The 72089-nt window shown below is 38.8% G+C and overlaps 1 protein-coding gene and 1 long non-coding RNA gene across 3 annotated transcripts; both read right to left on the minus strand.

Moving 5' to 3' along the window:
* Positions 1-19275: 19275 nt before the first annotated feature.
* Positions 19276-20266, minus strand: LOC109183643. The gene is made up of 2 exons (XM_019333708.1): positions 20041-20266; positions 19276-19467 (listed from the first exon to the last, which is right to left on the minus strand). Exons 1-2 carry the CDS (start codon positions 20188-20190, stop codon positions 19276-19278), a joined length of 342 nt encoding a protein of 113 aa, XP_019189253.1. The 5' UTR covers positions 20191-20266.
* Positions 20267-39229: 18963 nt separating this feature from the next.
* Positions 39230-45277, minus strand: LOC109183653. Of its 2 annotated transcripts, none has more exons than XR_002054589.1 (3): positions 45249-45277; positions 45041-45151; positions 39230-39240 (listed from the first exon to the last, which is right to left on the minus strand). It is a non-coding gene; the product is annotated as an uncharacterized LOC109183653 (long non-coding RNA). The 2 variants fall into 2 exon arrangements; XR_002054588.1 differs by lacking the exon at positions 39230-39240 and adding an exon at positions 44882-44923.
* Positions 45278-72089: the final 26812 nt, after the last annotated feature.

Raw genomic sequence — 72089 nt, forward strand, 5'->3', positions numbered from 1 at the left:
CAGGAGCGGTCGCGTCACGCAAGTGGACTGGTTTCCCGCCCAAACGCTCTCCTAGAAATAGGCCCTTGAGGCCCTCATTTGAACTTTCCTCAACCTTCTTGAATCGGTCGGTACACTCAGAGCGTCCCGAGCGAAGCAGTTCAACAAACCGGTCAAGCAAGTAATTTTCAAGCCCTCCAAAGTCTCCACACTCGGTAAATTCTCTAGTCTTTAACTTTTATTTTTTGCTTTATGTTTCCGTATAGCAGTTGGTAGGCTAAAACTGACCACGACCCAAACGTCCCGAGTCCCACACTAATTCCGACTGGCCTTTAGGTAGACAAAATGTCAGATTCGGACAGCCAGAATGTATCAGTCGCGGACTACGACGACGAGGTCGAGCAGATCAGCGAGGAAGTGGACATAATGTCCTACTCGCCGGAGGTCGTTCAACAACCACAAAAAACCCCCCGAGCGAGCCCTCGAGCGACAGAGGTCATCAAACTCATCCGGGGCGTCAGGGTCCAGCTCCAGCGGATCGGGGAGCTCGAGAGAAGAGAGCGGGGAGACGTCCACAAGCGGGCGAAATCTCCCGGCCGAAGGCATTCGGGACACGCCCACTAGGGTAATTGGGGATTACCCTCAGGCTGAGCCCCCGGAAGTCGATCGAGAAAACGCTGCGGAACCGGTCGAGGAAGACCCGGCCGAGCCGGCAGCACCGGTCGCGGACGAATTCGAGTTTCTAAACAGCGAGAGCGTCGAAGGTCAGATGAGTAAACTGACGAAGGGAAAAGCGGCCAAAATCGCCGCAACACTCAGCGGTCGGGTCGAGTTCGACACCAGTCGCCGGCTCGGGAACATCCTCGAGCGCCATCGGGGAAAGTGGATCAGGATGCGTTATGACTCCATGATGGCCCCGATCACTTTCCCCTTATCGGGCCTTCTCACAGCTTTCTTGGGCTACTACCAGGTCGTTCCCGGACAAATCTGCCTGAACGCGCATCGGATAATCGCCTGCTTTCCTCAGATATGCGCTCGGCACGACGCGGCCTACACAATTGAGCTGTTTAATTTTGTGTACCAGGTGAAGGTCCTCGCAGCTACATACGGGGGCGGGTTCCTGATGACCCAATCCCGAGCGGACATGTGTACAATTGAGGGCCTGCCCGGCAACAACCGGGGATTGAAGAATAGGATCTTCTCGGTCAAGTATGACCCGTGGATCCTCCCGGTTGAGAGGACTTGGAGTCAGCGTTTCCGAAAACAAGTTATCCCGGTCGAGACAAAAGCGCTCCGGGACGCGGTCACCAAGATCTCGGGCGAGATCTATGAATACAAACTCTTCCGGACGGCCGAGAGCTACGAGGCAGCCCAACTACCCGAGCAGATCTACGACCTGACCGAAAAGTACAAGCCCGAGCCGATGGGCGTAACGATTGCAAGGGCGCCCGGTTGGGGCAAGCGGAAGGGAAAAGGTCTAACACTTACCAATCCTCCCCGACCTTAATACCCCGAACGCCCTTTATTCCCGATCTAACCACGTTCTCTTATTTGTTTGCAGAAATAGCAGGTTTTGACGAAGATGATGCACCTCCGGCCCCGGTAGCCAAGATCGTACTTGGGAAGAAGAAGCCCAAGACCAAACCGGTCGGGGAGAAAGAGATCCCGATTGCCCGGCTGATGAGCGCCTCGACCATCACTACGCCCGAAGGCTACGTAGTCGACTCGTCCGATGTCCTAGTTGCCCGGGTGGCTGTCCACAAGGGCAAGGAGAAGGTACCGGAGAAAGGAGTGGCCGAGAGTGACGCCCTAAAACGGCGTAGGAAGCAGCGCAGCCCGAGCCCCTCGGTCGGGGGTACTAAGGGTGGGTCGTCTATCCTCGCCCGGATTAGTAACGCCGGGCCAGTCAAGGAGGATCTAAGCAAGCTCACACCTACCCAGGTGGCCGAGAAGATTGGCTACGACTTGGCAGAGGTAAGACACTTCCGTCTTCTCGTCTTTATATGTAAGTAGTCCCACTCGGGCTGACGTTGATCGTATTTTGCATTTGCACATCTCCCGAGCGACTCAGCTTCTTCAACGTCGGGCTCTACAGGCCAACGAGGCCGAAGCCCTCAAGAAGGTCGTCGACCGGCAGTTACACGAAGTCAAGGACCTTCAAGTGGAGTTAACAAAGGCCAAGGAGGACCTGAAGAAGAGCCGGGAAGATCGGGATCTTTCCGAGAAAGTCGCTCAACAAGCAGTCGGGGAGGTCGCAGAGCTGAAGGCCCGACTGAACAATCCGGGCGAGCTGGCCCAATTCCTCTTCCCGGGACAACAAGTCGGGTAGGCAGTTCCTCCGGGCAGTCCGGGATACGAAGATCGGGGAAGAACTGGTCTGGACGTTCGGGCGGTGGGCGTTCAAAACCGGCCAGAGGAAGATGCGCGAAAAGACGCAGAAGATCATGGAGCAAGCACTCGAGGGAGAAGATCTTCAGCTGGTCCTGACCACGCTTCCTCAGGATATTCCCGACCCCAGCCCACCACTGTTTGACCCGAAGGAGGAGACGGCCGAGCCGAGCGGGGCTGCTGCCGCCACGCCGAGCGACGCAGAGCCTGCGAAGAAGTAGACTTGATTTCTTCTTCGTTTTTTGTCTAAGTGGACTAGATCGGGAGCCCGGTCCTGAGTTGTACCGGGCACATTTTGAAATTAATGAAATTTGTTTTTCGTTCAACTCCTGTGGCTCGTAATTGCGCATACTTTTCTTTTATTCGCATGCATATTGATCGTCTAATGCCCGACCTCGCGGCCTTATGGCCTGATCGTGCACCTTTCGACCAGAACATCGACGTTCTAATGGCCTACCCAATCGGGGTTTACCCGACCTTCTGGCCTTGTCGATTTTTTGAAAATTATTAGGCCTCTTCGCTCGGGAAGAAAACTATTAGGCCTCCACCCCGAGCGACGGACTTATAGCACTTCCTTCATCCTAGCCCCCACACTGTTGTGCCCTTGAGGCACGAGTGGGTGCAATAGTGGAAAGAAGTTAGACGGATCGGGGAAATTTGCTGTAGCTCTGGCTTTTCCGATCGGTGGCGTGACCTTGATGTCCGCCGAAGAGGAGCGCATTTAACCGGTCGATGTATTCGCCCGGTTGAGTTAAGTTTAGCTATTAGAGCCAAAATATTGACGGCTATTAGAGCCTGATTGCACACCCCTATCGATTAGAACCGAGGGAGAGGTGTTCGTGGAGCGTAGAGCCCCTCTTCCATGTTGATGTTGAGCCTCGATCGGGTAGGTTACGAGTGAGGTTAAGATTACCCTACTTTGAATTAAGGTAATGAAAAAACCGATCGGGCCACCGTGTACAAACGGTTAAGCAATCACCGATCGTATATACATTGAATTTTTCCGCTCGCAGGCGGTTAAGCAAATATTTACAACAATAATTTACAATCAAACGACGAACGAAGCCGACTCGCAGGTCGAGCCCCCACTTCGCCTAAATTTACAAAAAATAGGCTAATGCCTAAACATAACGAGGTGCTCGGAATTCCAAGTCCCCTCGATCACTCGACCGGTTGTCGTCTCCAGTCGGTATGTTCCCGGCCGCACTACAGCGCTGATGACGTACAGCCCTTCCCAATTCTAAGCTAACTTCCCGCCTTCCAAAGGTTGACTGGCTTCCCGTCGGCGCAGGACGTAATCTCCCACCTAAAAGTACCGAGGGTTGACCCGAACATCCTTTGAACTCTTGACTCTCTTCTGGTACTCGGCCATACGCCGAGCGGCTAGCTCTCGTTTTTCCTCGACCCCATCGAGATCCATGACCATCGAGTGTTCATTCTCCTCAGCATTGTAAGTTCGTTCTCGGTCGGTCGGGATCCATGCCTCGATCGGGAGTCGGGCTTCAGCTCCGTAGACAAGGGCGAATGGTGTCTCCAAAGTCGCTTCCCTCGGGGTCGTCCGATAAGTCCACAAAACATAGGGAAGCTCATCGGCCAAACTACGACCAGCCGAGTGTAGCTTCTTCTTCAGACCTTCCAGGATTGTTCGATTGGCGTTCTCCACTTGTCCGTTTCCCTAGGGGTAAGCCACCGACGACCGGACGTGGATCGTCCCGATCGTGGCCAAGAAATTCTGAAAATACTGGCCTACAAATTGGCGGCTGTTGTCACTGATGAGATGCACGGGTACACCAAAGCGGGAAATCACATTGCGCCATAAGAACCGAGCACATTGTTGAGATGTGGTCGTAGCTAACGGCTCGGCCTCGATCCACTTGGAAAAGTAATCGATGGCGACAATAACAAACTTCCTTCGGCCGGAAAGCTGAGGGAATGGTCCCAAAATGTCCACCCCCCACCTTGCGAAGGGAATTGCAGTCGTGACCGGCTGGTAGAAAGTGGCCGGTCGTCCGGGCATCCGGGCAAATAGTTGGCACGTCTCACATTCCCGAGCGAGTTTCTCACAATCCAGCTGGAGGGACGACCAATAATATCCGATCAGCATGATTCGACGAGCTAACGATCGGCCTCCTTGATGTGACGAGCAAATGCCTGAGTGCAATTCCTTCATTACAAGATCGGCCTCAAATGCGGTCAAGCAACGCATAAGATGACCTCCATACGATCGCCTATAGAGACGACCATCCAAAACTTGAAACCTCGGGGCTCTAAGCTTGGCTTCCGAGCACTCTGGGGATCGTCTGGGAGCCGGCCGTGCTCAAGAAATTCCTTCAGATCGGTGATCCAGTCGTCTTCTGCCGGTTGGATAGGATTGACCGGCAATCGGTGGATACTGTGTTTCGGGATCAACAAATTCCGAGCGATCTTTGACATGTGTTCCGGGGCGTCTTGGGCCAATTTGGACAAGATGTCCGCGTCGGCATTGTCCAATTGGGGTATGTGCCGGACGGTGTACCCCCGGAATGAAGCAAGCTTATCCACTGCAAGGTCTCGGTATAGCTGCAGTCGTTCTCCATTTACTTCATAATCAACGAGTACCTGCCCGACCACGAGCGCAGAATCCGTTTGAGCCCAAATATATTCAGCCCCCAAGTCTCGAGCACACTGCAAGCCGTTGACAAAGGCTTCGTACTCGGCTTCATTGTTGGTCGGATGGAACTGATACATAAGGGCGAAGTAGACCTTAAATCCCTCCGGGCTCGTGACTACCACTCCTCCTCATGCCACTTTCTTACTGCTCGACCCATCAGTAGCCAACGACCACCACTCGGCCTCAGGGTCCGCGACCTGGGGGGGTCGGGTATCCCGAGCGGTGCACTCGACCAAGAAATCTGTAAGGGCTTGACCTTTGATGGCTGGTCTTGGTTGGTATTCAATCCCGTACTGGGTCAGCATTAACGCCCACTTGACTAGGCGACCGGATGATGAAGCAGTTCGGAGGACAGGCCCGTTCGGTTGATCGGTCAACACGCGAATTGCTCAACCCTGGAAGTAGGGAGCCAACTTCTTCGCGGCAATATACAAGGCATAGATGACCGTCTCAAGCTGGGAGTACCGGAGCTCGGGACCATGTAGTGCGTGGCTTACATAATACACCGGTCGCTGGACCCCTTCCGGATCGGTCCGGCACAATACTGCGCTTACTGCTCGATCGGACACGGCGAGGTACACGTCTAGCTCTTCTCAGAGCTCAGGCTTCGACAGCACAATTGGTGACATAAGATACTCCTTTAGCTCGTCGAAAGTCGCTCGGCACTCGTCGTCCCAGACGAACCCATTGACTTTCCACAATACCTTGAAGAAAGGCAAAGCTCGCTCGGCCAACTTGGAGAGGAACCGGCTGAGTGCGGCCAACCGACCGGTCAATTACTGGACTTCCCGAACGGTAGAAGGTGGTTGCATGTCCAGAATTGCCTTGACTTTGGCCGGGTTGGGCTCGATCCCCCTCTTAGTCATCATGTAGCCAAGGAATTTCCCGGTCTGAACCGCAAATGTGCACTTGGTTGGGTTCAGCCTCAACTGGTACCTCCTCATGATTTGAAAGCATTCCCAGAGGTCCCGGGTGTGGTCGGATTGGTCCCGACTCTTGACCAGCATATCGTCAATATATGCTTCCATCGTTCGGCCTAACAGATCGGCGAAGAGCATATTGACCATCCTCTGATAGGTCGCTCCCGCGGTGCGGAGGCCGAACGGCATCACTCGGTAGCAATACAGCCCGTCTGGAGTTACAAATGCTGTTTTGCTTTCGTCTTCATGGTGCATCATTATTTGATGATATCCCTTGAATGCATCGATGAAGCTCATCAACTCGGCCCCGGCCGTCTCATCGACCATCTATGGATACTCGGTAGTGGATATGGTTCGAGCGGACAGGCCTTGTTGAGGTCGGTGAAGTCGATGCACATCCTCCAAGCTGGGGGCTTAGGAACAAGAACAATATTGGCCACCCACTCGGAATAGATCACCGGTCGGATGTGCTCGATCGCCGCCATCTTCTTGACCTCCTCTCTGACGAACTCGCGGCGATCGGATGAAAGGTGCCAGATTTTTTGCACGACCGGTTTTGCTGCGGGATCAACGGCTAGCTTGTGACAAATGACCGTTCGGTCGATCCCGGGCATGTCTTCGGGCCCCCATGCGAAAATGTCAGCGTACCCCCGGAGGATAGCTAAAATTTCTGCCCGGAGCTCGGGGGTGAGGGCCCGGCCAATCTTGATCTTCCTGTCCGGTCGGTCTTCGGACAGGGGAACTTCTTCTATTTCCTCGGAAGGCTCGGGTTGCTCCTTCCGGTCGTGGGAAGCCTCTTTGGCGATCGTGTTCACCCGGAAAGACGTACCAGAATCACGCCTATTAACCGCTCGGGTGTAACACTTCCGGGCGGATTGGACATCGCCACGGACCACACCGACCCCATTGGGGGTGGGAAATTTCATGCACAGGTGGGGTACTGAAATAATCCCACCAATCTTCATGATCGCGGGTCGGCCCAAGATGATGTTGTGGACGCAATGCAGGTTCGCCATAACGAACTCCATCTCGGTCTTGATCGACTTTGGCGGGGTGCCGATCTCAACTGGGAGCGTAATTTTTCCTTCGGGGTAGATGAGAGCCCCGGTAAATCCCGACAAGGGTACACCGACCGAAGTCAGTTCGCGCTTGTCAAGGTTGAGCTTTTCGAACACGTCCAAATAAAGGATGTTGACACTGCTCCCAGTGTCTACCATAACCCTCTGGGCGTCCGTCCCTTTCACGTCAATAGTGACCACGAGAGCCTCCATGCCGTGGTCACCGCTGCTGGGTTGATCTTCAAGGGAGAAGGTTATGGGCTCCATTTTCTGTCTCTTCCCGGTGTCTCGGGAATCTACGATGGCGACCGGGCAGTTATCCCTCGATCGGGAAGCGTCATCCAATCCACCAAACATTACGTGGATGGTCGGCTTGCCTGCCGGTCGGCTGCTAGATGGGGGGTCAGGGTCCCATCGGTCATCTCGATGGTCATCTCTACGGTCCTGACCCGACCGATCGGAACGTCCATCACGATCAGAGCGATCGGAGCGGTGATGGGATCGTCGATGATCTCTCCGATCGGTATTCTTCTTTGTTTCTTCTCTCTTCCCCACACACTTGTCCAACTTGCCACGGTTGAGAAGATCTTCCACTAGTTGGCGCAAGTGGGTACACTCCTCATTGTCATGCCCGGCACATCGATGGTAAGCGCAGTGCTTACTCTTGTCAGGGTCATCTTGATAGGGATGGGGGAGTTTGATGAGATTGCAGGACTGTGCATACTGCATGGCCTCCGCTGCAGATCGGTTTAGGGCCGTAAACTCACCAGGCCTGGTGCGGGATCGGGGATGGCCGTCACCCTATCGATGGTCCGCCCGGCCGGCCGGTTTACGGGATAAAGACCCGACCTCCTGCGAGCGTTTCACAGCGTTCGCCTCGTTAGTGTTGGCATAATCTGTGACCCTTCGAAGGGCCTCTTCATACGTGGCCGGGGGGTGGAGGATGAAATCCTGATAGAGATAACCCGCCCAGAGAGAAATGTGGAGCATGTGGGTGGCGGTCGCATCGTCCATTGGCTCTACTTCCCCGACCGCAGCCTTCCACTTGACAAGGAAATCGGTTAAGCTCTCCCCTTCGAGCTGCTTGGCCTTTTCTAGATACATATAGGGCTTCCTCACCACCTTGGAGGTGATGAACTTCCTCACAAACTTGATCGCCAGGGTATTGAAATCAGCAATAGACCCTGGCTGCAACGTTCGGAACCACTCTGCCGCTCGACCTGTGAGGGTGGAGTAAAAAGCCCTGCACATCACGGCGTCTGTCACGCCCTTCATCATCATATTGCCGTAGTAATCATTGACATGGACCTCAGGGTCCATACGGTCATCGTAACTCTTCTCCCCCGAGACCTTCAAATCGAGCGGGTATGGCTGGGCCATTATTTCCGCCGTAAAGGGTGTTCTCAACAAAGACGACTGGTCAATCGGGGGTCTCACTGAATGCTCGTTCCGGAATTGAGCAAACTCCGCCTAGAGGTTGTAGAGCAATCCTCGGGTCTCGTTGAGCTCGGCCGTCTAGGCTTGGGTTGACTCCCGAGCTCGTCGTCGACGGTGAGATCTCGACCCGCTATGCCCGGATGAAGCCTCCTGGCTGCCCTCCTGCATCTGTACATCTGCCGTTTGCCGGCTCGGGCCATGTGGTCCCAGACGTTGTCGCATCGCCGGTCGGAGACGGTCGAAAGCCACCGCCCGATTGATTTCTTCGGGGTCCTCCGCTTGGGCCGGAACCTCCGATTGTGCTTCTGGGGCCTGCCGTGGTACCTCCATCGCATCAGCACCCCCCGACCCCAACCGCGAACGAGCCGAGCGTCGAGCCTGGGAAGTGGGCTGATGCTGCGGCTCTACATGAGCAGTCGGGTATACTGGAGGGGCGGCGGCTGGAGCCGTGTACGCAGGCGTGTAGGGTGGATAGCCGACCGGTGGTGTGTAAAACATCAGCTGAGCGGGCCAGTACCCGTATGGAGGAGGCAGGACCGGGTAAGGGTACTGCCTGGGGAACTGGGATTGCGGACCGGGTGTTGGATATCCCGGCTGGATGTAATTAACCGGCTGTTGGGGGGCCGGATACTGAGATGCTGGATGGGGTGGTGAGAGGTTGAGATTAAGGTCGACTGTTTGACCTCGATACTGGGTCGGCTGGGGATCGGATGAGCTCGCCGCATCCTCTTGATCGTCACGGAACAGGTCGTATGCGTACGGATACATTGTGATAGGAAGGACGGGTGCTCTTCAAGACGTTAGCTTTCGTGCACGGGTCCCCACAGACGGCGCCAAAATGATAGTACTAATTGCCACGTAGTGCGGTAATTAAATTAAGAAGATCAATTAAAGCAAATAAAAACTTTTATTGATCAAGGTGAAGGCCCTAAGTATAATCTAAATGGCTGTTCTGAGTACCGACTGACTGCGGTCGGGATTCTCTAATAATAACCTATCGATCGTCCAAAAGTCCCCCCATTGTTGCTATCGCGGGTATTTATAGCCGTGGAACCGGAGACACAAGTCTGGCCGTCCGGCATGTCGCCTACGTAGCAACCACGTGTCGCCCTCCCGGGTGCCCTGCCTGTCAGCACGTAGCGTTGCCACGTGTCTCTTCTCAGCTTTCTCGCCTAAGGGCTACCGCTCGATGGTTGACGACGCCGGTCGGGTACCGACCGGGTTCTTCTAGGAAAAATCCGACCTGCAACCTGCACAAACAAGAAGAAAAGGACGAAGGCATGTCGGTCGGGGTATTCCCTACCAGGTCAGTTCACCATTCATACTCATTTCGAATTCCTGCTGCATGACTTGAACCAGTTGATTTGTAACACCTATTTGAGTGGAACCAAAGTTAATATCGTCAACAAAAACCTGAGCAATTGTAATATGTTTACCTGACCTTTTGATAAATAAGGTTTTGTCGACTCCCCCTCGGTTGTAGTCGTGCTGGAGAAGATACTGGGACAGTCTTTCATACCAGGCCCTTGGAGCTTGTTTTAGACCGTATAGAGCCTTGTCCAGTTTGTAGACATGGTCATGATGATGAGGGTCTTCGAAGCCTTTAGGTTGAGGAACATATATATCTTCGCAGAGATATCCATTTAGAAAATCCGTTTTGACATCCATCTGAAACAACTTTATCCCTAGAGCACAAGTTATACACAGCAGGAGGCGAATGGATTCTAGGCGTGCAACATGTGCAAACGTTTACACCGTCAGGTTTAGGGACTCTTCATAGTCAATGCCTTCGATTTGAGAGTAGCCTTGTGCTACCAGTCGTGCTTTGTTGCGAAAGATCCACTTTGTCCCTACAACATTTACACCGTCAGGTTTAGGGACTAAATTTCATACCTTGTTTCGTTCAAATTGTCCAAGTTCTTCCTGCATGACTTTAATCCAGTGTTCATCAGATAGGGCTTCTTTTACTGTTTTGGGTTCGATCTTTGACGTGTAGCACGTATACCCTGCAAGCTCAAGATAATTTCGCTTAATCCCTCTAGTTCGTACTCCGGAGGATAGATCTCCTATGATGTTTTGTGTAGGATGATCTTTGTGAGTTCGGATAGCCACTTCGAGTGCTCCAGCATATTGTTCTGGACCAGGTTCTAGACTAGTAGATGGTGGGGTTGGAGTAGGTTCTGATGATACAGTTTCAGGAGGTTCTAGATTTGTATCAGATTCTGGAGTAACTTCGGAGTCAGGATCTCCTATAACATCAGTTATTTCATCAGGTTGATCATCAACAATCACATTTGCCGATTCCATGATGGAGTGACTTTGTTGTAGACACGGTGGGCACGACTAGTCGTTGAGTAACCAAGAAAGTACCCTTCATCACTTTTAGGTTCAAATTTTCCAGTTGGACTTCGTTCCTTCAAGATAAAACACCGTGAGCCAAAAATATGAAAGTAATTGATATTAGGCTTCTTACCTTTCCATACTTCATACGGAGTGTGATGCGTTCCAGTTCGCAGATAGACTCTGTTTATCGTGTGACAGGTAGTACTTACTGCTTCAGCCCAAAATCTCTGAGGCAAGTCTTTGGCGTTGAGTAGTACCCGAGCCATTTCTTGAATCGTCCGATTCTTCCTTTCAACCACACCATTTTGTTGTGGCGTTTTGGGTGCTGAATATTCATGAGAGATACCAACCGATGCACACCAATCATCAAATGCTTGATTGTCGAATTCACGTCCATGATCACTTCTAATGCGTATGATTGGCTCGTTTTTCTCTTTTTGGAGTTTTAGAGCTAGGGCTTTGAATGCTTCGAAAGTTTCTGACTTTTCCCTGAGAAAACTGACCCACAAAAAACGAGAGAAATCGTCAACACAAACTAGGATGTACCTTTTACCTCCAATGCTTTCTGCTATGGTATGTTCGATAAGGTCCATGTGAATGAGTTCCAAACAGTGTGTGGTATTGATCATATTTTGAGAGATATGAGCTACTCTAGTTTATTTTCCAGCTTGACATGCACTGTATACTCCGGCTGTTTCTATCTTGATGTTAGGTAGACCTCGTACACCCTCAATCCTGATTAGTTTTTCTAGGGAGCGATAATTTAAGTGACCCAATTTTTGATGTCATAGTTTTGATTCTTTTATGCTTGACCTGTAACAAAAGGAATCGTTAGTAAGTATATAGCAATTATCAGAAGAGCGATTACCTTCCATGACACAGTTCTTTCGATAGTCTGTGACATTGCAACTGTCCTTGGTGAAGCAGACTTGCCATTCTTGGTCACATAATTGGCTTATGCTTATGAGATTTGCATGAAGACCTTCCACCAGGAGAACTTGTTTTAGTTTGGGTAGACCTGTGACATTCAGAGTGCCAATTCCAGTGATCTTTCCCTTAACTCCGTCGCCAAAAGTAACTTCTCCTGTACTTCCTTTTATATTGTTTAAGAACTTAGCGTCTCCCGTCATATGACGTGAACATCCACTATCAAAGTACCATCTCTCTTTTCGGTTAGTACTTGTAGAGTGGAATGAGACATGTTAGACAAAATCACTTTTCTTTACCCAAATTATCTTAACAAATGGGGTGATAGATTTTTTGGTGTATTTCTCAACACATTGGTCTTTGTAGAAGTAGAAGCACTCCGGTTTTGTATGTCCACGTACCCTGCAGTAATGACATATAGGATTATAAAATCTAATCTTGGTTGTCTTTTTACTTGGAGTAAATTTGACTTAACGTTGAGCTGAACTAGCTTCTGAACTATCTTGATCTGCTCCAGTTGCTGAGTCAGAGCCTGAGGCTTTGACGAAAACTGTTACAGCTTTGTCTTTTCCTCCCGAATATCCTAACCCATACTTCGTGGATGTCTTTCGACCAAAATCCAAAATTTGGTCCAAAGTGGATGAGTTGTCCATCATTTTTATCTTGCGTTTGAGATGCTCCAGCTCCTTTTTTAGTTCTTCCAGTTCATGTTTGAGAGTTTCTTCTTGCTTGTGTCTGTCTTCAATGACACTGTCCCTATCATATATTTTAGATAGATACACATTTTTGGCATTTTCTAGAATGCTTACCTGACTAGACAAAGATCTATTCACTTTTACAAGAATTTCCCATTTTGCATACAGTTTTCTATATTCTACTTCAAATGAAGGAGCAGTTAATTCTTGATCTTCTGACGACACAAACTCTTCAATTTCAGATTCTTCACCAGTTATTGACTCAGGTACTGTAGTTGTGAGAGCCTTGAAAGCCACAAAGTTCCCGGAGATCTCATCTGGATCAGATCCTGGATCAGTTTCTGGTTCATCATCATCACTCCAGATAAGGGCGACTTTCATCGACTTCTTCCGTCTTAGGTAGGTTGGACATTCGGTTTGCACATGACCATACCCTTCACATTCATAACATTTGATCCCTTTGCCTCCGGTTTTTTCTTTGAATTGAGAGTTTCTTGATGTGCTTGATCGTTGGTTGGACGAGTTTGGTTTTGGATTGTTTCGAATAGTACTCGACCCCGATCCTTTTTTACTTTGAAATTTGCCAAATTTTCCAGTTTGTCGTTGTTTTACCTGTTGCAACAATTTAGAAAAACCTTTAGTTAAGAAAACTACTGGATCGTCACTCACCTCATCTGGATCAGAAACAGCTCCAGCGTCTTCGATAGTAAAAACTACGGTTTTACCCTTTGTTTCAGGGCCGCCTAAAATTTCCATCTCATAGGTTTGTAGGCTTCCCATCAATTGTTGTACCATTTTCTTTTCCCATCCATCATGCTCCTGAATAGCTGTAACTTTCATGCGAAATCTTGGAGGGAGTGAGCGAAGAATCTTTTTGACAAGTCTTTCTTGAGTGATTGGCTCGCATAAGATGCTTGCCCTATTGGCAAGTTCTTGTACCCGAGCATGGAAATCAATTATCGTTTCATCATCTTTCATCTTTAGATCTTCAAAATCTGATTGAACCATTTGTAACTTGGATTGTTTAACCGATGCGGTTCCTTCATAGGTGGTTTCCAAGGCATCCCAAGCTTCTTTAGCCAAATCACACCCTGTAACAATGGTAAACTGACTCTCATGCATTAAAGAAAAAATAGTATCTAACGCTTTATGATTGTAGCTGGCTGTAGTCATCTCAGTCTCTATCCATTCTGCCTCTGGTTTGAGGACTGGAGGATCTCCTGTATTGTCTCCATCTTTGGTAGGATGAGACCAACCAGTAAGAACAGCCCTCCAGACCCTCTCTCCTTGAGCTCGTAGATGCATTTTGGTGCAGGCCTTCCAGTACGCATAGTTGTCACCTGTCAGTTCAGGAGGTGCTCTATGTCGTTCCATGCTGTAAGAGTCAATGCACAGTGAGCAACAAATAAACCAAATAAACAGAAACACAGACAGATGCTGAGATCTTGAGTTCAAAAAACACGTGTTCGCCAGATCGGTTAGACTAGTAATTTAAGTCCCCGAGCTCTGATACCAATTGAAAAAGGACGTGAGTCTTGAATGCAAGATTTAGCTTAGGTATAAAGATTATTTCAACTATAAAGCTAGACTAGATACAATCCTACTCTAGATATAAAAAGAACATAAAATAGAGAGCAGTAAAAGAAAGCATGCACCAGGAAATGTTCACGCACTTCGGATCCTCACTCCTACGTCTGCGGGGCCACTCACATCAACCCAAATCCACTATGATAAAAAGGAGTACAAGAGGAGAGTTAATTACACACTAAAGTATAACCTATAACTATTCCAGAGCCTACTCCAGTGGATCCGATGTGCATGCGATCTTCATTGCTTCATGAACTGATTAAGGACCTTTCTTCACACTCAGCAATACAGAATATATTTGGAATAAATAACCAAGGAATTTCAGGGCACAAGTATGTAAAAGAGTGTGTGCAAAATGCTAACCAAAGTAGCATTTTATATAAGTAGTAAAGGATCCTTCGATCCACAAATCAAGCACTCTTTCCATCCTTGATTTCAGCTGCTTCAATTGATTTAGATCTCCTCCATGATAGGGTCTTGACTGAATAAAAGATTTGAAGAAGTTTCATACCTCCTGGATTACTTTCTTGCGCTGATCCAGTCAACTACTCCAGACGTTATGACTAATCCAACAACTAATCCAGAACTACTTTGACAACTAATCTAAGTCAATATTAAGAGGTTTAAATGTGCAACATTTTTACACTTACACATACATATGCAGAGAGCGAGAACAAGTAAGGAGATATATATACCTTCATTTATTTCATCGGCTGCAGAACTTGAGAGGTACTTTTCGTAAGATTTAGTGATCTTATATATATATAGGGAAGAGATCAGGTGCGGGAGGGGGATATATATAGGGAAGGGATCAGGTGCAGGAAGGGGGTTTCCCGTGCAGTATAATATATATATATATATATATATATATATATATATATATATATATATATATATATATATATATATATATATATATATATATATATATATATATATATATATATATATATGTATGTGTATATATATATATATATATGTATATATATATATATATATATATATATAGGGAAGAGATCAGGTGCGGGAGGGGGATATATATAGGGAAGGGATCAGGTGCGGGAAAGGGGTTTCCCATGCGGTATAATATATATATCCCCTTCCCGCACCTGATCCCTTCCCTATATATATCCCCCTCCCGCACCTGATCTCTTCCCTATATATATATATATATATATATATATATATATTTTATTTATTTATTTATTTTAAAGTATAATAATTATTCCATATATGTTAGGTTTCACATCACTTCTATAATAAAGAATAGTTTTCAATAGTTCGGGTTGTCGGGCTAGCCCTTTTAATTTCGGGCTAGCCTTAGCGGGTATCGGGCTAATCGGTTGTCGGGCTAGCCCTTTTAATTGTATAATTCATATTAATATTTTTGAGGTAAAAATTATAGAAATGATAAATTATTAAATATAACTATGGTGACATTTTAATTAAAACCTAAATGAATTCAAACTTACCATGGAAGGATGTAAGCAATAATATTATGTATGCAAGTACATGGTAATAATAATGTAGAAAGGTAACAGAAGTTATAACTGCAGGGATATTTTTGTCCAAAAAATTATGTAGTACAACTTTTATAGCATAAGGTACAAAAAAATTTAACAGAAAAAACGGACATAAACCAGGGGTATAACCTGGATTGAAGCTTATTATGTTTTTAGATATATATATATATATATATATATATAATTTAAATTAAAACTTAAGTTTTTAGTTTTTTAAAATTTAAAATAATATTAATCTAATATTTTGACTAAAAATTGATGAGGACGGGATTCTTCGTCCCCGCCAAATTCTCCGCGGGAACGTAGATAGGGACTAGTTTCAATTTTTCATTGAGGACGGAGACAGGGAGTATACTTCTCGCCCCCGCCCCGCTCCGACCCGTCCGCCCCGTTGTCATTCCTACTCTAATATGGGTACTCACTTTCAGTTTCTAATTTTAGTTCAGATGGTTCAACCCGCCCGATTAGCCCGACAATCCGAAGTTTAGGGTTAGGGCCAAACCGAACTCGAGAATAAAATATTAATAAACCGATTAGCCCGAACCGATTAGACCGACAACCCGACAGGGCTAGCCCGAAATCGAGTGGGCTGGCCTGATTGACATCCCTACCCGCGGATGGGGCAACGGGTGGACCCCCACCCGTGGTTCCGCCCGCGGGAACACACCCCCACACACCACGTACCCCGCGGGTGGGGCGGCGGGTGGACGCCTACCCGCCGTTCCGCTCACGGGTACAACTCCTGTACCAAAAATATCCCTTCGGAGATTTTCAACTCCAAGCTCAAATTCAAGTCCAAAACATGTCAAACCTCACCAAATACAACAAAATGACTTGAATCAAAGGAATAGCCCAGCAATGACATACATGAACCCTAATAACAAGCTCTAGATATGCATTTTCACAAGACAATACATCAACACTCACATTTCATAGCAAAATCATATGTAGAATCCAATAAATCATCATATAGGTAAGCAAAATAGATTTTGTAGAGCATGGATTACCTCTTGTAGACAAAAACCTTCACGTAACACTTCTCAAAGCCCCTAACAAGGTTCACCTTCCACACCCACTTCAAGAACACGCCAAAAGATCATAAAGATTTCATCTTTAGGAAAAGATACCTTAGAAAACACTAAAAACACAAAAGGAACATAGATCTTACCCTTCTAGATGCTCAAGAGTAGGAAAGGTGGAATCTTGGAGACAAACTTTGAAGATCTTGGAAAGCCTAATCTTAGCTTAGAAAGAAAGCTAGCTAGGTTTTTAGAGAGAAAGAAGAGCTTTTGATTTCAAAGTGTTAGGAGAGAAATCAGAGATGTCTTCTAGGTTAGCTTGGAATACAATCATAAGGAAAATGTCATCTTTGTCCTTACTAAGATAAAAAAAGTGTATGGGAACAAGGGAACTATTCACAAAGCTTTAGGTACAACATTTTGACTTGGGTTGACTAGTCAATTACTAGTCCCCGACTATTGAATTTTCAGGAATTTAAGAAATTAAATTACCAATTGAATTAGGAATAATTACTTAATTAATCCCTAAATAGAATTTGAATTACGGGTGTCACAACAAATCTCAATCCAAGCTACACATGATCCAAAATAATACAAATATGCTTGCAATTCCATCATTTCAACCTCTTAAACCCAGTACAGAACTGATTCAAACCCCTCTACGATAATATGGTCTTCAATGGCAGCGCATGAAAGATCCTACACTTTCAGGTAATTTTTTCTTTATTTTACAATATATAAAAGTAATTTTAACTATTTTCTGAGAAACCCAAATTCATTTCTTCATGTAATTTGTAGATAAATACACAGACGACATATGTGTAAAAATGCATAAGGTTTTAAAGTTGAAAACGAATTCGAAGGGATAGCAACGAAGAAATGAAGATAAGTATTCTATTACCCAAAATTTGAAATAAAATATTTAGGTAAAATATTAAATCAGTTGACCTGGTAATTTTTTTTTGTCGTGCATGTATATTTCTTTGCAATTTAAGTAACCCTGTTAATTTGTTGAAATACGATACTAAATTTGTTTAAGTATTTCTATTTGATGCCTTATATTTCTATTTGTACTTGTTCTAAATGATCTTAAATTACAGTTGCCATGTTCAAACAGTGAATGGCAACAACAAATCAGTTGCCATGGACTATCTGTTGATCTGTAATTTCTGATCTTTAGTGAGCAAATCAAGTGATACATTTTTTTAGGAACAGTTGAAAGATTATTATACATTTCTGTTCCTAATTTCTCAGAAGGCAGATGAAGAGAATAATAATATGATGCCTTATATTTACATTTTTATTCTATCTAAATGATCTTAGATTACAGTTGCCATGTACTGTCAGTTGATCTGAAATTTATTGCCACAAGTTATTTTTGCTGATTTTTTTTTTCAGTTCAATGCATCAGCCATATAAGTTATATGGCATTGATTTATAAGAGATACTGCTCTAGGTTTCATGAGGTATATATGCAGTTCTCTTCTTTAAATTGACTTAGTGAATTATTTTTGGTTGATTGAATTAGTCAACTATTTTATCTTAGTCTGTTTATTGAATTTTGTAAGTTATTTATTTGAAAAAAAAAAAAAGGTTTAAGTGACTTATAGTTTAGTCATTTAACCTATGTAATATTTAGTTGTATTGAACATGAAAATTATTACCTTAACATTTGTGTTCCTAAATTCTCACAAGGCATATGAAGAGAATAATACTCTGATGCCTTATATTTCTATTTGTATTTGTTCTAAAGGATCTTAAATTACAGTTGCCATGTTCAGACAGTGAATGGTAACAGCAAATCAGTTTCCATAGACTGTCTGTTGATCTGTAATTTCTGTTCTTTAGGGAGCAATTCAGGTAAAATTTTGAACTGAATTCTTTATAATGATGATGATGATACAGATCATGGATAGATGAAGAATTATACACATGCTCCCTTCCTGAGTCTAATGATTCAGCTTCCATTATTCAATAGGTAAGTTCCAGTTTATATCTCAATTATTTATTTTTTGAGTGCTACCATTATGTGATGAATATTTATGTGTATTATTAGTTAGAGTGCCAATGATTAGAACATTGAGTACATAATGAATTACTAAACTCTCTTGAATGTCTGAAGTATCTAAACAATCATTTCATTTCACTAAACTAATACATTAGGTATTAACTGATGTAGGTAACTTGAAAATGTTCTTCTTGGAAAATGCTTATGTGATTCTGCCAGTTCATAGGTGTGTAGGAAAACTCCTCCAGTCTGGTATGATTTGATTTTGATGAGTCAAATTTTACTTGCAAAAGGGACAGGAAAGTAATCCAAAAATAAAAGTATTAAAATGCATACTTTGTGTCTAAAAAAAATGCATACTTTGTAAATCTATTACAAAGTATTTCCTTATCAATTTAGGCATTTTACATTGGGATTATATTTTGATTTAACAAAACACACCTTAGCCCACATTTCTGTCTTCAATGCAATCCAGCTGTCTCCCATTTTAGGTTTGAATGTAGACCTAAACCCCAACTTCTAAAGATCCTGAAAGTATTATAGAAAACAAAATACCGTAGAGAATAATAGTAACACAGATCTAATAAGCTAACAATCAAGTCAATCATGTAGGATAACACAATACCAATTATATAAAACAAAATAAAACACAGTCTTTTAAAACATAATGTTAAAAAAAAAAAAAAAAAAAAAAAAAAAAAAAAAAAAAACTGTCACAGTGCTTCAAACTGTCACTTTTAGTCATTTCACAAATGTCATGTCATTTTTCCTTCTTGTTACTTGCCCCTTTTGCCTTCTTGATTCCCTTTGAAGAAGAGAAAACTCATCCAAGAGTGATCTTTGAACAATCTGTGAATCATTCTTATCACTCAAATCATCTTGTGTAGGCTGTGTAGTAGCTGGGCTGTTAACTTCTTCACCTTTAGATGCTCCCTGCACATTTTTTTTTTAAAGTTAAAAGTATATACATGACTGCATGTGAAATGTGAAATCAGTAGATAAAAAAATATCATAGATCATGAAAATTTAAATCAGTATCGGGTAAGATCAGAAAAACATTCCTTCTATGATTATGGAATGGTTTTCCCTGTGTTTGTCTTCCTGTCATTTTGTTTTCCAAAATGAAGTATGTCACTCTGCCAATATTTTGATCTCAGAAATTAAAGAAAAAATAAAAATCAGAAGAAGCAGTTCAATGTGCAATCAGAAGGGGGTACTGGTCTTTCTATCCCATGTTTGTGTTTCTATGGTTATGTTTTGCAGAATGAAGTATATATATCCCAACATGATTCTGTTTACAATGCAGTAAAAAAACAAAAGAATTACATGATTATCATGAAGCAAATTAACACTCTAGACTCTTGCTGGTATGCCCCCCTCCCCTAATTCAGGCACTTCATACACCCTTGCACAACATACTCTTATACCTCTCATTTTGTGTACAGCCATCTCTGAGGAAGACTTGAACCTTAAACAGTAAACAGTATACAAAGAAAATTGGTTTACCTCTTCATCGCAGACCAAACATTCTTTACTCTTTATCTGTGTAGAGCCTCTATTTTCTGGTATTTCATAACATCTCAAACACCTCAATCGTATTACTCTCTCAATATCTAGAGGGCCAATATCTTTAACACCAATATACTTGCTTGGCATGGTTTCTTTGCAGAGATTTTGGGTTCTTTGTTCCTAATTATCAGGTTATTCGAACTGAATATATGGTGAACTTGGGAGTGGATATGTGTATCAACAGAGGTTTATATAGAGTCTGAAATTTGATTTTCAAATTTGAATATTGTCTTGGAACTATGAAGGCTGCTGGAGACGTTTCAAGACCTAAGAGTACAATCAACAGCTGAATTTTTCGAAGCATTTACTCAGATAGAGATGTAAAATCTGTATGTGTATATATATATATATATATATATATATATATATATATATAGATTTAGGGTTAGCTTGTCATTAGAACTCATTCATTATTAGAAGTCTATTTATATTCCTTGGTAAGCCAAAATAGTAGCCGGACATTGGAAACTGAAGGGTCATGTGAACACAATGAATTCGACAGATATTTTTATTAACTTAAAACGACGCCGGTTAGTGTGGGCGGAAAAATATTTTAGACCTAAAGTTGTTGCTTTATTATAATGATATATTATATTCATATTTATAAACCATCAGATGTACAATTGAAACCAAATGAAATACTGAACAATCAAATTTTACAAGCACTTCTAATTGTAGTTTAGATTCGGTTCGGGTGTGCTCGGATTTTATTTTGGATATTCGAAAATTTTGGGTGATGTTTTTTACACCTGATATCTGAACCAAATTTAATTCGGATATGTTCCATTTGGATGAAATTATTTCGGGTTAGTTTGGATATACTCAAAAGTTTATATTTATCAATTTTGAGTTTTTTTAAAATGATGTTTTTTTTTTGTATTCATATTTTTTCATATACTATCAAATTAAAAATAAGACAATAGTATATACCGGGGTTCAGTCTTGTGACCTTCCCTCAAAGGGAGCTACAGAGGTGCCATATGAGCACAAGGTGCTTGGCTAGAACATATACTACCTTGTTATAGAGTCAATAGTGATGGGGATATTGGGCATGTGCTAAGGACTTGATGGGCTGACATTGTTGGGTCATGGATGGAAAGGAAAAGCAACTAGGGGTGGGGAGTCATGGCAGTCGCCGGCCGGAGAGGACCGTCGGCTAGGGCGCTGGCCCTAACCGGCGATGGCGGGCCTAGTGCCCTCTCGCGCGGGGGCGGCAGTGTGTGGCTGTCGGCGGCCCTCGCACGAGGGCGAGGCGTGATTTCGCACGGGGTGTTGTATGCGTGCGTGCGTGCCGGGGGCATGGAAATCCGGTGTGGCGCGTACGGCGAGGAACGTGGGAGTGGTGAGCGTGGTGAAGATTATGTGGGACACGCGGACGAAGTGGATAAGGGGGGTACGCTATAAATAGGGCTTCCAGAGTCTTAGCAAGGGGCAATATAAACATGACAGACACTGCGGTCTAGCGGTCTTGATCTCATTATCTCAACCCTCCCACCTAGGTTTGATTCCTATCAGAAGCATAGCTAGCTTTAGCCCACCCCGTGGGTCTTGTTCTTTATATTTGGGCCATCATTTCGGGCTTTGTACATGTTGTTTTGGGCCTAGCACCCGAGTAATAGAGTCGTTGTTTTCCTACCCCATTCTATATTTTTATACCCGGATAGTATTCAAAAAAGAAAAGACAAAATGCTAATAATTAACTAATAGACTTTTAAAAATTAATATATTATATATTATTAATTATGAAATACATTTAGAACTAAATATATAATTTATATTATTATATTTGTAATAAAATTTAGATTAGTTCGAGTTTTGGGTCAAGTATACATAAAATTTTAACACTCGATATTCGAACCGAATTTATATTCGAATATTCCAAAAATTAAAGTATCTAAACCGATAACTATTCAGTTTACTCAAAATTTAAAATTCAATTCGAATTTCGGATATAATACGAATTACGCACACCCCTACAGTTTAGAATCGAAACTCAAAAAATTTATGATTCCACCTCATCCGCCTCATTTAATTTCAGTCATAACTACTTTGAAGGGAACTAAGTTGTAAGCCAAATTCAGGAGATCTTCAATCAGCGTGATGCATGCCTTATCTCTAATATTCCTTTACCCGTTTCTAGCAGGGAAGACAAGCTCATTTTGATACGGGAAGAGCGCGGTCAGTTTACTGTTAAGAGCTGCTACAGAGCCCTCATTGGAGAGCAGCCACCTGATTGCAAGAAAGATTGTGCAGCTCTTTGGAAATGTAGAGTCCCACCGAAACTGAAATCTTTTATGTGGCAAGTGTGCTCCTCTTCTCTACCTACAACCGATCTTCTTCGAGCCAAGAGAGTTAACTGTAATCCCATTTACCCGCTGTGCTTAAATTCCAATGAAAGTATCTTGCACATTTTCGCTCACTGCCCCATGGCCTCTCAATGTTGGAGTCTGTCCTCTATCAATATTACATCCCCAGTAGCAAATTCCATAGATGACAGGCTTAGTGACAACTTCAAACAACTTGATAATTTTCAGCGCAGCCTCTTGCTCATGATCAGTTGGTATCTCTGGTATGCCAGAAATGAAAGAGTGTGGAACATTGTTTCTCTTTCGCCTAACACTGTTGTGGAGAAAGCCAAAACACACCTCTAAGAATGGATAACGGTTCAAGAAAATCTGAAAATGTTTAATTTTCTTCGCCTCAACAATCGTCCTTCATCACCAGATGGAAAAAACCAAGTCGGGGAGGGTTAACGCTTAATGTGGATGGTGCAGTTAATACTTCAAGTGGTCGAATGGGTTTTGGATGGATCTTGCGCGATGATCATGGAACTTTCAAGGCAGGTGCTAGCCTACCATGTTGGGGTCTGTACTCTGTTAAGGAAGCTGAAGTCATGGTAGTACGTGAAGCGCTCAGCTGGTTGAAGGAGAACCATATCACTCATTGTCACCTGGAAACTGACGCATTACAAATCATTCAGGGCCTCAAATTTGCTAGTCTTGATTCTCAATTTGATCTTATTTTCCTTGATGTTAAAGATTTACTTTCATCGCTTAACAATGTTTCAATCTCTTTGTTAAACGATCAGCGAACCGGATTACCCACCTGTTAGCTCGGGAATCCCTTTCCATGTCTGATCGTAGGGTCTGGACTGATGTCCCTCCCTCTTTCATTGTTAGTTCTTTGTCTGCGGACCTCTATTAATGTTATCGTTTTATTTCCTCAAAAAAAAAAGTTGTAAGCCAAATAAGGAAACACTAAACTCCTTCCATTTATGACAAATTATATCGTGCACCAGGGCGCACAATGCATTGTGCATCCTGACCAGAACGACGTCGTTTACCGTTTCTGCTGTTAATTTCTAAAAATAAAAAATTCCTATTTCGGATGTACAGAATTATATAGTAGAATGCACATAAAATCCTAACATAATAAACAGAATCTAACATAATATATTTTTTTGAATGCTACTGGCTCTATTACATTGTAGTATCTGTTCATATACTTTCTCAACCTACTGAAACACAAAGAACCAATACACAAACTCTTAACATAATACACAAATACACATAAACTCTTAACATAATACACAGAAACTCTTAACAGAATACACATAAAACACAAGTGTTAAAAAAAAAAAAAAGAGTTTAACATAATACATAGAAACTCTTAACAGAATAGACATAAACTCTTAACAGAATACACATAAAAACGACGAAACGGGATTGGACATACGGAATGGTGTTCGTCGCGTCAACTCCCCATTAAACTTATAAAACGACGACGTTTTGGGTCAGAGCGTACAATGCATTGTGTGCCCGGGTGCATGATATGATATAACGATTGTCCATTTATCATACTAATTGCTAATAATACTTCTTTGCTTTAATTGATTTCTAGGCCCATCCAATCGTGGGCAATACAACAGGAATATTCAGCTCTGTTGATGCTTGAGGTTGCTTATTTGCTTAGGAAGGTCTTAGGCTATATTATGCAAAGTTCATTGTCTAAGAGTTACTAGATAAAGGAAAAGTTAATATCCTACTTTTTTTTGAAAGGAAAACGATCAGAATATATTAAAGCAACAACTCTAGAATGGAGTCAGGGAGGACTAAATGTCAAAACAAAGTGTCTTCCTACAGCATGGAATTACAAGATGTAGCTAAAGTATGAGCAACAATATTCGCAATTCTAGGAACATAAATAATAGGGCAAAAATCAAAAGCATTCAGCAAATCAGTGCAATCCTTAGTAGCTATACCAATATAGAAAAGATTTCGGTAGAGGCCAGCAGATTGGTACGAAGAACAGCACAATCCCTATGAATGGCAACTGTCATCTCCCACCTCTGTTTTAGCCAAGAAAGGGCCTCTATACACGCGATGGTCTCCGCCATAAGAGCCGATCCACAAGCAGGGAGCAGGCCAGACGTCGCAGCTACGAAGTCCCCATCCAGAGAAACTAACACAGCACCCATCGATGCTTTACCCGTGCCGCTATCCCATGATGCATCTACAAAACAACGCCATTTCCCAGGCTGCATATATGGCTGGTATTGTGGCAGGATGTAATGCAATCTTCTAGCTAGATACTGCCGAGATAGCATCCCTGCGAATAGACAAAGGACGTGGCACACAACTCCTCCAAACAGCTGAATTTCTAGCATTCCAAAGGTGGTAAAGAATTCCAGCCACCTTAATACTGCCCTCCCCGTCAAATGCGTGAAGAAGGCGGTCCAACCACTCAACAAAACGGATACATGTAGCATTTGAAATCACTAGTTCAGACTCACGCCAAACCTGATTCGCCAAGTCACAACAGACTAGCGCATGTAGCACATCTTCCTCATGCAAAGCACACACGGGACATGCCGATTCAATTTCAATTCTTTTTTGTAATAAATTGGTAGTGGTGGGTAGGGTATTTGTTACAGCTCTCTACAAAAAAAGTTTTTCATCTCGGGGGTGCCTTGAGCTTCCATAACTTAATCCACCCATTAAAACCAACAACAATCGGGGGTTAAAACTCCTCACAGCACGTCTATAACCACTTTTAACAGAATAAAAACCCTGGGGATCATCCATCCAGTACCATGAATCAATATAGACTGGACAAATAGGCAGTTTCAAAATCAGATCCAACAAATCATTTAGAATAGCAGTATCCCACTTCTGAGTGGGCTGGTCAATTAACCCTGAGACTTTAGCACCAGCAAGATAAGGGGGCATAATAGTTTGGATCATGGGATTCAAATCATCCGGGAGCCAAGGATAGCCACAAATAGTAGTGGAATCCCCATTCCCAATTCTACGTCTTATACCATCACAAAGTAAATCTTTTGCAGCAAAAATACCCCTCCAACAAGAACTCGTGTTATTACTCGAAATTGCATCAACAAAAGAAGTTTTAGGGTAGTACCTGAGTTTATAAACACGAGCCACTAACGAGGAGGGGTTAGTGAGAAAACGCCAACCCTGCTTAGCCAACATAGCCATATTAAAAGCTCTCAGATCCTTGAAACCCAATCCTCCTAAGCTCTTAGGAGTAAGAGTCTATCCATGCCATCCAATGAATACCACATCCATTACTGCCTCCGGTACCCTACCAAAACCTGTTCATCATTCGCTCAATGGCCACACAAAGAGAGTCAGGCAGCAAAAATACACTCATAGAAAAAGTAGGCATTGTCTGAACCACACTTGGATCTCTTTACCAACCCGTGACAGAAATTTCTTATTCCACGACCCAATTCTCTGTTTAATTTTATCTTCAGTGTACGCAAAAACAATCCTTTTTATTACAGCCCACAAAAGATGAGAGACCCAAGTACTTATCAAAGTCATTAGCCCGATTCACCCCCAGAACACTCACCACAGTAGTACGGTCTAGGGGGTTGGTATTACGACTGAAACAAACATTGGACTTGTGGAAATTTACCGACTGCCCCGAGAAAATTAAACCGCATAATCCTGTAAACATTGTTTGACCACAGTTGCTTCCTGTAAATTTGCTTTAAAGAAAATGAGGTTATCATCAGTAAAGAACAAATGAGAGATAGTTGGAGCCACCCTACAGCCATGAATGGACCTTGTACCATGAGCATGTTGCAACAACAAAGATAGACCTTCAGCACATATGATAAACAAATAAGGGGACAGTGGGTCTCCCTGTTTAAGATTGCGAGTAGGGGTGACTGTACACCCACAGGTTCCATTAATCAGGACATTATAGTTCACTATGGTGACTCAACATTATAAGCTCAATCCACTATGGTGCAAATCGCAAAACCTCTATCATTTTTCACAGAAAAGGCCACTCCATATGATCGTAGGTCTTAGCCATATCCAACTTTAGGGTCTCCCATCTCACTTTTCCTAGCTATTTACGATTTAAATAATGCCCCACCTCTGTAGCTAGTTAGATGTTATCTGTAATCAATCTATCTGGGATAAATGCACTTTGAGATTCAGAGATAACCTTCCCCATAAGACGCTTCATACAGTTTGCCACCATCTTTGCCATGATTTTATAAACGACATTACATAGTGCAATAGGCCTAAGGTCAGACACCAACTCAGGGGACTTCTTCTTTGGGATTAACACAATATTTGCATAATTTAGGCTATTAGGAAAGGAAACTGAAGATAAACAATTCAAAACAAAATCAGAGACATCCTTACCCACCAAGTCCCAGAAATGTTGATAGAAACCAGGGATCATACCATCTGGACCAGGTGCCTTCCACACCAGACTGAGCAGAGTTTCCCATCCACACCTTTTCACCCTCAACAGTCTCAAAGGTGTTGAACATCTCTCGGTTGCAACATAAATGCATGGTTGCACCGGTATCGATGAACCACTCATGTGGTTAGAGCCCACGAAGTTCACCTCGGTCACCATAGCCGAAAGGCTAATCTCGACCTCCTTCTAATTGCTCTCTCCAACAACGTTGGATTCAGAACTCTTGTTCTTCTTCCTTGGAGCCTTGCATTCAGATTCCTTGTGGCCAGGCTTGCCACAATTGTAGCATGTACCAGGAAACTTGTTCTTGTAAACGCCTCCTTTCGGACCTAGCTTTCGTTTGCCCTTCTTGTTCTTCTTGGAGCTTTTACCGTGCTCCACAACATTGGCCTTAGCACCATCAACGACAGGAACTCTCCTATCATTCATCCTATTCCCCTCCTCAATTCTGAGTCGCGGGGTCAGGTCCGCAGGTTCATCTCCTTCCGCTTATGCTTAAGGTAGGTCTTAAAGTCCTTACAACCTGTAGGCAACAAGTGGATCACAGATCCTACTTGGAAGGCTTCACTCAGCACTATGCCCTTGTTACGGATCTCGTCGAAGATTAATTGTAAATCTTCTACCTGAATTAGCACGGTCTTGGAATCAACCATTTTGAAGTCGAGGAATCGGCCAACCACAAATTTCTTTGCACCGGCATCCTCACTTCAATATTTATGATGCAAGGTTTCCCACAATGCTTTCGATGTGCTTATCTATCGATACACATCGTATATCGTATCACACAATCCTTTTAGGATGTAGTTTCGGCAAAGGAAGTCCGTATCCTTCCAATAACCAACCGCCATCACGGATTGAGCATCTTGTTCCTTCAACTCAGGAACTCTCTCGGTCAAGAACCTTGCCAAGACGAGAGTTGCTAGGTAGAACAACATCTTTTGTTGCCACCTCTTGAAGTTCGATCTGACACCGGTGAACTTTTCCGGCTTTTCAGCCGATCCGCTCAGTACCGAAGGTACCCAAGTCATGAGAATTTATCCCTCGGTGCTCCCACCGTCTTGTGAACCTATGTTCACTGGTGGTGCCTAGGAATTCGCAACATTGTTTCCGTTCCCTCCATTGTTGTCCACAACAATATTTTCCTCCCCTTGATTTGGCAGTATGGGTTCTCCATTTCTTCAAGGAAATTAGATACAAAAAACCAACGGGAAAGCGAAGGGATAAGGTTTTAACAGTGTTGGATATATCATTGGTAAAACCCAATAATAATCCTACAAAAAATAAGGATTATCATTTTACAGAAAAATTGGGAAGGAAAGGGTGAAGAGAAATGGCTCGGGTTTGGTGTAAGCTGTTAGCACGAGTTGAGCGAATCACTCTTTCCTTAAAACCTTATTTGTTACCTCCCACAAGTGATATAAGCGTTGTAGCCTAGGTTTCCCAGGATAAAACGTGCTATGGTTCAACCTTTGAGCACCCAAACTTTGAACCCGGCGAACAAGAGCAAGGCTTTGGACACAGTTAGGCTAAGAAAGGAGTAGAAGCAGAGATTTTGGAGCTGAAAAACTATGATTTCTTGTGTTGTAAAAATGTTGTTGCTCTACCCCTTCTTATATAGGGCTGTTAGAGTGAATAGCATTCAATGGATGGCATTTAAACTGATTAAAAATCAGCTCGTAACATCTGAAACATCAGGCCACTACCAAGAGATTAAATTCGAAATTTAAAATTGGAATTAATAGAAATTAAATTCCGTAACAGATGAATTTAATCTCACAACAGTCACTTTGGCTCTTGTTGTCAGCACACGAGAGCTTCAGGTTCGGCCTCTCAAAGCCGAACCAACAGTAGCACGAGAGCACGAACTCTCGTGCTCTAGTTTCGGCCGCGCAGGCCGAACTCTCGTCAGGCAGCACGAGAGCACGAACTCTCGTGCTCAAGGCCGAACTAGTGGCTGAATGGGTTGGAAAAATGATACCGAAGTTTGGCATAAATTATGCCCGCAAGGCTTGCCAATTTTCGGACGACATTCGTGCCCGCAGGCGCCGGCGTACATGAGTTCAAGTCTGAATCAAGCCTTTTCAGTCGCATTTTGGGAGTTGATTTGGACTCCCCCTGCGCGCGAGAGAGAGCCTCTATGCTATACAATTCAATAAGCCTTAAAAGAGCTCTTGTATAAATAGTGGTGCAAATCCACTTCCCAAACCAATGTGCGACAAAAGCATCACTTTTTCCCTTCATTTTCCAACTCAAATGGGTCTACTTTGAGAATCAATATCTCATTCACCCATTATCCATTTTGAGCGTACAATATATCAATCTCTTCGTCTCACTACGAAGAACCCGAATCCACTTTGACCCGATCCAAATCGGAAGTGAACCCCATAGATAATTGTACCACAAAATAGCCACTTAACATGTCATTTTAAGCTATTTTTTTCCAACAAGAACTGCAAACCCCGCTCTCTCCCTTCTTGCCAAGCTTCCTCCACAACCCCTCTGCACCCCTCATCTAGAATCCAAGCCACCTCAAATTTAAAGCTCCTTCTCCCCCTACCTCGGTGACAACTTGTACCCCTAACATCAAGGAATAACGCTGAATGGTAAGAAGATTGGGTGAGGATGCTTACCACAGTAGCAGCCGTCATATAACTACACCATTCATCCAAAGCCACCACCACATCCAATCGCTCCTCAACCCAAGCATCTGTGTCCCTCCCACGCTCCTACGTGAAAGGATAACCTACCGTGGGTAGGCCATGCAAACTACAATCCTCTAGAGTCTCCACAAAACCACGCAAGAGATCCTTGGGGTGAGGGTTTCTCCAACGTTTTTCGTTTCGAAAAGCTAGATCATTGAAATCACCTACAGTAACCCAAGGTAAGTTAGACTGTCCTCTCAAGGACCTTAGCAGGTTCCATGATTCCCTTCGTCTGTTGTGTTCAGGACAACCATAAAAATAGGTCATTCTCCACGGAGAAAAACCTACACAATTCACATCCACATCAATATGATTTCTAGAATAACTCAACAGACGGTAGTATTCGTTCTCCAAAACAAAGCCAATCCACCATTCAAACCTACACTATCTACATAGAAAAGTCCATCAAAACCCATACGAACTCTAAGGCGTTCAGTATGCAATCTTCCCACCTTAGTTTCCATCAGAAAAACAAACTTCGGCTTCTTATTGGACACCATGTTCATAATTTCGAGAACTGTCCGTGGATTGCCCAAGCCACAAAAGTTCCAGCTTAAGGTACACGTTGCCGAAAAAACTGACGCATTGCTCTGTCAAAATTTCGCTCATCAGATTTCACAAACGTGCCAATAAACTTGCCTATAGTTTGTAAAACAGTTTCAGATCGGTAGCCCTCCGTCCTTATTTCACCTTTTATAGACTCCTTTTTCAAGGAGGTGCGAGATGACTGAGCATTAACTCGCTTTTCAGGCTACATGCAAGCAATCCTCCATCCTTATTTCACCTCTTTATTAACTCATTTTTAAAGGAGGTGCGCGATGACTGAGCACAGACTACCTTTCATGCTACAAGCCATCCTCCATCCTTATTTCACCTTTCTACCAACTCCTTTTTCCAAGTAGGTGTTAGATGACTATGCACTGAATCCCTTTTCAGGCTACAAGCCGTCCTGCATCTATATTTCACCTTTTAACCGACTCCCTTTTCAATGAGGTGCGAGATGACTGAGCACCGACTCCCTAATTTTAGCAAACTTTATATGTGTGTAAATGTTAACTTGTAAATTAGTAATGTTTTTCTGGTGTTGTTTATTGCTAAGTAAAACTTAAATTAATCACCCTCCAGGAGTAATTGCAGTGAATGAAATATGATTTTTGTATAGTCAACACTCTCTCAATCAAACTCATTACATCCTTGAGTATTGGTGATAGTAACTCATTTCTGTTTATCTGGATTTGTTCTTCTTGGACTACGTATGAATCTTATTGCGACGAACCTAATAAATTTTAGATGATAAGCTCAACAATATAGTATAAATAAATTTGATCATAATAAATTGTACATCCATCTTATGAAGCAAAATAGTGAGTAATTAAATAAAGAGAAAATAGCATTTTTCATCGTTATATTTATACAAAATAGTTATTTTAATTTTTCAATTGTTAACATAATCTTTATTGACCTTTTAATTTTGTACGTGGTAGCAGCAATTTTGATCCCTCTTTCTATTATGTTGCAGTTTTGACGATTTTAGCTTTTTTCATTTACATGTTAATGAAGGTTTTAATAGGCTAGAATTGCAAATTATAGTTTTGTCTTTATATTAACTAATAAACTGTACAAGTAAAATACAAAGGTGGTGAATTTTAACCTGATCGGAGACTAAAATTGTTAATTTATAAACAAAAAAAAAAAGGGAAAAATTGCATATTTGGTCACTGAGTTATTCCCAAGTTCTGACTCAGTCCCGTACTTATTACTATATCTATTTTTAGCCCCTCTTTTATTAGCGAAGTGGCGAGTTTAGTCGCTGATGTTGGTATTCAGTATGCAGCTAATAGAAAACTTTTTAAAAAAATATAGAGGCAAAATAAGAATTTCAAATTACAATCCATTCTTATGTTGAAACCCATTTGCGCAGCAGTATTTGTGTTCTTCCAAGCTGCGAAATCGAAGGTCTTCATCTTCCAAGCATTAGCATCTAATTTCGTCCACTTCCATATTTTGAAATTCATAGGTAAGTTGTTTCCCTATTTTATATGTTCAAGTAAATAAGGAATATTCTTAATATTGATGAACTAATTTAGCCATTATTTATAGGATGTGTCATCTCCAACACTTACAAGTGGGAGCTCAATTTGTGCCCAACAACGTTCATGAAGACATTGTAGGATGCCTTCTCCAAACCAGCTGCATAGTAGGATTTTTTCGATGATTACATTGAAGATATAGGGTTTTTGTCAATTTGGGGGGAAAGTATTTTGGCTAAGTGTGTAAAAGGGGAAATGGGAGAAACATGTTATATTGCATACAAGTTTTATTTAAGAATTTACTTCTTTCCCTTGGAATTAACTCTGTCAATGCACCACTAACATCAGGGACCAAACTCGCCACTTCACTCATAACCAAGGGACTAAATATTGTTAGGAACATTTTGTATTTAGATTTTGATGATACCAAATGATAGGAATTTTAGTCCCCAATTCTTTTACATTTTAGACTTAGGATTATTTATGCTCAACATTTGAATAGTTCGAATAGTACCTTGAGTATTCACAGTTCGGTTAAACAAATCATCCGAATGATAGCTCGAAAGGTCATGTTTCGGTTAGTCTCAACAAAGGCCGAAAGGTGGAAGGGCCTACCTTTCGGTGTAAATGGAAACGAATGGTAAGGACAATCATTCGTAACCGAAAGGTTGCAAAAGGTCGAAAGATAGAAGGACCTACCTTTCGAGGAATAAAAGGGACAAATGGTAAGGATAATCATTCATATCAGAGAGGTTAAGGTTCGAAACATTAACCTAGTTAACCATTCGAAAAGAACTGCTCGAGACATTCTTTGAACCAACAGTTCGAAACCTTAAAAACTTAGCGAATGTGTCCGAGGAAAAAGAAGTCCTAGGAACACATTCCAAGGTAAATTTTTCCTTAAAAGCCTTGACATTTTGTGCAGAGCAAAAAGATATGTCCAATGCAAATTAAGTCACTAACGGCTGGAAACCTGACACGCTCACCTACCCTCCGGATTACCCGTCAATCTCACTGGTTAATAACCGTTTGAAATTGGTTTCCCTCAAACAGACCTTTTTCAACACGTCTATAAATACCCTCTTCCAAAACAGAAGAAGGTGATGGTCTATTAAAATTTCTAAGTGATTCAAAGTGACTTAAGGGTCTTCACATCTAGTGACCAGTGAGAAAGAGAGACAAAATCTTAAGTTCAAATATCCAGATTTCAAGAGACTTGTGCTGCTGATTCAAGAAGATCAAGATCCCAAGCCAAGATCTCTAGTTGGGGAGAGAAAAACTATTTTCTTCAAACTTGTAATCTCTACTCAGTAGTAGTAAAAAGAGGCGGAGTGAACTCAGTCACGAGTTGAAAAACCTGGTAGAGTTCAAGACCGGCTTTGTGTTCAAGGCTTTAACGTTCGTGTAGTACTAAGGAATAGTGCAAACCTCCTTAGGAATTCAAAGGAGAAGAGCAGAGTAGGTTGTATTGGCTGAACCACTATAAAATTGCCCTGTCTCTCTCTCTCTACTCTATACTTACTGCTATCATTGCATAACTATTCACATTCAAATCTAAGCATTTTAACAAGATCAACTTACGTACAAACGATATAAAAAGGGTTAACAAAAATTTCCGCTATGCATACTCTTCGAAACATTAAAGTCACCTCTCGGGGTACTTTAACGAATCGTAAAAAATTTTCAAAATCTATACAAGTTTATTCACCCCTTTAGATTTGTACCCTAATCCTACTGGGACCTACAAAAATGAATACAGTAATAACACAACGATTGAATCGTCACTACGACTATAACTAAGGACCAAATTAAATTAAACTCACAATTTTTTCAAAAATAATAATAATAATAATAATAATAATAATAATAATAATAATAATAATAATAATAATAATAAAAGTACTAATAATATTCACATTAATAATTAAATAATCGAAACCACTATTTTATATAAATGTAATGATATATATAAATTAAAACATTATGTTGTATTAAAATATAGAAGTTTTGTGTATTCCAAAAAAAAAAAAAAAAAAAAGGTTTTATAGTCACTACTCCACTGGAAGGTTAAGTGAGCATATGGGGGCCGAATTCGTAGGTAGTTGGTTTGATAATCTCAAAGTTTTTAAGTTTAATTTTTTATAAAAGTTGTTTAATCTTTTTGATTTGAGTTGGTTAGCTATGAGCACTCTAGCTGATTTATTTCCTTATAACCATTTGCCAATTAAAGTCACAAAATAAGTTTTATTTAAAATATATATTCGCGTTGTGACTACGGACTTTTACATAAATAAAAGGTTAAGGCCCTGTTTGGTAAAATAATTAGCCAATCAGTCAATTTTAATTTATTTGACTACTATTAACTGTTTGACTTGGTTAAACAATCAATATAAGTATTTGATTAATTAACTTTTTTATAACAATTTATTGTTCCAAAATGCTAAAATTCAAAAAGTTGTTCAAAGTAAATTTTTCGATCAACTTTTTTGAAAAAGTCATTTTGTATGTAATCAGCTAACAACTAATTAAGAGCTAATTTACCAAATATTTTTTTACAATCAACTAATACTATCAACTAGTCAAATCTACTCACACAAAATCCGCTAACGGTCATTTCTCAAATTAAACACCCTCAACTGAGCATTTCGGAAAGTGCCGGCTGGCAACATGAATTGAACAATGGAAGTGGAACAAAGCATTCGCGGACTAAAGATAGTCCATATAATCCAAACTTTATTCCTTCACCAAGCAAAAGCCACATGTCTTGTTACTATTCTAACTTTTTCTAGTATTATATATCTTTCTTTTTCTGCATTTTTTTCGATTGTACATTTATATTAATCCAACATATTGTATTTTGGGTATTTTTGTTCTTTTATGTGAGTACTTAGTCCATGTTAACTTAAAAGTGTTGTAAATATTTAGAGTTGATATATAAACAAAAGTTGTAATTATATCAATTAATTTAATAAAGGAAAAATTACCTTTACAAACTTTTAAAACTGAAAATATTCAATTCATATTTGTAAACTTTTAAGTATTTGATTTAGACTTTTAAAAATCTTTAAAAGTGCATTGATATTTTAAAAATCATGAATTTTTATAAACTCTTTCATAACTAGCTAGTTATATGATACAATAAACTTTAGTTCTAAAAAAAATATAGTGAAAAAACTTAACTTTTGAACTACCCTTTTGCTACCATTTTCTCACTCTAGTTTCCTTGCATGTTACTAATTTGTGGGACAAAAATCACTATTTCACTTGAGGATCAAAAGCAGAGAAGTCAACAATCGAGGGATTCCGCCGACTATAGTTTCTTAATTGACTGAAAGATCGAAAGTATTGTTTTCGGCAGAGAGAAAAAAAAAAAAAGAAATAAGATAAAAGAATATATGCAAGGAGATCAATCATTATTCCATGAACCATGGTCTACACATTTGTATGAATAACAAATAAAAGGTACTTTTTTTTTAGTACTACTGAGTGTGTTAGAATGCAGTATCTGTTCGTAATTACTTTCACAACCTAATGAAGCACAAAGTGTCAATACTACCACCACTGAGGCTCGAACCTACAACCTCCTATATAGAAGAGAACTTGGTATCACTAGACCACAAGGTCCTTGGCTACATTATTTAAAAGTACATGATTTTTTATATATTATCAAATAAGGGAAAATTGTAATTTATGCCTTCACAAATATGTCAATTATCAATGTCATCCATGAATTATTACTAATGTAAATGTTGCCCCTCAATTTCCAAAACGTGACATATATTGTCCCTCTCCTAATAGGAAGAAGGAGAAACATTGTTGTCGGCAGAATGAGAACAAACGAAGAAATAAAAATGGAGGAAAAAAACGTGGTCTTTGAACAGGGAAAATGGCGAATAACCACACTTACACCACTAATAATTCAGGAGAGTGACAATATATGTCACGTTTTAAAAATTGAGGGGTAACATTTACACCACTAATAATTTAGGAGAGTGACAATATATGTCACGTTTTAAAAATTGATGGATAACATTTACATCACTAATAATTCAGGACGATATTATTGATAATTGACATATTTATAAGGGACATAATTATAATTTTTCCTATCAAATAATATAATTTAATACAAAAATAATATACTTTTTGTATATAAATAAATAAATAAATATATATATATATATATATATATATATATATATATATATATATATATTGCATTCGTAGTCCACACAACTATGTAGACCATGGTCCACACAATAATTTACCCAGAGGAGATTGTTTGGGACAGGTGGAAGAATTAGGAAACTGAAGATGACAGATTTGCATTGTGAGGTTGCTGGGCTGTGGGTGGGGGTGGAAGTATTTAGAACAAAGTTAGAATGTTGAAGCTAATTAATATAAGGTGTAGGCATAAAGAGAGACCAGCTCATACCTTTGGTTTTTCTTAGTCACATGGACTCACTACAACCTGTCCTCAATCTTGGTGTTGTGTCACACCAAACTCTTTCTTTTCCTTGTTCACATCCTTCACAATTAATCACATCCACATGTTCTGTAATTGTTATACCTGTATCAGGGTTCACCTTATATTGTGTAAAATTGATCTAAAAATTATGCATTTGTAATTAATATATTATGTTTTTAGTTAATAAATTATGTGTTTGTAAACAAGTTAAAAGTACATAATATGTTAATTACAAGCACATAATATGTTAAACTTTATATTATGTGTCTATAGTAACAATTATGTGCATATAGTTAACATATGATGTGTCTCTAATTTATTTATAGACATATAATATGTTAACTAAATGCATATAATATGTTAACTGCAAACACATAATCATATTGTCATTTTGGACCAGAGTCCACAATAATATAAAGTAGACCCTGTTGAGCATGTAATATATAAACATAAATGTGCAATCCAATTATCAACTTAGCATTTTAGTTAAGATGAGAACACGCTTCAATTGGATATCAAAGCCAACCTCATGTCAAAAGTCATGAGTTCGAACAAATAGCAAATGCGTAATTTTATTTCTTCTTATTTAATTTGTGTAATAGTCATGTCATATTCTAATGATAGGATGTTGGATTCAAACCCTTTAAATCAACACTCAACAAAATACTTTTTTTTATCATTACAACCAGAGACTCGAAATTCGAAAAGAAACAAATCAATTATGTTAATCAGTTACTCATTTTAGCCTGGGAATACCCAACCTATCATCCACTAAAATCCTCTCGTCAGGGTGTTCGGTTGGAAGGAGAGAGTTAGGGGGGAATTAATTGTACAGTACAAGAAAAATGCACATAGGCAACAATTAAAAACTGTTATTTTTTAGGTAAAATTTCTATTGTTGTAAGTCCCGTGCATAGATAACGGTACGATTTTTAACTGTTGTCTATTGAGCGTTGTTGAAACCAGTGTTGTCAAAAGTCATGCACATAGACAACGGTTAAAAACTGTTATCTATTGAGTGTTATTGAAACCAGTATTGTCGAAAGTCATGCACATAAACAACAGTTAAAAACCATTGTCTATTGAGTGTTGTTGAAATCAGTGTTGTCGAAAGTTGTGCACATAGACAACGGTTTTTAACCATTGTTTTTTCTAGAAAAGACAACGGTTAAAAACCGTTGTTTATTGAGTATTGATGAAACCGGTGTTGTTGAAAGTCACAGGCATAGACAATGATTTTTAACAGTAGTCTTTTCTATTTTAAGACAACGGTTTTTAACTGTTGTCTATTGTGTGTTGTTAAAACAAGCGTTGTTGAAAGGAACGCAAATAGACAATGATTTTTAACCGTTGTCTTTGATATATAAGACAACGGTTAGAAACCGTTGTCTATTAAGTGTTGTCGAAACCTGTATTGTCAAAAATTTCAAGCATAGACAACAGTTTTTAACTGTTGTCTTATATATCAAAGACAACTGTTAAAAATCATTATTCTCACACTCATAGACAACTATTTTAAACCGTTTTGTTTTAACCTGTTTAGATTTTAAGCATAATCATAGAGTTAATGCAAAAAAAATTCTCTCTCTAATTCTTTCCTCTCTTCGTCGAACTTAGTTTGGTAAGTTTTCGTTGAGGGTTCTTTCTATGGACGTCGCGGCAGTAACGCCCCCGGCGTCCTCCTCTCCGGTGGTGGAAGGGGATGCTGGAAAATCTCAACCTGCATGCAAGCGGGTTAAAATCCTCAAGAGATCGTTTGCGGAAACCGCGGCAGACTCGACGTTGATGGGAGACGACCCCATGGCAGAGAATTGTGATGATGATTGGCTGGAGGATGGTTCGGTGTTGGACTTGGAACCGGCAGGAAATGTTGTCTATGAAGGAATCCCTGTTGTTACCATACCAAAAGAACTCCGGGCTGAACTTGAGAAACCATGGCGTAAGGCGTTGATCCTCAAGTTTCTGGGAAAGCCCCCGGCATTCACGTTGCTACAACAACGGCTTCTCCGACTATGGAATACGTCGGGTAAGGTGGAACTATTGGATGTCGGCATGGGATTCTATATGGCGAGATTCGATCTAGCAGCAGATTATAGGCATGTGTTGCTGGACGGACCTTGGAAACTTTTTGACTGCTATATCATTCCTCAGAGGTGGCGGAGGAACTTCAATCCCCAAACCGCTAAACTGGAGAGAATGACTGTGTGGGTTCGGCTACCTGGCCTACCGGTGGAGCTTTTCCGTGAGGACGTGATAAAAAAGATCCTCGAACCTGTGGGAAACACTCTTAAGGTGGATAAAACCACGGCGGGGATAGAAAAAGTAAGGTTTGCTAGAGCAGCGGTGGAAGTCGATCTTCGTAAACCCCTAGGCTCTATGGTGGTGGTAGACGAAGTGCTGCAGAAGGTCTCCTTTGAAGGTCTACATGCCATTTGCTTCGGATGTGGAGAAGTCGGGCATGTCTCGACGAACTGCCCCAAGACAAAGGATCCTGATGCCACTGCTACCGATCCTCATCCTGATTCTGGAATGCAGGTTGAAGAAGGAGAAAAGATTGATAGCCCCAAAATCATCCAAGTCCCTGAAAAATATGGCTCTTGGATGATTGTCACAAACAAGCACACCAAAGCCAAGGAAAAGGGGCGGATTGAGAAGACTAAGACTGGCAAGAAATCTCAGCCTCCCAAGTCTGCCCATTCGGTTGGTAATAAACCAGCACCTAAACCTCCTCCCCGGACTGGAAAAGAAGGAGTTACAAGGAAGGAAAAAGGCAAATCTGTAGCGGCCGCTGCTACGGTTAGTGCCCCGTCCCCCTCCTTCTCTAATCATAATGGTTTCTCAGTTTTGCAGGATGTAGGAGAGTTGCATGAAATACCGGTTTTTGTTGATAAGGATTTCTCAAAAGACAAGAATCCTGGAAAGTCCATCCAAGCCGGAAGAGCCAACACGGCGCCTAAACGCAAAGGAAGACAGAAACAGAAGACACATTCTGGTAATGTGGAGATGAATGGTGTGGCCCCTGGCCAGGAAACAGATGGACGTGTGTTCATATTTGGCTCCATACAAGGTGGAGGGCCGGCGACTCAGCCGGCAGATGGCTCAGCTGCGAGCCAAAACCCGAGTTTTACGCGTAAGGAAGGCGGTGACCAAACTTCCTTGTCGCGCAATCCTTCCCAATGAATGTCATCTCTTGGAACTGTCAGGGGGTTGGGAACCGGGAAACTATTCGCCACGCAAAAATCCTTTTAGCTAATAAGGACGTGGGTGCTATTTGCTTCCTGGAAACGAAAACCAATAAGGCCGACAAGATTCTGAAGGCGTTGAGTAAGTTGGGTTTTCATAATTACTTTATTGTTAACACTCTTGGCTTTGCAGGTGGCCTTTTGTTAGTGTGGAATAAAAGTCTTTTAGACCTTGAAGTTATTCACAGCAATTCCCAAACGATCCACTGTCGGACCAATCTTGGGGGTGTGACCGATTTACATGTGTCTTTTGCCTATGTTAGACCCAACCCACGGGCTAAAGAGATTTTTTGGACTGACTGCAAGGATTTTAGTAATTCTTTCTCAGGTCTGTGGATCCTCTTGGGAGATTTCAACGATGTGGGCTCTTCCGATGATCAGTGGGGTGGAGAAAATGTGAACATGGCAAACATAAACAGGTTTTGTGAAGCCTTTGGGAACTGCCGCCTCCTTGAGGTCAATTCAAATGGACCCAGATTCACATGGCTTAGGCAAGTGGGAGGGCGGACGGTTACCAGGCGAAAACTGGACCGGGTTTTCTGGAATCTAGAAGCTCAAGACCTTTTTCCTGAAGCCAAGGCTAGAGTGATGGCCAGAACACACTCAGACCATAATCCGGTGGGTTTTGTTAGCTCGGCGGGGGAGGCTCCAGCCAGAAACAGTAGGCCCTTTAGGTTTGAAGCGGCTTGGTTGACTCACGACGATTACAAAAACATTTGGAAACAGGCCTGGATCAATCGGCAACAAGATGTGATTGGGGCCATAGACGAGGTGACTAAACTTACCAAAAAGTGGAATGTGGAAACTTTTGGGAACATTTTCAAACGCAAACGTTCTCTTCAGGCCAGGATTCTTGGCATCTAAACCTCCCCTTGGTACAGTTCATCACGAGGGCTCCAAGCCCTAGAGCGTAAGCTTCTTGCTGACCTTAACAGAACTCTGGAACAGGAAGAACTCCTTTGGTTTCAGAAATCCAGAAAGGCGTGGGTTCAGGACGGGGATAGGAACACCAAGTTCTATCACACGTCAACGGTGATCAGGCGTAATAGGGGCAGGACCAGGGCTCTTAAACTCAATGGCGAGTGGAACTCCGATCCCAAAACCCTTGCTGACCACATTACTCATTTCTTTTCCAATCTCTTTGATAGGTCCGCTGGAATGGGTGCTATTGCCACCGAGACTCATAATGGTAAAAGGATCTCTCAGGCCGAGGCTGATGATCTGATCAAGAGTGCCACCTTAGATGAAGTAAGGAAGGCCGTCTTTGGCATGAAAAGATTGGGGAGTCCTGGCCCGGATGGGATACAAGCTGCTTTTTACCAAGATTTCTGGGATGAGGTAGGTGGTCCTATCACTAATATGGTTAATGACGCTCTGGTTACAGGTACGGTTCCGGTTGCTATGCTTGAAGCCTTTGTTACCCTTATCCCTAAAAAGGATAATCCTGAATCTGGTGCAGACTTTCGTCCAATTACTCTCCTTAATGTTATTTTCAAAATCATATCCAAAGTCATTGTCAACAGGATGAGACCTCTTATGGACAATCTCATTGGGCCTCACCAGAACAGCTTTCTTCCGGGAAGATCCACCTTAGATAATGTTGTGCTCACTCAAGAGCTGATCCATTCCATGCATAAGAAAAAGGGCAAAAAGGGCTCCCTTGTGATGAAAATTGATCTTCACAAAGCTTATGATAGCATAGACTGGGACTTCCTTAAACAGGTTCTTGTTGATTTTGGTTTCCCTCTAAGGCTGATCAATCTGATCATTTTCTCTCTCCGGGAGAGCAGTATAGGGGTCCTTTGGAATGGAGGTAAGCTTCCTTTCTTTAAACCTGGTAGGGGTCTTAGACAGGGAGACCCTCTCGCACCCTATCTCTTTATTCTTGCTATGGAAAAGCTCTCTTATATTATCCATACTGAAATGCTTTCAAAGGCTTGGAAGCTGGTGCATATCTCTAAAGGGGGCACTAGTGTGTCCCATCTTTTCTTTGCAGATGATCTCCTTTTATTCGGGGAAGCCTCGGAGCCCCAAATAAATATCATGATGGATTGCTTAAATAGGTTCTCAAACTGGTCAGGTTTAAGCATCAACTTTTCTAAGTCTCTGATCTTCTGCTCCCCCAATACGCCTAACAGAATCAAGAATCTGATGGGGTCTATAACCAACATACCGGTCACAGAAAACCTTGGGAAATATCTGGGCATTCCTATCCTCCACAAGAGAGTAACAAAACACAACTTCACGTACATCCTTGACAAGATGAGAGCAAGACTTTCTAACTGGAAAATGGATTCTCTAAGCCTTGCAGGTAGAAGAGTACTGGTTCAATCAGCCCTCGCAACCATTCCGGTCTACACCATGCAAACTCTTGCCTTGCCTAAAGGTACGTGTAACGATATTGACAGGCTTTGCAGGGACTTTTTGTGGGGATCATCAGAGTCTAAAAGAAAGATCCATCTAGTCAACTGGAATCAAGTCTGTAAACCCCGAGAGATAGGGGGGCTGGGGCTCAGAATGGCCAGAGACTTTAACTTAGCTCTCCTGGCAAAGCTGGCTTGGCAAACCATACACAACCCGGAGAAACTTTGGGTTCAAGCCATCAGAAATAAATACCTTCGTAACAATAACTTCTTTACTGCTCCCATTCCCAATCAAGCTTCGTGGGGTTGGAGAAGCATCATCAAGGGCCGATCTATCGTAGAGATTGGGGCCAAGTGGAAAGTAGGTAATGGTGAATCCTTGGACTTCTGGTCGGATTGGTGGGTAACCAACAAACCCCTCGGGCTCATGATGGAGATAGACATACCGGATGATTGTGCCAACTCAAAGGTAAAGGACTTCATTCTTCCCAACCGTACTTGGAACTTCAACGCACTAAGCAGCTGCCTGCCTGAACATACGGTGAATGCCATCCGCACTATCCCGATCCCGATTCATGTAGATACTCCGGACACCCTTTGCTGGCCAGACAACAACTCAGGTATTTTCTCTGTCTCCTCTGCCTTCTCCCTTATTGCAGGTTCTGAAGGTGACGACTCAAACTGGAGGTGGCTATGGAAGATTACATGTGCTGAAAAGGTTAAAACTTTCCTCTGGCTCCTATGCAACAACAAACTGCTTACAAATGACGAAAGGATGAGACGCTCACTGACCGACGACAACACTTGCCCATGGTGCATTGGCGAGGTGGAATCTACGTCCCATATCTTTCGGGACTGTCCGTTTGCAGCAGACGTCTGGAGGCAGGCCTCGCCGAAGAGAGAGACCAGAGGGCACAACTTCTTGCCGACAACTGACTGGGTGCACTTAAACTGCAACAACAACTACCTGATGCCTTCAGGACATTCATGGGTGTCACTGTTTGTTTACGTGCTATGGGGGATCTGGATAGCCCGTAACAATTTTATCTTCAACGCCAAAACTTCTAGTCCCTACCAGGTGGCAACTATGGCACGGGATTATGCATACGAAGCCCATAATCTGCTGTCCAAACGCAAAGGAGTGGCGCGAGGGTGCTGGGATTGGATCACGTGGAAGCCGCCTGATCCGGGATGGAGTAAACTCAATACCGACGGTGCAATGAAATCCGCAAGTGGGCTGGCCAGTGCAGGAGGGGTTATTAGAGACGACCTCGGAGCTTGGGTCAAGGGTTTTGTGACGAAAGTTGGGTTGACGGACAGTTTCTCAGCTGAGCTGTGGGGCCTAAGGGAGGGTTTACGGCTTTGTCTGAGTGAAGGGATAGGTAATCTATGGGTTGAAATGGACTCAGCTTCGGCGGTCGCCATCATGAACAAAGACTTTAATGATACTAGTCCAATGGGTGCTCTCACTAAAGACTGCTTGGACCTTGCTCGGTGCTTCACCAACTTTCGGATATCCCACATTAGACGGGAAGGGAATAAATGTGCCGACTGGCTTGCGAACTTGGGTCAAACTGCCGACTGGGGGACGACTCTCCTGGATCATGCCCCGGATGGTCTGCGGTACCTTCTCCAAGCTGATTTGAGAAACATGCCTAACCTCCGGGTTAGATAGTCGCTCTCGTTGAGGGCTCTTAACGCACCAAAAAAAAAATAGAGTTAATGCAATTTTTTGTCGTAGGCTTATTAGAGCATGGACGCTTTTCATCCTCCATAATAAAAATTGCCAATTAGTAGCCACTGTTATTGGTCGTTGGACACTTTTGGTCCTCCGTCTAAATTTCTGTTTGTTGACCCTCTAAATGAGGGGCATTTTTGTCAATTTAGCTTATTCTTTTGATCCTATGCATAAACGAAGCTATTTTGCACGTCGCTCACTAACGAAGAGGTTTAGAAACGAGAATGGAATCGAAGCAAAAGCGAGGTTGAGAAGAGAGAGTGGTCGCTCACTGCAAGTTGGATCTCTAAAAGCGATTTTGGTTCGCGAAGTGGACACCAGAGAGGGGAGGCAACAGAGATTCTCCAATGTCGTAGCCCTAGACTCGGCAACCATCAGGCGAACTTGGCCGAGCGTGGCCAAAGTCAAAGTAGAAATTGATGCCTCTAAACCTTTGATTGATCGAGTTTGGGTGGAAATTGTTGGAGGTGAAGGGGATTTGAATGGATTTTGGCAAAGGATTGAGGTGGAGAAAGTGTCGGCATATTGCCCCAGTTGTGGTCGATTTGGTCATGCTATGGCTATGGCAGAGTGTCGAAGGATGAGTCCAGAAGAAGAAGGCGATGGGAGGAGACCAGAGGTGGAGGAGACAATGGAGTTGGATGCGGTCGAGGACGACGCGGTGGTTGATAGCGGTGGAGGGCAAGTTGTCGATGAGGGCAATCCTTCGTCAATGGCGACTCTGCCGGCGATTGGGCCACTGCATGGACAATCAGAGGGCTTGGATGGTGTTGGGAAGGCATCGAGGTCATTCGCAAACTATCGAATTGTTGATCGGAGGGCTTCTGCGCTGGCCGATAGTTCGATCTCACCTTCGTTAATGGAGGATTTGTCGGCGTTCTGGCGCTTGCATGGTCGATCAGATGGTTTGGATGGGGTTGGGGATGTGCGGAGACCTCTCGTCGCTTGTCTGATTGATGATCGGGGACCTCCGGGTTCCTCGGAATTTAACACACAGCCGGCCACCGCCCGATCAATTCCTACGACGGTGTATCCGGAACCACGTGGAAGAAGAAGTCCAAGCAGGGGTTGCATGAGAAGAGGAATGTGGTAGAGCAATTATCGGTGAAGCCCATCAAAGGGCTCGGGTTGAGCTTAATCCCCTGTGCTTTGGTAGATAAATCGGTGACATGGGTATCGATGGGTGGAGTGTTGGTTTCGCCATCGTTATCGGCGACGGAGGGAAGCTGCGCACGATCGTTCTCAGGTGGACCGAGGAGTTTAATGGGAGCCATTAGGGGTGCGATTAGGATGAGAGTGAGAAAAGAAGAATTGTGGGTGGCGCATCCCCTTACCCTACACAATGTTCACAATGTTCAAAATACACAAGAACTAACCACCAAGCCTAAATACTTCAATGAACAATTGCAATCACCAAGTCTAAATATTCACAAAGTTCTAATCAAAAGCATACCTACTCTATATAACATGATACACAATCTGCAATTCAGAACTCACTAGATCAATATCCATTTTGTCGTAATCAGCTTGGTTGAACTACATGTCAAAAGTATATGAATAGTAAATATATAAGTACTCAGCATAACCACAATATGGTCAATTGAATTTTATAAAATTAAATGAAATAATAAAAAATGGTGATAAAAATCTTACCAGTGCTTGAACAGATTTTTTATTATCAATGTTTGGCATATGCTCAATTAAAGTTCTCATGTAAGCCATGACATAGAAATCACATTGGTTACTATCCGGTTGACGAGAAGCCTATACATGTTAAATAATATTTGTGCATTAACAATTTATCTAGATATATAGATATACAAACACTTATATATATACTTAGTTAAAAATCTTAAATTACTTTGACAATTTCCCAAAAAATTTTACCTCATAATTCTATAGGAAAAAGAATAAGGTGAGAATAAAATAGAAATTCAAATTATGATCTATTATTTGGTAGACAGGAATATAATTACTGGGAATTGAGATGGAAGAAATGAATAAAAACTAAAATTCCTTTGTCTAAAATTTTCTTGTGTACTAAAATCCTCAACCATTGATGAACTTTGATGACCGGAATTAATCTTCACTTTAATTTTTACCGGAGGAGGCTATTCTCATTTAATCCTGTCCCTATGTGTGTGTCTATATATATATATATATATATATATATATAAAGGCACGTCCTCATTTTAGTTTGATATATAATTCAATTACAAAGTATTACTATAATTCAATCATTCGTCTTAATCCCAAATTAGTTAATGGATCCAGTGCAGATGGGCGAGGTATGAATCAAGAGGGAAATACGACATGACACAAGTGTAGAGGATATGTGAGATTACAAAACATGCTTTGCTATTTCTGGATCACTTATGCACCATTGTCAAACTGTAAAAACAACACACCTTAAGAAGGAAAACAACGCCCTTAAGAAGGAAAACAAAGTACCTTAATAAGAAAAATAATGCACCTTAATAAGGAAAACAACGCATCTAAAGCTTTAGACCTACGCACCTTAAAAAGGAAAACAATGCACTTTAAGAAGGAAAACCACGCACATAAAGCTTTAGGCTAACGCACCTTAAGTTTCAACAACTGGCGCACCTTAAGCACACAAACCATGCACCTTAAGAAGGAAAACCATGCACATAATTAAAGCTTTAGACTGACACACTTAAGTTTCAACAACTGACACACATTAAGCACACAACACAAAAACCACGCACCTTAAGCACAAAAACCGCGCATCTTAAATTTGACCTAGATGCAAAAAGACCAAATTGCCACCGTGTTTTTTTTAATTCTTGTTAATCCTAGACGTTGATCTTGGCAAGATCAATGGTTCTCATCTTACAGCACGTTCGCACCTTAACACACCATCTGCATTTGAACCGTGTATATATATATATATATAGGAAATGCACAACAAAAAAAAAACATTATTAGATACGCATCACTAGAAACACATTATTAGGTATGCATAAAAGCACCACACAGAGTTCAGAAAAGCACAATTATTTTGGGGGGGGGGGGGGGGGGGGGTTGTTATGGTGCATTATTTTGAGTGTGTTCTGCGTTTTATGGTGTATTTGTGCATTTAATTTTTGTGTATTTTTTTAACACTATTGGTGTCTTTTTCAAGCGGTCGCACTGACCACACGGAAAGGTGCGGCTGCATTTGAGCAAAAGTATATATATATATATATATATATATATATATATATATATATATATATATATATATATATATATATATATATATATATATAATTAGGTTCAAATGCGGTTGTGCGGTTAAATCTGAGCCATTGATCTTGCTTAAATCAACGATCAGGATTACCAAAAAATAAATAAATAAATAAATAAAACGCGGCTGCAATTTGGTAATTTTTGCATCTAGGTCAAATTTAAGGTGCGTGATTTTTCTTCATAAGGTGCGTGGTTTTTGTGCTTAAAGTGCGTGAGTTTTGTGCTTAATGTACGTGGGTAATGGGCTTAATGTGAGTATTTGTTGAAACTTAAGCTACGTGGTTTTCCTTCTTAAGGTGCGTGGTTTTTGTGCTTAAGGTGCATGGGTTTTGTGTTTAAGGTGCGTTAGTTTTGTGCTTAGCGTAAATAGTTGTTGCACTTGTAGGTGAAAGTAGGTGCACTCAGATCAATGAATATTAACAAGGCAAAATTACATGCACTTTCAGGCGAAAGTAAATGCACTTGTAGGTGAAAGTAGGTGCACCCGATCAATAAATGCAGGCAAAAACTACATGCACTTGCAGACGAAAGTAGGTGCACTTGTAGGTGAAAGTAGGTGCACCCCATCAATGAATGCTGACACGTGGCGCGTGCTGATTGGTTCGCATTTCTCTCCTGAACACCTATTCGCACCTGAACGCGACCCTATATATGTATATATATATATATATATATATATATATATATATATATATATATATATATATATATATATATATATATATATATATATATATATATATATATATATATATATATATATATTGTAAATATTTTTGTTGGAAGATTAATACCATGATTACAACACAGAATCGCACACCAATTAACCCATCTATGATAAACTAACGGCCTCTATATACTTACGATCATGCATGATGCCACACTAAAAAAATAGTAAAACTCTTTAATACTTTAATTTTAAAAAAAAAAATAACAAAAAAAAAACAAAAAAACAAAAAACAAAAAAAAACAAACAAACAAACTTTGAAGAACAAAACCATATTTAAAGTAATGTGAAATGGGGAAATATGTTTAAAATAAATAGAACACGGTATTATTGTGGCCTCAAGTTTTGATTTGGCGCAAATTATTCCGTGGAACTAGGTCCGCCTTGTAAGGTGGATTCTGGTCCAAATATTAACAATTTACCTTTTAAAAAATTACAATTTGTATACTACAAACACACAATGTTAACATATATGTAATTGATTATCTTATTTTATATTCACAAGTTCCTTTCAAATACAACAGTCATACAATATTAATAGATTAGGATTTGATGAGCTTGTATTGTATTCACAAATTTTCTCATACAGTTGTTATATGTTTTGATTTAAAAACACAATTTATATTCTAGAAATTCATAATTCGAATATTAAAAATACACAATTTATACGTCGTGTAGGATCAAGTTCCACCTTCTCCATATATGATATATGTATAACAACTCTTGATTTGTATGGAATGTTGTGAAATGGTCGTTTTAAACTTTAAAGTGACAAAAATCCTTTTCCTTCCTTTTTAAAACTTTTTCTATCTTTGGTTCTTTTGGTTTCCGAATTCGTTTATTCCTATCTGATTGCCTGCCAGCCTTTTTTGTTTTTTGTTTTTCTTTTTCAACTGATTAAACATTTTTCAAAAGCAGATTTTAAAGCACAGATCTAGTAAATATTCTTCCCACTTTCCCAGCTCGGCGAGGCGTTGGAGCTCCAATGGAGATACTGCGCGTTAATAAAGGAATAAATTTCAATATTTCAAAAAAAAAAAAAAATTATCCTAGAAATAGAGTATCGATTGAGTTCATTTTTTTAGTACTACTTTATTACAACAAGATAGTATATGTTTTATACTTCCAGTCAATACCCCACCACTCGGATTCGATTCTGTGACTTTCCCTCAAGGGGAACACAAGGTGTTTGGCTTATATTAGTTCATTTAACTCACATATTATTTGATGGTTAAAAGGGAACTCTTCTTACTGAGATTAAGTCTTAAATAATTTTGGGATAAGGTTAAATAGGTCCTTCAACTATAGGTCAAAGTGAAATTAGCCCCTAAATTAAGAAAAGTTCCAATTAGACACTTCATCTCTTCACTTTTATGCAATTTAGCCAATAACTTTTTAAAGTTGTGCAATTAACTTCTTTTGCAGGTAAATTCAAGGTAATAGCAAGTAAAATTGAATTTTTCAAAAAGTAATTTAAAAATAAACTTTTAACATTTTTAAAAAAAAATAAAGATTGACGACTTCTCCTTTGAGGAGAAACCGGCAATCCGGTATCTTCGTCCAGTTGGACGGAGAAGCCATGGCAAGCCTCGTCCAGTTGGACGAAGAATTAAGCCATGGGCTGGCTTTTCCATCCAACTGAACGGAGGAGCCAAGCAGGTTTCTCCGTCCGGTTCGACATGGAAGTCGTCGTAGTTTTTTTTTTTTTTTTTTTGAATTAAAAATATATTTTTTTTTAAATTTTAATTATTTTTAAAATTTAAAAAAATTTACCCGTTACCTAGAGGTAACCTGTTAACTAAATTAATTATATAAAAATAAGAAGTTAAAGTGACTAATTGAAAGTTTTTTTTAGAAGACTAATTGCATTTTGGCATATCGTTAAAAGGGCCTATTTGACCCTTGTCTTAATACTTTTTAAATATAAAGTATTTTTTTTTGAAAGGAAATATAAAGTATTTTAGTCATTATGTATAGAGGATTTTTTGTTGTTTTAAGTGAAAACTATAATGGTATTATTTTTAAGTTTTAATACCATGATTGGCAATTATATATCTTTGTTATTTTAAAGTTGTAATCTTCAGGAGAAAAACACATGTTTCGATCCAACTCTATTTAGGGAGCTTTCCCAATGCCTATTTCTATAACTCTTGTTCTTCTTTTTTTTTTTTTTTTTTTTTTAATAATATTTCACTTTTTTAGTTAGTAAAGAATAATGGTATTTTTTCCTTGATTTTACATTATAATGTTCACTTCTTAACATGGTATAAAATTATAAGCTCAATTAAAAGAACTCGTGACTCCCTACTAAAAATTAAAAAAAAAAAAAAATAAAGGAACTCGTGACTATTCAAATACGAGAATCATACTCCACTCACTTGACTGCCCCTAGTAAGAATTTACTTAATAATCAAATATTGACATTTAAAAAGATGAAAATTAAGATGTGAAGTTAAGAGTAATGTAGCATTACTGTTAATAACAACAACAACAACAACAACAATAATAATAATAATAAGGGAAAATGACACTTTTTCCCCCTGTGTTATATGTTTATAGCACTTTTTCCCCCTGAGTTATTCATGCATTCACATTTGCCCCCTCAATTATTATAAAAGTGGTGGTTTTTCCCCGTGATAATATTAAATAGACATTTCTACCCTTAAAACAAATATTTTATTTTTTTCTCTTCTTCACCAAATTATTACTTATACGTAGGGATGACCACGGTTCGGTTCGAACTGAACCAAACACTATAGCAATCAAATTAAAAAATTTCGATTATGATTCATAACATAACCCAATATTTGGGTTTCCGTTTATTAAAATCGTGAACTGGAAAAAAATGGATCCTGAACCGTGAACCGGAGGTTCAAATCGGAACAACTACTAGCAATAGCTTAAATTAGAATTATAATATTTGCAAATAGTGTATGTTTTTTCCCGCATTTATATTGACTCTCACATATAAGTATATATAATCGCGATTTGAGTTTTATTTTGAACCGTCGGTTCACGATTTTGGATCCAATTTGAACGGTTGGTTCAAACTTTCTTTTAAAATTTTATTTTTTTATTTTTAAAATATTTTGAATTTAACACTTAATGTATTTTATTTTTTCAAATCGTGGTTATAATTTGTTGGAGAAGAAAAATAAATGAAATATTTATTTTAAGGGTAAATATGTCCATTTAATATATCAGGGGGGAAAACTGCCACTTAAATAATTTAGGGGGAAAAAGTGCTATAAGTATATAACAAAGGGGAAAAAAGTGTCATTTTCCCTAATAATAATGATGTTAATTGTGTTACAAAAATTATTTACTATCTAACATGTTATTAGTAATTGAGTTAATTCCACCAATGGTCCTCTGACTATTATGATTTTTCAAAATTAATCCTCAATTTTTAATTTGGACATCTTAGGTCCATTGACTTTCAATTTCTTTTCAATAGTGGTCCTTTCATCAATATAAGGTTAATTAGAAGGGGTAAATTTGTCACTCCACTTGCATATGTATTATTGACCATATTTTTTTTGAAATAATATTGGCCGTATTTCTTTGCCTTTGTCTATACGCATAATTCCTAAAATTCAGTCTCCTAAATACTCTCCCAACTGATCGAAGAACAAAAATCGAAGAACAAAATTCCGAAAGTCCCAATCAAAGAACAAAAATCCCAAATCCCCAAATCGAACCCTAATCTTTGAATTAAAAGAAGTGAGAAGTGAGATTGCGGTGAAAGAACGAAGCGCGCTCATGGACTCGAGAAGTTTAGGTGGCAATACTCGCCCACCAGGTAACTCCATTTCAGTATTGCCACCTAAACCTCTCGAATGGATTATCATTATGTAGTTGCTTTCTATCAACAAGCCACTGCAGAGGACTGCATATTATACTTAACGTTTTCCCAGTTCCTGCATCATACATAAGCACTTCAATTATTGAATATAATCCCAAATGAAGAACCAAATCCCAAATGAAGAACCAAAAATTAAAACAACATTCTGTGAAAATATGATGAAAACGAAAGGGGATTTGATTGCCAGTAGGGCTCTCGAGCATTGCGATACCACCATTTTCAAGAGATCGATAGAGGGCGTTCATGAAATCGAGCTGAATGGAGTAGGGTTTGTATGGAAATGAAGATTAGGATTCGGTTTTGGGGATTTGGGATTTTTGTTCTTCGACTATGACTTTCGGAATTTTGTTTTTGGACTGGGATTTTTGTTCTTCGATCGACTGGGAGAGTATTTAGGAGACTGAATTTTAGGGATTATGCGTATAGACAGAGGCAAAGAAATACGGCCAATATTATTTTTTTTTTTAAAAACGGTCAATAATACATATGCAAGTGGAGTGGCGAATTTATCCCTTCTAATTAACATTATATTGATGAAAGGACCACTATTTGAAAGAAATTGAAAGTCAATGAACCTAAAATGTCTAAATTAAAAGTTGAGGATTAATTTTGAAAAATCACAATAGTCGGATGACCATGGGTACGTGGGATTAACTCTTAGGGAGCGTTTGGTTCAGGTTATATAACATAACCAAGGGAATCTAACATTCCAAATCTCACATTTCCATGTTTGGTTCATATTATCTCAGGGAATCTAACTTTCCCAAGGAATGTCACATTCCCTCCACATAGGATTTTGAAGGAAATGTGATTCCCTTCAATTTCTAAGGTTATGTAAGATAACCTTGGTTATGTTAGTTTATCACTCACACACACATAATTATTTTTGTAATTATATATTTTTTATTTTTATTATGTTAGGTTAGCATATAAAATAATTTTGTTTCTCAAGTTCAAGATTTTAGTTAATATTTTAAAATCATGTAATTATATATGATACCGTTATCTTATTTATTTATTTTAACTTTTAAATTTATGAAAATATATGAAAATATGTTAAGGATATTATAGTGTGTGAATAAAAGGTAACCCTAAACCAAACATGATTATATTACATACCCCAATTTTAACCAAACACAGAAATCTAACATTCCCAGTAATCTAACATTCCCAGCAATCTAACATTTCCTAAAGTAATCTGACATTCCGTGAACCAAACGACCCCTTAGTAATTTGTGGTGAGTGGATCCATATATGAGTAATTACTAATTAATAAAAATTAAGACTCATAAATAATGGCATGTGAATGGATTATTATAGTCAGAAAAATAGTATTTATTTTTTGAAGGTACTCTTCCCAATCTTGGTAAATATTACTTTAGTGAGAGTTGAAGATAAACAGTAACTCTTTTTTTTTTAATACTATTAATTCTATTACAAGGTAGTATATATTTTATACTTTCTCTATCTATTGCATCTTAAAGAGTCAAGATCCCACCACCGGAGTTCAATCCTGTGACATTCCCTTAAGGGGAGCCACAGAGGTGCCATCTGAGCACAAGGTGCTTGACAGATAAATAGTAACTTTTAAATTTTATTATTGGTCAAATATAATTAGATGATATTCTAAAGTTATTATTGTTAATTTGTTATTATTATTATTATTATCACTAAAATAAATTATTTGAGCTAAATAAACTTAACTAAAAATAGAGAGTAAACAAATTACGGGTATGTTTGGAAACCCTGAAAATGACTTTCGGAAGTCATTTTCTGAATTTTTTTGTGTTTGGCTACTCAAAAGCAGTGTTGTAAAAATCGGCCTAGGCGCCGACTAGAAGCTAGACGCTCCTAGGCCGAGACGATTTTAGCCCTAGGCGACTTTTAGTCAATTGATCGACTAACCAACCGACTAGGCACCGACTCGACAGAGTTAAGTGCCTAACTCGACTGAGTTGAGCGCCTAACTCGACCGAGTCGGGCAACTAACTCGGCCGAGTGTTTTTTTTTTTTTTTTTGCCTACTCGGCTACTCCTCTTCTATATTTCTCCAGCCATGTACTCAACTAACCATCTAACATATGCAGTTGACTAGTTTGGGGGATTATAGCAGTCTAACAACTCCTAGCCTGAATGAGAAAAGTGGAGACGATATACTCGGATTACTAAACCGCATATGCGCTAGGCACCCCTCGGGCGCCCGACTAGTTTATAGCGCATTTTGCAACATTGCTCAAAAGAGATGAAAAAAAGTCAAAGAAAAATATTTATTCTGGTCAATAGAAGAAATTCCAATTTGGCAGAAAATGTCTTATTAAATCTTTAGTCAAAAGACATTTTTTAGATTCTTTATCTTCTCATATCTCTCTTCCCTCTTAACCCTCTTAATTTAATTAAGCTAGTTTTCAAATTATAATTATCATCAACACCACCACTACCACTACCACTACCACTACCACCACCACCTCCATAACTACCACTAATAATAATAATAATAATAATAATAATAATAATAATAATAATAATAATAATAATAATAATAATAATAATAATAATAATAATAATTATTATTATTATTATTATTATTATTATATAACTAATAATATGTTCATTTTCAGTAAATTGAACCCAAAAATACATTTTCTTAACTTTCAGCCAAACAGAAAAAATATAGTTTTCTGACATTCAGCCATACATCAAAAAAGGTAAAATATTTTCTAGAAAATGTGTTATTTTCTGGAATACTAATTCGAAATAAAGTGTTTTACTTATAAGAGGAAGTATAATATATACTTTTGAGGAAAAATATAATGCTTTTAAATCAAAATGTAAAAGTATTACATTTTTCTCAAAAGTATTGCAGATCCCCTTATAAGTAACAAACACTTTATTCATGATTAGTATTACATTTTCTGGTATAAATATTACTCTAATCATTCACTTAAACACACCTTTAATTTAATTGAAATTTGTACGATTATAATAATCTAATTCGATGGCTTTCCCCAAACTTTTATCTCCACCATTTTTACAATTGAAGTGATGAATAACTATACTGATTTCAACCACAAGAAATTATATTTTACTGTTTGGCCGGTTGTGAAAAGAATAGATTTTAAGAATTATATTTGACGGTATTATTGTAACACCGGTAAGATAATGAACAATGATTAATTTAGAATAATGAGAGATTGTATTACTTGAAAATTTCAGTACAAAATTATAGTGCCTCACATGCTTGTTACAACAGCGTGGTATTTATACCAGGCAATGCTCTCATTAACTATAGATTCAACAACCCCTTTAGTACAACAGCTCTGCATTAAGTGCAATGGTTTCACTTGTTCTCTACTCAAATTAACTCCTGTCATGTTATCATTGACTACCTTAATCACATTGGCTGCTTCGTGTTATATCAAGAGTGCTTCTAGTTGAATTAGAGATCGTGCAGTTATATACTTATATCCAATTATTGTGTCAATATAATATTATAGTGCGCGTTTGGTTACCATTGCAAATAAGTATGATATGATTCTCAGCAACCAACTATCATGAAGTGTGATTACATATCCGTTATCATTTCAAAAAAAAAGAAAAAATGATATGATTCTCAGCAAGGATGGGTGAAAGCCCTCCTACTAAAAGAATGGTATATTTTTAGTCGACAATATTTAGCTTTTTAACCGCCCATTATTAGGCAACGTATCCTTTCATTTTCCTAAAGTGCCCCTACGCAAACTCCCCCAGTATTCCCTCTCTCCCTCTCCCTCTATGATAACTACCTTAAATATCAAGAATCACCATTCATTCCTCATTCGCCCAATACCAACAATCCCAAAGCTCTCTACCTATTTTTCTCCGAACACACAAAAACCTCGATCGTAATGTTGAAGAAGCCGGCTTACCTCTTCTCCTTCATGAGACTGAGCAGGAAGTCCTCATCGCGCAGTGGCGCCGGCGGCGCTGCCGACGGTGACAGAGACGTTGGCGATGGCGGCGCGACGCGGAACTCATCATCAGGGTCTTCGCGGCGGTGGAGGTTGAGGAACATGTCGGCCGGTCTGCGGTGGAAGAGGAAATCGCCGTTCAGCTTCCACCTCTGGTTGGTCGACGGAATTCTCTTCAAAATACTTTCTTTCTTCGAGACTGTTTTTCTCGTCTCCACCCTCGCTTTCTTCTACCTTTGCTGCGGCTGCCATATCTAATTTCTTGTTTTTTTTTTTTTTTTCTTTCCTTTTAAATTACATCCAAAGAATCTTTCCTCTTATAATTTGTTTCTAACTTGTATGTAGAGGTATTAGCCAACAATCAGCTATTTGAGCTTTTCATGAATCCATAATGTTTGATGTATACAATTTTTTTTTTTTTTTATATAATAATAATGCCATCTCATTATTTTATTTACAAGTAATTATTCAATATCAAAAATTGTGAAATCATCTCATCAATGTGTGTAAACTTGTGTGATCAAATATTTTGATCACAAGAAGAGTGGTCGGAAATTTCTCCACTTTGACGGATAGCCACCTGAGTTATATATGTACAAGAAGCTAGCAATTTTGCATATCCCAAAAGTGAGTATGGTCAGAATTAGCTAGAAACAAATTTACAAATTTCAAAAGCTATTGGAATCCAGATTTTTAATCAAATTAAAATCTCTATTTCCGACCACTTTTGAGTGGCCAAAAATTAAAACAACATTTTTCTTTTACCAAGTCAAATGTACTAAAGAAAATTTGAAGATAGTTATTATTGGTACCAAATCACAATTAAGATGATTGTAGTATACAATCTAACAAGTCAACTTAATCTAATGTATGTTGTTAAGGACTTAATTAAGACAATGAATGCATAAACTAATGAACAGGCTGGACCAGTTCATGAGCAGCCATGATGTTTAATTTGGGTTGATAACGGTTAAGTACTAACGGTCACAACTCACAAGTCACAACACGTATAAAAAAGTAATGGTGGGTGATGATAGTATAGTGAGATCATGGCCGTTAAAAAAGGGTGTTAGTGGGGGCGATTAGCTAGCGTTGCATCACCAAACCTATGACAGCTGTTTTGAAGCTTTTCTCGTTGTCTCCTACACTCCAAACTATGTATATATCAATCGGTCCAATGCCCAAAGAAAAAAACAAACAAACAACAATTTAGATATTTTTAATTCACGGTTTAGATATTTTGAATTATAACCATGTTTATTTTTTCGGGTGTACCTAAGGTTTCACTATCAAACATAATGACTAATTCCTTTACTGAATTATAGACACATCTTTTGAGTAGGACAATTGGAGTGACTTTTGGTTAAAGATGAATGAGTGGCACCCACTCAACCACCAATAATTATGCTGTGCAACTGTGTGCACCATACATGATGCACACGGTATGGTGCACACGGTTGCAAAACGACGTCGTTTTGACTAAAAACGCGCGACCCATTTAAAAAAAAAAATCAGTTTCAATTCCCCTCAATATTATTATTGTGGATATATAGTTATGAATTTGTGAATATATAGTTATGAATTTATGGATATTCAGTTCATTCATTGTGGATATTTAGTTAATTCAATCTTAATTTTGTGTTATTCATTCACTGTGGATATATAGTTATAAATTTGTGGATATATAGTTATGAATTTGTAGATATATCATTCAAATTATGCACACACAAAATGCTATTGCCGGGAATCGAACCTGAATTTTTTTTTTTTTTTTTTAAAGCGAGACGCGCATTTTGTCAAAATGACGTCATTTTTGCAACCGTGTGCACCATACATGCTGCACACAGTTGCACAGCATAATTTGCGCTCAACCACAGCCTCTAGTTAAATTATAACATGTTTATTGTTTGTTATTGGGTCAAACTCATAATAGATGACACCCAATTAATTCGCTAGGATCATGGTGAATCAACATATTAGCTAGAATTATTATTTATGTCTCATTCGGTCTAAATTAATATATTTTGATACATCTAGTCATTTTTATACACAATAAATTAAAATCATTGGATAGCTTTAAGTTATTTGGTCCTTTCAACTTGTTGCCCGTGGCGGACCCAGAAATTTTGTTCAGTGGGGACGAAACATTATAGTTTAAAAAACAATAAAACACTTAAAGAAATTAAATATAATCATAAATAATTAAATATTGAATATAGGCAAAAAATAAAACACATTATAACTTTATAAAAATACTCATAACAAAATATGAAACATAACTAATTTGATAAAATAATTCAAATAGAAAGCACTTTATTACACATCTCATTATTAATATAAAAAAGTTATATATATATATATATATATATATATATATATATATATATATATATATATATATATATATATATATATATATATATATATATACATATATATAGAAGCGGGTTCAGGTGCAGCAGTGTCTTACGGTGCGGTTATTTCTTACGGTGCGGCAACACCAATAGTTCACCAAATATGCACCATCAACGTTAGGAAATACACCACACAAAACAGAGTAAACAGAGCCCTGCATCACCAAACACACACCATTAGGTGTGAGTAAAAACACCATACACTGTTCGGAAATACACCATTGGGGGTGGTGAGTTATATGGTGTGTTTTTTGAGTCTGTGGTGTATTTTGTGATGTTTTATTACATTTCATTGGGGTGTGTTTTTACTACACTGTTGGTGCATATTGTTAACACTGTTGGTGTATTCTGGAATTTGACCGCACCGCCGCACCGTAAGACCCCGCCGCATATGAGCGCTCTTTTATATATATATATATATATATATATATATATATATATATATATATATATATATATATATATAAAGTCATAAAAAAGTTGTTAAAAAAGCCAAATAGATCGAAGGGATTAAAAATCATGAAAATTCTGTAGAAAATCAACAACAGATTTGAACCCCAGACCCTTCCCAACACTAAAAATGCACCTTGCCAACTCGCCTAACTTGTCTATTAGTAACCTTTATCTGTTTTTCTGTATTTATATATAAAACGTGTATATATATATATATATATATATATATATATATATATATATATATATATATATATATATATATATATATATATATATATATATATATATATATATATATATACACATATACATACAAGGGCTATATATAGGGTGGGGGTGGGGGGCAGCTGCCCCCACTGTAGGTCCGCCCCTGCTTGTTGCTCATTTGATCCTTTATAGGATAAACCATTTCCAACCATTTAGTAGTTTTGAGGTCATCCAAGTCCCAACTTCTAATGTCGTTGTTACTAGTACTAAGTTGTTTGTTATAACTTCCTTTTGACTTTCACTCCAAGCCCATAGTTGGCTATTACAGAGTAGACTATTAGAAATAATTATTTTTCAATATTGATTTATATAATAAATGTTCTAACTCTATAAGGGACTCACTGTGATGATTAGTGATGTGTAAAGATGAAATTACTGGGTGAAATTCCCTCCCTCTCATTCTATTAAAAAATAAGTTTATAAGGGGTTAAAAGATGTATAATGGAAAAGGTTGTGGGTTTCCTAAAAGGATGTTCACATTCCTAAAGAGATTTCTATTTCTAAAAGGAAGTTTCTCATTCCTTTTGAAAGAGGGTTTCCCATCACACACACACACACACACACACACACACACACACACACACACACACACACACACACACACACATATATATATATATATACCCATGAAAACTTAGGGATCATTAAGTTTTCTAGTCTCCATATCATCAGGAAGTGACTAAGGCATACAGATCAGAGAGGTGAAGCATTCTTGATTTATGAGATTACGTCTCAAGTAAGTCTTATCTATTACGTCTCCAATGGAATTAGGTAAATTTTATCTTTATTCCTATTTTAATTAAAAATCTATGATCATGAAAATTGTTTAGTTGATTGATTTGATTTATATGCAATTGAATGTTAACTGTGATTCCGCATTTATGTTATAGCGCAAAAAGGATTAATTAACACTTGATAGACCTACGTACGTGTTTACAAATTTAATTTGTATTGGCATATAATACTACAATTATATAAAAGTACCCCTCTTTGTATTGGAAAATGGCCGGATTAGACTTTCATTTTACCTAATATAATTGAGCTCGATCTAGAGTCACCCGGAATGCCTCATCAACAGGCTGTTTTCTTCTTTAAGTAAATACACTATACAGTTTACTTACAAGTGGTTACCAAATACTCCGTATATAAATACCACCACAATGCATCCCATGGTGTAGGACTGTAGGTATTATCGGTTGGATAGATGGAGTTGGAAATGCTTCAACGTCAAGTAGTCAATTAACTTGGTCAAGTTTAGAGAGCCAACTACTAAAGGACCATAGCTCAGAAAGCTACATCTCTAACATGCCAGGAATTGATCTTGTAATTTATTTTGGGAGTGCGTGACTATTCTCATTGTAAAGAAAATAATTTTTTTTTAGTACTAACCTGTTACATGTAGAATAATTTTTTTTTCAGTACTAACCTGTTACAGGTAGAATCTGTTCATATATACTTTCTCGCTCAATGAGTCAATACTGTCTCCACATAATTATTCTTCCCAGACTTTACCCTTAGATTAGGAACATGTAATAGTAACATGTTTGATTGTAGGTTATTTTTTTATGTCATAAAGATTAATTTATACCCTCAACCTATTTAACAACTAACTTAAATGTTATATATAGAAAGAGGATACCCTAATACTACCTCCTCTGAAGCTCGAACCTATCACCTCCCACATAAGGGAGCAACATGGTACCATTGGACTAAAAGGTTCTTGGTAACTTAAATGTTGAGTTAATACCATCTGACATCATTCGAGTATAGTGGTTTTGCCACGTTTAGTCCTAAACATTCAAATTGACCATATGTGGTCCTTCGACTTTCAAATTGACCATTTGTGGTCCTTCGACTTTCAAATTTAACCATTTGTGGTCCTAGTTAACCACCCATGGTGCTTCAACTATTAAATTTTAATCAACCATGATCCTTTCAAGAGGATCACGACTGGTTAAATTTTGAAACTTGAAGGACCATGGGTGGTTATCTTGGACCACAGATGGTTAAATTTGAAAATCGAAGGACCACAGATGGTCAATTTGAAAGTTTAGTACTAAACGTGGCAAAACCGCTATACTCAGAGGACCTCAGATGGTATTAACTCCTTAAATGTTATATAGAATATAGTTGTAAATTTATCAAAATAATGGCTTAGAAGCCATCCTTCACATTAATACTATTTATTAGAACGTGTTTATTTGCATAAATAAATATATAAAATGATTATTACATTTTTAAACATTTTGTTTTTTGCATTACTAAATTTAGTCCTCTATTACAGTTTTCAGCCAATTGTTTTCAATTTCTAAGACAATTTGATAATTTGACAATTTTAATCTTCTATTCGTACCCAAAAAAAAAAAAAAAAAAAAAAATCCAACAAATAAAATAATATAGCTAGAAAAAATTGTTTTTCATTAAAAAATTATATTAAATTACTGTTTATTATATTGTTTAATTTGTGGGCATTTTTCAACAAGAAAAGAAAATTAACCCCGACAAAGCCCGCCATTTTCGCGGGCGGACTTTCAAAATACATGCCATAAAATTCAAAGTTTGTCCTGCCTTTTTGGCGAGGCGGGGCAGGTAAGCTCGTCGGGTTAAGCTCATTTTGACAGCTCTACCTGATGTATGGGTTAGAGGTTAGAACTACAAACCACCAAGCTAGGGAGGTTATTGTGTCTAGACCATGTTGCCTTGAGGAAGCAAGCAACCCCCCTCCTTTTATATTGCACTTCAACCTCTTGATGTCATCCACGTGTACGATGATCCAGACTATCCCTCTCCACAAACCACGTGTACCATGTCTCCATGCCACGATCCCATGCCTTCTTCACCATCCCAAACTACCACCCCTTGCAGGTCAGGGCGTTGTCACCAACGGGTGCACCACCTAATCGGCCATGCCATGGTTGGAGGAGGTTGGCGCAGGCGGCCACGTCATGGTCAGAGGAGGCAGGCGGGCGGCCATGCCATGGCCGGAAGAGGCAAGCGGGCGGTTAAGCCAACGTCGTAGGAGGCAAGGGGGCGGCCATGCCATGGCCGGAATAAGCAAGCGGGCGACTAAGCCATGGCCGAAGGAGGCAGGCGATCGGCCACGCTATGGTCGAATGAGGCGGGTAGAAACGCCATGGGCAGATGAGGCAAATAGGAGGCCACGCCATGGCCTGATGAGGCAGGGGGTAAGTGGATGGCCACGCTATGGTCGGAGGAGGCATGTAGGCGACCACCCCATGGTCGAAGGAGACAAGAGGGCAGCCACATCATGGCCGCATGAGGCAGGCGGGTAGCTACGCCATGGCTGGAAGAGGTAGGCGGGTGGCAACGACATGATCGAATGAGACAAGCGGGGCGGCTAGGCCATGGCCGGATGAAGTAGGCGAGCGGCCACACCATGGCCTGATGATGCAGGCAGGCGGCTACGCAATAGCCGAATGAAGTAAGCAGGCGGCCACACCATAGCCGGGAGAGGCCAACAGGCCCTAACGGCGGTCGAGGGTTGGTTAACCGTGGGCGATCCCAACCCCATGGTAGTGGTAGTTTGCCTTCATTGTTCTGCCGGTCCAATTAACGTCACCCTTCACCTAGGCCACCTTAACTTCCAATCTTCCACTTTGCTAGTCCATTATGAATTCTTCCTTCTTGGGCCATCATTCTCCTCTGCCATCCCTTGGGCCAAGTCTTTTCTAATAAAATGAGCCAGGGTCCCATGACTTGCAAATTATGCTGTGCAACCGAATGCACTATGCGCATGGTGCATTCGATGCAAAACGACGTCATTTTGGTTAAAAAACCCGCGTCCCACTTAAAGAAGAAATCAGGTTCGATTCCCGGCAATAGCATTTTTATATATCCATAAATTCATAACTATATATCCATAAATTCATAACTATATATCCACAAATTCATAACTATATATCCACAATGAATGAATGAAGTAAAAATCCACAACTATATATCCACAGTGAATGGATGAAGTAAAAAATCCACAATGAATAAACTAAATATCCACACTGATTGAATTAAATATCCACAATGAATGAACTAAATATCCATAAATTCATAACTATATATTCAGAAATTCATAACTATATATCCATAAATTCATTAAAAAAAAAAAAAAAAAAAAAAAAAACACCCCCACAAATGAATAGGTAGAAAAAATTGTTTTTCATTAAAAAAAGTCTATTAAATCACTTTTTATTATATCGTTTGTTAGCATTTTTCAACAAGAAGAGAAAAAGTAAAATATTAAGGTTTTTAAGTTTTAATTTTCTCTTTCGTATTCTATGTTGTCTATGTAGAAAACTTATTTATTGACACTCATTTTTCTAAATTTTGTTTAGATTAGTGTTATAAACACAAGTTTAATTTCGAGTGGTTTTAAAACTTTATATTTAAAATATTTTTAGATATGTTTGCTTTAAATAGAATAAATATAATTTCTATTTTTAAGTTTAATATATGTAAGATTTTTACATTTGATATACAAACTAACTTTATATTTGTATATAATATAATTAAAAGAATATCTGAATCAGTAACGTATTAAGTTCACCTAAAATTTAGTTATATAATATTAATATTTATTGAGCTATTATTTAAAATAGTTTTGGACTAGGCTTATTAAGTGGTCTGATTGGACTGAATAACTAGAAATTGTTAGTCCGCCAAACTCTATGCGTAATATAATCCTGAATTTATGGGATACAGGATGATTGATGATAGCACATTCAGTTACGATACTCATACTGCTCAATAGACACTAATACATCATTTAGGGTTCTGAGTTAGGTATGAGGTAAATAATGGCTAATGGTCTACCGTTAAGAGGCAACACAACAGGAACATTAACTGTGGCTGGAGATCAACACGGCTACGCTTCCGCTCTTATACGAGGTCAGATCTCTCGTATACTATTGTTCAGTATAGTTAGATTATTTTATATCTAACAATATATATATATATATATATATATATATATATATATATATATATATATATATATATATATATATATATATATAAGTGTATTCAAATGAGAACAACAATATTATAGAGGACTGTGAGGACAAATGTAGTCGTGTGCCATTAGTCTGTATACTGTGTGCATGGCCGAATGCAGTCGTGTGTCGTAATTTGTATGTCATGTGCATAGGTTTGTTAATTAATAGAGCCTGGGTTCGAAACCTAATGTTTACATGTATGCTAGTGTGTCATTGTGTATTAAATTGTGTGCACGATACTAATTTGTCGTACGTGTGCCCATTATTTGTCCACACAATCCTCTATATATTATTGTCATAATGTGAAAGCAACCCTATTATATATATATATATATATATATATATATATATATATATATATATATATATATATATATATATATATATATATTTATTTATTTATTTATTTATTTATTTATTTATTTATCATTTGTTCCCCGTTATTGTGAATTATGCAAAGTATTTCGATTTCATATATTCTTGTGTTTAGGTATTGGAGCCCTTGTATTTGGTTGTGTATTCTTGGTGATACAGTTCTGCATTCGATTCTGTTGGTTGTGCAACCCTTGTTGTGGGTTATGCAAACCGTTATTGTGAGTTGTGTAACTCGTTATTGTTATTTGTGCAATGTATTTTGATTTTATTTATTTTATTTGAAAACTATTTTTATTTTATTTGTGTGTATGTATCTATGGTTTTCCAGTGACACTATGTTTGATTAGAATTTTGAGTTTGAGTATTGGTAATCGTTTATTGTAGGTTTGAGTTTCAGAGATGGTAAGTTGCACGGGTTTCCTTGTGTGGGTTGATTATTGAGATCCTAATTTACTTATTTGATCTTAGGTAGTGATTAAGTTGTGCACGCACTCCTTGATTTTTAGAATTTCATTTGGGAGTCACATTTGACCATTGATCTTGTAAAATCTATGGTACATGTCATGTCAGTCCACAGTTCTCACATGGTGATTGGCTTTCATTGGAATCCGCCCCATACATATATATATATATATATATATATATACTAGTATTTGCCCCGTGCGATGCACGGATAAAAATTTATAAGTATTGTTGTAATGTTATGATACATAGTAGAATTAATTTTATTAAAAATGTAAGTTTAGTTATACATTGTAATATTTAAATGTTAAACATAATATATGACAAAAAGTGCATTCATATTGCTAACCTCATTTGCAATAATGATCTTACAAAGTTAAACGGACAGAGATAGACCCGGACCACCTCGTGGTTTACACAAAAAAAAAAATAATGATCTTACAAATCTATTAATATGCATTCACAGTTAGGCGGAAATTTTTTTTCCCTACTTAATTTTACTTTACCTAACTTTCTTTGTAAATAAATTATTAAAAAACTAATCAAAATTACAAACAATTAAAAAGTTAGTACATATTATATAAACAAAATTGATATATAATACTCGTAGAAATTAATTCATGATTACATAAATTTATAAATTTGTACGTATTTTTTTTAACCGCACCTGGGCACCCTAACCGCACCAGAACCTAATTCTATATATATATATATATATATATATATATATATATATATATATATATATATATATATATAAAGACCAAGGTTGCAGTAGGCGCTAGGCGCTAGTCGGGCGGCCGGGCAGCGCCTAGCGCCTAGGCGGTCTAGGCGGCGCCTAGGCGGATTCTAGGCGGGGCTAGGCGGGCACCAAAAAAATTAAAAAAAATAGTGACAGACTTGTAGTTCGACAATTATAATGAGGTTGTTTTCAACGTTCACTCAAATAACACATCTAAATAAATGAAATAATGATAATTTATAAGTCATAATGTCATAATAATATTAAAATCAATAATTAATGAAAGACGACATCGGTCAAAATCGGTCAAAATCAGACAAAATCGGTCAAAATTGGTCAAAAACGGTCAAAATCGGACGAAATCGGTCGACTCGGCCGAGTTGGCCGAGTTGACCGACTCGGCCGAGTTTGACCGACTCGGCCGAGTTTGACCGCCTAGGCCGCCTAGCGGCCGCCTAGGCCGCCTAGCGGCCGCCTAGGCGGCCGACCGAGTTTTGGCCGCCTATAGGCCAAAACTCCAAGGTAAGTGGCCGCCTAGCGCCTAGGCGGGCGCCTAGGCGGCTAGGCGGCCGAGTTTTACATCACTGATAAAGACTTATGATGATTATTAAGTTCCTAAACCTTTGATATTCCATAACTCTCAAATGCACAAAATGGAGGGAAAAAAATTTTACCTTGATTCTGCTATATTATATATAGAGATATATATATATATAGAAATCGGTTCTCGTGCGGCTGAGCGCTTTAGGTGCAGTTGTGCGGTTTAATCTGAGACATTCATCTCGCTTTAATCTTCGTCCAAGATTACCAAAATTAAAAAAGAAAAACGCGGTGGCAATTTTGTAATTTTTGTATCTAGGTCAAAATTAAGGTGAGTGATTTTGTGATTAATGTGCGTGAGTTTTGTATATAAGGTGCGTGAGTCTTGTGCGTAATAAAGTGTGTGAGCTTTTGTGCTTAAGGTGCGTGAGATTTGTTCTTAAGGTGAGTGATGTTTGTGCTTAATATGTGTGGGGTTTGTGCTTAATGTGCGTGGGGTTAGTGATTAATGTTAGTAGTTGTTGAAACTTAAAGTCTGTGATTTAATACTTAAAGTGCGTCAGTTTAATGCTTAATGTGCGTGAGTTTTATACTTAATGTGCGTGAGTTTGTGCTTAATGTGCGTGAGTTTGTGCTTAACGTGAGACATTTTAAAATCTTAAGTGTATGAGTTTTGTGTTCAATGTGCTTTGTTTTGTGCTTAATGTGCCTGATTTTTGTACTTAAGGTGAGTGATTTGTGTTCTTAAGGTGCGTGGTGATTTGTGTATTTAAGGTGCGCCATGTTAATGCTTAAAGGGCGTCCAACCGCACAACCGCACGGGAAGCATCAACCGCACCTGAACCCTTCCCTATATATATATATATATATATATATATATATATATATATATATATATATATATATATATATATATATATATATATATATATATATATATATATAAAATGAGAACATGGCCTACAGTAAACTGTGATGACTGATCCCAACCGTCCATCAGGGTTCACCAATGGTAGAGGGTTTTAATAAAATAAAATAAATATGGTCAATTTTATACTTATTGAAAACTTGTAAGAGTGATGTTCATTTTATAATTATTGACTTGAAATTTTAGTTATAATAAGATATTAGCCTTTGATTTTTCAAAATGGAGGGTGTGTATGTGTCCACACTTTTTACAACAGAAGTGTTTTCACCTGAACCCTTCACCCCCCACACATATATATGAGACTTCAAATATAAATCAAAATAATGGCTCAATAATGAACACTTACATACCAAAATTTCAATATAAGTAGCAACTAAATATCGAGAATTGTTGAAATTACGTCATCAAAGTGTAAACTCTTATATCAAAATTTGGGTGAAAAAAAAATATATTTATGAAGTGAACAGTGTAATATAATTAACATTAGTGTTGTAATGCAAATTTGTCTGCAAGCCTTTAGCTCGCGAAGAACAGTAAAAACAGGAAGAAGAATATAAAGAACAGATGAAAGAGATTTCTTATTCATTCATCAACTCTGTACATCACTACATCAATATATATAACAGCTATTACAAGATCATACCATAAATATAAAGCCGTTACCAATCATCTCATTAATGATAGAATAATGTCCATAATTAGATTTTACAACACTCCCCCTTGGACATTATTTTGCCATAATCTTGCCTCATTAAAAACTTGCTAGGAAAACCCTGTGGGAAAAACCTAGACAAAGAAAAGAGTGCAAGATTTATGGGTAATTATATTCATGCCTCATTAAAAACTTCACTAGGAAAACCACGTGGGAAAAACCTAGTTGAAGAAAAGAGTACATGATATTTGTAAGAACATATATTGTATTGATTGCCTCATTAAAACCTTAACTTAAGAAAACCCTGTGGGAAAAAAATTAGTTAAGGGAAAAAGAGTACAATCATAAGCCTTCAAGGCACAATTGACATAATCTTCGGGATTTTTGGGGTTTATCTACATAAACAACTATTTTGCGACATTTCCCCATTGTCATTACTATATCATACTCATGTCTCGTTAAAAATCTCACTAGGAAAACCACTTGGGAAAAACCTAGTTGAGAAAAGGAGTGCATGATGTATGTGTATTCTTGTTTTAGATTAGCTGCCTCATTAAAAACCTTAGATTTAAGGAAAAACCCCGTGAGGAAAAAAAACTTAACTAAGGAAAAGAGTACAACCGTTTAGTTGTCAAGATCCAATCTTCAGGATTGATCTATGTAAGATAATACTCCCCCTCAAGATAACAATCTTCAAATCTCACGCATAAAATATATTTCAAAAATTGTAGAAATAGATTGGACAAATCTTTTGGATTTTCACTAGAGTAAATATCTTGTACAATAATCTTATGGCTCTTCTAGAGCTCATATAACATTTGTGTAACACAAGTGTTATTCTCCTCATTTTGAACATTAAGGAAAATTCATTATATAACCAGTTTGGGACTTGGCATTACGGGGATCAAACAAGAAGTCAGTACCCAAGTAGCCTATTAAAATTGTATCATAGTTTCTTACATAAATGTCATGTCTTTGTACCTTGAATATACCGGATGATATGTTAATCATTATTCAAGTACTTCATTGTAGGAGGAGCACTAGATTCTGCTAGCTATTTCATTGCAAATATCATGCCTGTTGCGATTATGGAACTTCTGGTTCTAAAATAGTGTTCCAACGATAATGAAGTAAAGAACTTCGAGTCCAAACGGTTCCTTATCTACTTCAAGATATTATTAGACAACCTTATAGTTTGACGAAACCATGATACTTAACCATATAGATAGGTGAAAAATAGGTTAACTGGTGTATAAAATTCATTCAATGGAAAAACTCGATCTTCAAGTCGAGATAATACTTAGCTTTCACAAGCCTTTTATTTCAAAAACTCCGTCTTTAGATATGGGCTGACATCATCAAGCCCTTTATATATTTCATTGATGTTTTCCACTATCAATATTGACTTAGATAATAAATAATAAATAAGTTCAATATCAACCCTTTATTGAGCACACAATGGTACATATTATTCCTTCAATGAGGATATTAACTCCATTCGTAACCCTTTAAAGAGTAAATAATGACACTTAAATTCTCATTTCTGGAATTATAAATCCATCAGGGATTTTTCAAAATAAATATTAACTGCATATCTAAATTTATTATTATTCTGCCAATAATATTATGTAGCGGAACTTAATGCCATTTATCGTGGGAGAGTATATTTGATTAAAATCAATTAAGGGTTTCTGCGTGAACCCATAAGCTACAGACTCGCTTCATATCTTATCACCTCGTTATTCTTTTTTTCTTTCCACACCATTTGTAACCTACAGGGTTAATACCTCAATGGTATACGAAAGGAATATATTAGCGAGTTGAGCTGTATATGCCTTTAATTGCTCACTTTATACGTTAATCAATCTAGGCGCTTCTAGCACCTAGTTCTGGATCCAGATTGTCATATAACATGAGCAATTTGAAGGCAATTGTGTTGTCGACAACTTATAACATTTTTCAAGAATTTCTCCCATATTTATAATTATTCATGGCAATATTTAAGTCAACCAGATTCTGGACATTTCCCATAACTATTCAGATCACATCTGGTTGTCCCGCATCCCTAGTATTATGTTTGTTTGGTGCACCTATGAATTGACTAGGGTTTCTCGTCATCTGGACGAGCGTCTCTAAGACTAAATTATTCAAGCTTTTCCAAGAGTGACAATGTTTATTTACTAGATCTAGTATTATGATTCTTAACTTTTACACTTATATATCTCCTACACCTCTGGCGTCAAGGAGTATCGGTATATATATTTGGTCCAAGTTGGGGAAAGTATATGGGACCTAGTCACTCTTTTATGATCGGTATGATCAATAGATGTATTTGGCAGATTATTTGCTAATATCGCAAATAGAGATTATCTTCTGAACTTCTAGTTCAGTCTAACTAGTACATGGATTTTTTTATAATGAAGATGTTTTCATTCTATAAAATTTGTTGGCATTCCATTAAAAGTTAATCTATTATCTCCCCCTAATGCCAAGAAACAATCTTCATTAAGTATGTAGTCAGCGTATTTGTTGATCCCCTATAATGGGCTCTAGGTATTTAAACAGCAGACAGAGATTTATAGCCCATAGAGATACGCTTGAGGTGGTGATACAATAAAATGGACTACATACTAAGACTAGAAACGCAGATCGAGAAATGTTTAATTCTACCACGTACTATGTGTATGGAGGAATAATTACGATATGCAGTGGGTCAGATTTGAATTAATACAAATATCCCCAAATATAAATAATTTGGTAATTTCTCATTCACTCATGCTTTATAATTTACTCATACATGGGTAAGAAATTCCAATATCTGACTCTTTTTGTTTGCCCTAAGTGACCCAATTGTTCATGCCATAATTTAAAAGAAATTGGGTCTTTAAAATTTGATAAAAAAATATCGCAACATATGGAGTACTCATAAGTATATGCACATATTTGTCAAAATAGAGAAAGCATACATATTAATTAAATGAGATTATACGAGTACGCAACCATCTTAAATACGTTAAATGCCAAATAGATGTATAGATGGTGAGACAATTCCGAATCTCAAAAATTCATAAACATATGAGAAGTCATTGTCATAAAATATATACAACTAATTTGCTTCGGGCAAATTATTATGACGTAATTTACTTCTAGCAATCAATCACATAGCATTTTTGCAGAGTAACAGAACATTAAAAATAGAAGTTGCAGACTTCATTCATGAATCATTAGTCACCCAAAGGTCAATCCCCATTCGAGGTCTTCCAGGCCTTATTAGATAAATAGCCCAATGACCAAACACACTGTCAAGTAGGGAAGATTTAAAACTCAAAGAGTTTATTTCCACAAAAGTTAAGTTTTGATGTCTTTCAAAAATCGATGACACTCAAAGCACTTAGTATAATTTTGTCATGTACTACTACTGGAGTACTATGTGACTATCATAAATGACAATGAGACCCACACTATTTAAAAAAAATTAGTTATGTACTTCTAGTGGAGTACAACAGATTCATGTACCATTCGAAAGGTACTATTCGGGAAGTAAAACCCGTCCAGAAAATTAAACATAGAGAAGTAAATTCTAAATTGTCAAATAATTCTGGATGACCCATAAGAATTAACTTCTTAGATCATGCATTTTATTCTATACATTAATGGATCACAATAATTTATTCATCGTACGATCCTTCAAGGATCAACTTAGGCTCTATGAATCTTTTTCAATCAAATATTCATAACCGATGGTTTAGACCAAAATATGTCAAATAAAAATTAGTGCTCTAAGTATTTACCTTCTAGGCAAAACTATATTGAAAATATGCACTATTATTTTGTTTAAATACTCAGATTTGAGATATTCAAGATTCAATACTCATGCGATATAATTTTATGATAAAACTAGCACCATCAATATGCACGGATTTGGACAAATAAATTATTGACTTCCAAATCAGAATTAAGTCAATTTGACATTAGTCATATAAATTGTCCTAGTGCTATTATCATATGACTAGTGCTATGAATTCGCCTTCTGGATATGCTATGTCTAAAAAATTCAAGCTATAATAAAATGTGAGATTAATCTCAATATATACATAGCCTATAGCAAATAATTGTTATCAAGAACAAACCAACATGTGCTCTTTTATAGTGGTTCACATTGACATAAAACATATTCGAGCAACTGATAGGCAATAATATGAAGCACATAGATAATCACCATGCATATTTAAATATTTAATAAAAATATGTTTTCTGGGAAATATGGCTACTTGCACAGAATAACCAGCTATCATATAAATATATGCATGTCTAAATATTTTCTTTGAAAAATGAGAATACCTGGCTCTGGTTTAATTACAAAGCAAGTAGGTTGCACTTGTAGTATTGGCAGGAAACCTGCTGCCCAAACATTTATTGGAGAGGGAAAGAGGATGCGAGGTCCAAAATCCTCATAATGCGTCTGCGCTCCATCTTCTTTAATATTATGATTTAAACCAAATCAATCCCCTTAAAAGCACAATCCATAAATTCAAAACAAGGTATAAAGTATTTATTATATGCCTTGCTTTTATGCTCGATCTCCATACTAATCACTGTATTAGTCATATAATGTATGCAAAAATAGATCATTAGATACAGGACTTTCACTATTATATAGGAAAGATCATTGCATGCACCATTGATTATATGATACAAAATCTATGGCTATATATATATATATATATATATATATATATATATATATATATATATATATATATAAATAAAGGATATATGATGAGTACTTAGCTTATGGGGCTGCTGGAGAGCTCCATAGGATCACTTATTGTTGGTGGCTTTCCACGAAGGACGGGAAATGAAGGAAGATGCATGAGGCATTTTAATCATTTCACCGTCATCATTAACAAGCTTCGTCGTAGAGTTGATCATTGACTTTGTTCTCAATGTTTCTCCTCATTATATTCCATCACAAATTTTGATGCCTTTTAATTCTTCCTGCGTGCAGGCAGTGAAGTCAATTTTGATTCTTCTTCGCATTTTTCTATTTTGCCAACACCACGGCTT

This window comes from Ipomoea nil, unplaced genomic scaffold (genome assembly GCF_001879475.1).
Source record: "Ipomoea nil cultivar Tokyo-kokei standard unplaced genomic scaffold, Asagao_1.1 scaffold1149, whole genome shotgun sequence".
Classification (NCBI taxonomy): domain Eukaryota; kingdom Viridiplantae; phylum Streptophyta; class Magnoliopsida; order Solanales; family Convolvulaceae; genus Ipomoea; species Ipomoea nil.

What these genes read in the sequence shown, in the direction of transcription:
- LOC109183643 (XM_019333708.1), bottom strand. Translation starts at nt 20,190, where the DNA reads ATGCCAAGCAAGTATATTGGTGTTAAAGATATTGGCCCTCTAGATATT. An exon ending in GTTTGGTCTGCGATGAAGAG is followed by an intron (nt 19,468 to 20,040) that starts GTAAACCAATTT and finishes AAAAATGTGCAG; the next exon opens with GGAGCATCTAAAGGTGAAGA.